The 54797-nt window shown below is 40.5% G+C and overlaps 1 protein-coding gene and 1 long non-coding RNA gene across 2 annotated transcripts; one reads left to right on the plus strand and one right to left on the minus strand.

The window, feature by feature from the left end:
- Nucleotides 1-1098: 1098 nt before the first annotated feature.
- On the plus strand, nt 1099-12313 carry LOC121878648 (myoneurin-like; the record flags this gene model as incomplete). Its single annotated transcript, XM_042384974.1, is given in 4 exon segments — nt 1099-1662; nt 6046-6545; nt 10538-10666; nt 11564-12313. Coding segments are annotated over 4 exon segments (1242 nt in total), but the record flags the coding sequence as incomplete, so codon positions are not given.
- An 8989-nt stretch (nt 12314-21302) lies between these two features.
- LOC121878649 lies at nt 21303-29670 on the minus strand. Its single transcript, XR_006091197.1, has 3 exons — nt 29550-29670; nt 22562-22615; nt 21303-22318 (listed from the first exon to the last, which is right to left on the minus strand). It is a non-coding gene; the product is annotated as an uncharacterized LOC121878649 (long non-coding RNA).
- Between the last annotated feature and the right edge of the window lie 25127 nt (nt 29671-54797).

The following is a 54797-nucleotide window of genomic DNA, read 5'->3' on the forward strand; positions in this document are numbered from 1 at the left end:
AGTTTGAGGAGTAAGTTATGAGGCAGTATAAGCCAATGATGAAAGGTGTTTATAGACAGTGAGAAGAATGAACTAACTTAACTCTCAAGGTACAGAATCTATTACTGAACAGCAATAGTTTATTACCAAACTGACACAAGTAGGGTGTCCCTCACTTAACAAAGGGGTGAGGTTCTTGAAAACCATTCATTAATTTAATTTTTGTATCTTGAATAACAGAACATATGGGAAAATAAGGTGCACTTACCAATGAAAAACTCTACCTAACTAGTGATAAACTACTGTACTGTAATTTACCAACTAACACACTAAAAACATTAATAAAATTCTGTATTACCTAGATGAAAATATGACCTAAACCATTCAGGAAAAGCTAAATGGAAGTTTAACACAACCATCATATACTGGCTGTGTGGCCTCAAGCCTCACCATAGTAGCTGGCTCCCACACCCTGCTCTCCCCTCCTGTTCTCTCACATACAGAAATGTTTAGTGTTTATGTTGTTGACTTATGATAGTTATTATTAGTATTAGTTTAACATTCTGTTGGTAGGATTGTGTGTGCATGTAACTGAGTAAAATCAAATAATAAAGTTGTGTTTATATTCCCCAAATAATGAGTTGATAAATAACCATCACATAACTGCCACCTGGTAGGGGGAGGTGGCCGCCTCACCTGACTCTCAGGGCCGCCTCACCTGAATTTTTGCCAAGACCCAAATTTATATAAGTGAGGGAAGCTTTTGTGACACAAAAAATAGGTTTTAATTTAGGAAATTCGTGTAATCAATTTTTTGTATCACAAATGTACATTAAGTGAGGAAGTGCTATACTGTACTGTACTGTACTTGGGTTCATTACATACTTTCCTTGGACACACACTCATGATAATCCTGTATTCAGTGTACATAATTTTGTAATAGGATTTTTCATTTGTTAATTGAATAATGGGACAAACTTAAGTTTTTTCTTCATAACTTGAGATTTTGGTAGACTGTGGATTGTGTGTAGTTGGTAGAGTATTTGTGTTATATATTATGTGGAGAAGTTACCAAGTACTGTACTATACAGAAATGATGAAGTGTTTAATGTATTGCAGGAGGTTTACTGTGATGCCACCATAGCCTGTGATGGACGGTTCTATCCTGTTCACAGGCTGGTTCTCTCCACCTGCAGTGAATACTTTGAACGTATGTTTGAAGTGGCAGACAAGCAACACCTCATGATCGTGTTGGCAGATATACAACGTGAAGACTTAGAGACCCTCTTGGACTACATGTATATAGGCGAGGTCAACGTCTTACAGAGCGATCTGTCGGGGTTCATGAAGGCTGCCGAGCGCCTCAAGATCAAAGGCTTGGCAGAACCTACAGACACAATTACCAGAAAGGAAGGTGTCGACGGCAAGAGGAGCCTCCCGCAGAAGGAGGACAACTGGGAGGTGAAGCGCAGGAGAGAAAACAAAACTAAAGAGGAAGAAAAAGTTTGCCATGTGATCCAGGAAGAAGGTAAAACATATAATAAATCACAGGATGAAGCAACCAGTGTATCAGTTAGTAGAGGTGAGGGTGTGACAGTACCTTCCTCTAACATGGGCGGCAGTCAACAGCAGTACAGTGGTGATGACAACACAGCCACCACTTATGACCTTGATATATCTAAGGTGAGCCACAGTCAGTGTGTAGGGTTTATATCAGGTCCATACAGTACAGTATAATGGTTCATGCAGCTCGTTAACTCAGGGTGTGGTTGTTGTGTTGGCGACAGCTTGCACACCTAAAACACTGGGTCATGCAGCTCGTTAACTCAGGGTGTGGTTGTTGTGTTGGCGACAGCTTGCACACCTAAAACACTGGGTCATGCAGGTCGTTAACTCAGGGCGTGGTTGTTGTGTTGGCGACAGCTTGTACACCTTAAACACTGGTTCATGCAGCTCATTAACTCAGGGTGTGGTTGTTGTGTTGGCGACAGCTTGTACACCTTAAACACTGGGTCATGCAGCTCGTTAACTCGGGGCGTGGTTGTTGTGTTGGCACAGCTTGTACCCCTTAAACACTGGGTCATGCAGCTCATTAACTCAGGGCGTGGTTGTTGTGTTGGACAGCTTGTACACCTAAACACTGGGTCATGCAGGTCGTTAACTCAGGGCGTGGTTGTGTTGGCAGCTTGTACACCTTAAACACTGGGTCATGCAGCCGTTAACTCAGGGTGGTTGTTGTGTTGGCGACAGCTTGTGCACCTTAAACACTGGGTCATGCAGCTCGTTAACTCGGGGTGTGGTTGTTGTGTTGGCGACAGCTTGTACACCTTAAACACTGGGTCATGCAGCTCGTTAACTCAGGGCGTGGTTGTTGTGTTGGCGACAGCTTGTACACCTTAAACACTGGGTCATGCAGGTCGTTAACTCAGGGCGTGGTTGTTGTGTTGGCGACAGCTTGTACACCTTAAACAAATTCACGGTAGGTGGCCCTAGGACCGGCCATTCTCGTTACGCGAGGGGCAACCATTTTTATTATTTATTGATCATGTCAAGATGGAGCAGCCTGTACTGTATCCCTGACTCCATAAGGATATCAATGTTATGACAATAATCTGAGAAGGAAGAACTGTGTTTACTGTTCCACTCTTGTTCAGCATCACAAGGACCACCACTTGATCTAGGGACACACACACACACACACACACACACACACACACACACACACACACACACACACACACACACACACACACACACACACACACACACACACACACACCTTGGTCTGACACAACAGGTTGCTACCATAATACTCTACTCCAAGAGCATTAGGGTCAAACCTGGAACAAACTGACAAAAAGATTAAAATTTTGGGAACGACTCGTAAAAGTGTAATAAATAACACATTAAAATTTCCCAAATATCTTCCTTGTGCTAACTCAGGAATTTCAAGATGGCTGCCATTCTACTGTGTATCATATAATTATTTGCAACTACACATGATAGAAATATGAACAAAATGTCTGTACATAAGTTTTCAGATATGACCAATCCTTTAAAACCATTAATAAAAGGATAAAACAAAAAAGAAAATGGCTTCCATATTGTGTCATATATTTGTAACTACAGCAGACTTGATAGTAAAGGATTTCCCATCTATTCCTGAACTGTGAGATAAGTACAGTACAGATGGTGGAGGTAGACTTAGCTCAAGTGATCAACCTTGGGAACTCCTACCAATTTTCCTTTTGTAAACTATTCTGTGTGGCGGTATTCATCGAGTGACTTAAGTTTGTCAGCCCCATAGAGGTTGAGAATGAAGCTTCCTCCTGCACTCTCCACTTTATCATGTGTGCTTCCAGTCTCTATAAATGTGTCCATTAGGTTCCTCAAGTGACCTCTGGTGATGTAGCCAGATGTCTCCAGTAAGACACACACGAGAGCTGCTGAGGTAAGGGTGTCGGCAGGATGTGAGGAAACACGACCCGTTAACGTGTGTACAACTGATCCTTTTGTATACTCTACGCCATTTCCCAGGGCTCTGCTAGGCCACTTACCGTCATAATCTAGCCAGTTTTATAGAGGATTAGACCTCAGAAGATGTAATATACCAAGACTCACAATGACCTTGTCTACATCTTGTGCAGCAGCTACTGTTCCAGGCTGGTCACATGTAACTGGGCATATTTTCAGACCATGTTTTTCGAACTGTGTTTGTGCAAAGATTAATGCTGTGTGGATACTGCTTGAGTTGGTGGAGTTGAGAGTGATGAAGGAAGGGACTTTGTATTGTTTCTTTCATACTGGTCACTCCTCATGGCCACTTTCATACTGGTCACTCCTCATGGCCACTTTCATACTGGTCACTCCTCATGGCCACCAACAAGGAGGCATAACTCACTCCCTGCCACCAAATATACTCCAAGGGAGAGTATAAGATGTATAAGACCACCATATTACTGTGTCTTAGGCCTTGTCTATCTAGCACAGGAGTGGTGATAGTTGCCACCACTAACTACAAGAGGTATAATACTTGTTTACTGGTTCATGCACTGCAGTACCTGTACAGTGTGAAGCATATATCCATCTTTAATCCCTATGTGGTTTTCATATAATAAACCAAGATGCTGTACCTCCCTCTGATTACCGATAAGTTAATTTGTTTGTTTATTTTGGCTGGAAAAGTTTGATAATGATGTCTAAAATCATGTGAAATGGTTGGAAAGTGGCAACTCAAGTCTCGTGTTGGCTGAATCATAAGAACTGTTGTGTAGCGTCTCTGTTACCGTGGGAACCAGCCCCGGCATTTTAAATCCAACATTGCCGTGATCTCTGCATGACCTGGGAGACATATCTCTCTTATATTATTTTTACCTCTTTATTTTGTTGTTTCCACCTCCTTTTATATTAGACTGATGATTATATAATACTAGATAGGTAGGTGAATAGAAAAATGGAATTCAAACAAAAATTTTTTGTTTACTCACACTAAATGTCGCGGTAAGTTTGAGACATGACTTTCATAAAATAACTTACATTTACATAATTCTACACTAATTTGACTATTTATTGTGCTCAAATGTGTAGATATTATTCACCGAGGCAATTTTTAGGAGTCTGCACATGACATGTTCCAGGTAAAGCACAAATGGTACAGTTTTACCACCAGTACGCTGTCACACTGCCACCACCACATCATGTTGTGTTGGTACAGTGCCCTAAAGTAATGACAAGTTATATATATTCACACTATTTACTAAAGTCTCTCCTGTGCTTCAGTACTTATGAAGGGTGTGGTATTGGTGGAAACATGGAATCAGGCACAGAACAACGTCACACTGAGTACGCTGATAACAAATGTCTTTGCGTACTTTGGCGCAGATCTCACTCGTACGCCACACATGACATTTTTTCTGGGAATACTGTGCAGCTTTGGCCCAGTGGAAGGAATAACTGAAGGGAAGTGTCAAGCAGTCAGTCACAAAGGGAGTTCACCATCAGCTGCACGACGACCTCCAGGTCTCTTACGAGGTACTGTACTGCATTGGCCTCCAAAAGCTGCCTTACCACATTCAAGGAAAACTCACGGAGTAGATTTTTTACCTGTCTTCACTAGATAAAGAATGTGCGCGTTCAAAGGGACGTGTCCAAAAGAAAAGTTTTTGTACCATTTCATGGTCTTACATGCATAGTCTATACTGGAGATCATGCTGTCAGACCTGTCAACCAGACGCATGTTGGAGGTGTAGTCTGGGACACTGTGTGGCTTGTAGAGCCTCATCTTGGTCTTGGGGTCAACATTGTGGGTGATGGAATGATGCAGTTGGTGATGGAGTCGGGTGTATGGTGTCAGGGTCACACTCACTCACTATCCTTGTCATCATGTGGGTAATCAGGGTCATTGACACCACCAGAATCGCTCGAATCACCGTCTGTTCCTAATCAAAGAGAAGAGTGTTTATTTGGGCGTCACTGATAGTACGACGTGACGACATCCTTACAGAGTGGGACAGGTGAGGGTGTTGCCAAGATACATGAGGCCTAGCCACATGACTGCCTGTGGGGGTGTACGCCAGACAACTCACATGTTTATTTATAGCTCTAGAGCCCATATAGAGATTAGCAGGAATTTTAAAATTTTCAATGACATTAATATGCGCCCTGAACCTGGGTGTCCCTTCCTTAGTGGACGTTAATCTACGCCCCAGATCACGTAGGGGTTAATTCACTCCTCTCTGTAATGTCAGTGCAGGTACAGTATTAGTTCTTACGGATAAATTACTGTACTGTACTTTTGTTGTTATAGGACAGACTGTTGTCCTCCCAGCGTTCATTGTGTACACCATATACAATAGCTCCTGTAGGTACAGAACTTGGTTGTGACACAGTGCTCTTGTAGCAAATTAATATTTATTGTAACCCAGAAGTGGAGTGTGAACTGGTTGGTAGAGTTTGTGATCCAGACATGAGTTGTCACGGCCTGACTCAGTGCAGCTGCAGTTGACTCACCCTGAGTTGTAAGTGATAGTACAGTATTTTTATTAATAGGTTTATGTTTTATTTCAGATAAGTTTACAAGGAATGGAGGAAATAATTTTGAAAGATGAGCCTGAAGATTGGTGTAGCGTTGTAGAAGACACTCGGCAACGCGACCCAAACGTATTATATTGTAACAACTCCGATCAAGTGTCACAGAGGTGCTTGAGCTCTGATGGGTGGAACTTCTCAAGCTTAGTGGAGGAGAATCCTTCATATTCTCTGGCCTTTGATCGCACGCTCTTCCCAAAAGATTACCCGGGCGGCTTTCACAAGACCTCGGTAACGTCCTTGATGCCCTCAGATATGATCCAGGTGGGAGACAAATTCTCATCTCTGGCCAAGTTGGAGCAGGCAATTACCCTTTATGAGGCTGAAACAATGACAAAACTGTACAAGCGAGACAGCAGAAAGTTGGTGAGCAAACGTGTGCAGCGGGACATAAAAGCTGAGCTGGTGTATTATGACCTAGTCTATGCCTGCGTCAAGGGCGGAAGAATTTACTACACTAGAGGAAGACCGAGTCGCAAGTGAGTACAGTACAGTAGAGGCAGTGATGGTCCAGGTACAGTACAGTAGAGGCAGTCATGGTCCAGGTACAGTACAGTAGAGGCAGTGATGGTCCAGGTACAGTAAGTGGAAGGTCTACTGTACAATGTACGAACATTTCTTAAAAAGTTATTTTGGCCTAAAAATCAAACATTATTAAATTAAATAAATATAATAGGTAAGGCACCAAAGTTGATGATGATAGGTTGTGTGTTGTTCATTACAATGCTCTACTTAACTACCATTCATTATATCACTTAACCCATACTCCTCCAACAACAGTGTCTTGCCTACAGCTACTGGACCATGTGGTCGGTACTTGGTGGCCGCACATTTTGTCACCGCTCTATTAATTCATTCTTATAAGTAGATAATAATGTCTACATTTTGTTGGTGATGAAGCCACGGTTATGTTAAAAATTTTACCTTCTTTACCTAATGGCCACCCACTGGAGGTGGCCATGGCAAGGGAAGGAGGCCATTGGCCTGTGTAGGATCCCTCCACTGTTCTTGATAATTTTGATAAGGACTATTTTGAAGCCCAGTACTACTCCTAACTCCACAGCTTGAGCTGGTAGACCGTTCCATGGGTCTACCAGCCTCTATGTAAAGAAGTACTTCTTTTTGTTTGTTCTGTATGATAACTTGGCCAGCTTGTAGTTATGTCCCCTCGTGTCGGTGGTGCGGGACGTCACAAACAGATGGCCCGGGTTCATGTTTTTCATTGAATGTTTCAATGAGATCTGTTCTATTGTGTCTTGTCTGAAGGGTTGTTAGGCCCTCAGTCTACTTTGATAAAGAAGATGACATAGTTAATGAATCATCTTAGTGGCTCTGTGGTGCACCTTTAACAAGGATGGTAGGTCTTTCTGGAGGTACTGTAGGGTCTCCATGCCAGTACAGTGTACAGTAAAACCTCAATAAATCAGACTTCAATAAATTGGAATTCGCCTTTTTTCGGACTCTGAGATGCTCTGGTCACAAAAAAAATAAAATGGGGAAGATTAAATAAAAAAAAATCTTAATAAATGAACCAGACTTACTGAATACTGTACAGAGGTCTAATGAGATTTGTTGTAGGCCTACTGAGAACTAAGACACTGTGAGCAGGCTGGGGCTGATCAGGTGTTTCCACATTCATCAGGTTTATTGATTCAGTAATATATTATCACATGATTGGCCTCTTATGGTTCATTAATATAACATCTTCAGTAATAGAGACAAAATACAATACTTTATGTAAAAGGATAAGCTGTATCAGAAGGTTGTTCACTGAGATGTGTTCAAGCTTTCAGTAGACCAGCTTACAACAGGGGTCACTATAACACACTGTACAGTATTTGATGTGAAGATATCTTCTTAAAAACATTATTTACTGCCTTTGAGTGTTATATGATGACTCTGTTTGGCTACTTGTACACTTTGACAAATGGTGTAAATACACTACTATAGTATTTATTAAGTGGTGATAAATACACTACTACAGTGGGGTATGCTATAACGAATCTAATTGGTTCTAGAACCTTGTTCGTTATAGCATTCGTTCGTTATAGGATTAATCCGTTCCAGGCCCCCAAATACAACCACTTAACACTGAAAAATATAATATAAAATTGTAAAATTTTAAAAAAGTGCATAAATATGCATCTAAACCCCTGACCCTTAGCAACTGTTGCTAAGGGTCAGTCAGCAGAGGCACACAGCCCAAGTCCCTCCCCTGCTCAGTACACGTGGCGCCTGAGGCTGAGAGAGTAGCAGGTGGAAGTACCTCCCCCAGTCCCACACTCCTACGGTCACTGTCGTTTTTTTTTCACTAAGCCAAGCATGTAAAGTTCAATGTACGTAAGATGTCACATGACTGTATTCCCTTAGTGTGTGTGCTGTCTCTCTCATCCTCCAGGGCCACATTCTTTTCATCCTGTAGACTAGAGGGCCGATAGTGTCCCTGCTTTTCATTTTACTCCTGACATACACATGAAAGGTCTTGAGATCTTTCCTAACACATTGGGTTAGGTTCATCTCTTAAGTGCCATCTGGCTGATCTGATGTTCTAATTTGGTATTTTCTCTTACAAGCATTTCCATAAGTTCTTGCTACCATTCGTCAATGTTTGACTCCTGTTTAATAATTTCCTCCCAGTTAATTGTCTGTAGTTTGTCTCTCACCAGCTGGTAATCTCTGTGGTTGAAGTCATATTGTTCCTCCTCAACTTTTTCTTCACTATCAAAGATTGTATTCCATCTTAGTCTGTACTGTAGTGGTCGCTGGTCACAGTTAGTGTCTCCCCGACGCAGACCTCGACCACCACAGCCTCCTGTTGTCTCCCGTCGTGGGTTCCGGCACGTCTTGTGAGTCTTCAATGAGATCAAGGAATTATTCTTCCTCGGCTTGTGTGGTAAGACTCACCCAGTCTATTGTCTTATGATTAAAGTCTCCCACGATGAGGTCTTGTGCTCTGTCTGGATGACTCTACGAAGATCTGCTACTTCCTCCCCCGAGGCTGAGTCGGCCCTATAGCACACACCTGTCAGTTTACTTTTGTCTCGTGCTGTCAAATTACACCAGACTCGGATGATTCCATTCTGTTTAGCTCATCATTAATGGTTACTGTGAAGTGCTCTACAGTAGTACACCACCACCTCTTGTGGCTGTCTTCTCTAAATGGTGGGAGATACTTGGTAAATACAACTTTCTCTGCAACACATCTTCTCGACCGCAAGACTCCACAACTCACTAACGTGTGTTTGTTCTGGGTCTATATATGCACTTAATACATCAATCTTGTTAACTAGACTTCAGGCATTTTTTCCAACACTTGATTGGCCAAGGTTCCAGGATGGTCGAAGCTGTGTGTGTGAGGCAGTGAAGAGTGTGTTGAGGTCATGATACAAGGACCTCATGTTGATGGTAGTAAATGGTTACCGTGTGGGGGATTATTATAACATTAAACAGTGGTGTGGTGTAGTGTTTTCCTCTCTCTAGGTCTTAACCCTTTGACTCCTGGAAGGTTAAACCATCATCGTCAAAGGGTTAAACCATAGCCCGCAAAAGGTTAAACTATAATCCTCAAAGGGTTAAACCATATTTCTCAAAGGGTTAAACCATAGTTGACAAAGGGTTAAACCATAGTTGTCAAAGGGTTAAACCATAGTCCTCAAAAGGTTAAACCATTTATCAAAGGGATAAACCATCGTCATGAAAGGGTTAAACCATCATCATCAAAGGGATAAACCATCATCCTCATAGGATTAAGGTGGGTCATTGGTAGTCTTCAGTACACACCTTGAAACCCCGTGTGTTAACCTAATTCATATGAACACATACAGTATCACCTATTCTCACTCCATCTCATTTTGACCTGTATACAAGCCAGCCACTACTTGCCTCTCAGGACTGTGTAGCAGTTGAACTTGTGTGCAGTAAGGGGTTAGTAACTTGTGCCCAGGAAAGATTAATATCACACATGTGGTATAACTCTTCCCTCATGTGTCAGTGAAGGACCTACAGTATATAAGTGTGGTTCTCTTCTCTGATAACTGCCAATATAGGAAGTTATTCCTTTGTGTCTGTAGATCTATACTTTAGCCCTCAGTAAAGTAGATCTACCAATATTACCTAAAGGTTGAGTCGCCATCACCGAGAAGTACCGCCTGTTTTTATGTCTTGTTTACATTAACATCCCAATCAGGTTTGTCTTGTTTTTTGTATAATTGCTATGATATTTGAAATTTTAGGTACACAGTATAATTATTATCTGATCCACTTCAAATAAAAAAAAATACTTGAAAATTTGTGTATACAAGCTAATGCATTTTGCGGTAAAGACCGGTTCAGTATAGTATTTACCAGGTGTCAGCTGTCATGCCTTTAATAAACATGATACTTAAGGTGATCATGTGTCATGCTGGTACCCTTGAGTCTTATGATGATCTGTGATGACTGTTGATTATATATTGTGTTGTGTTGTGTCCAGCTCCTTGAAGAGTGGCTGCACGATGCAGATCAGACTGAAGGCCTCCCGGGACGGACAGTTCCTGGAGGTGGTGCACAAGGTGGAGCAGCACAACCATAGCCTTACTGAAACACACATGTCTTACAGAGGGTATGTTGTCAGCCTTACACTCTACCACCACCATTATAAAACTTTTATGTGTTGTCAGCCACACACTCTACCATCACCACCATTATAAAACTTTCAGGTGTGTACTCATGTTATACCTGTACAGCACTTGGTTTGTGTGTTATGGGGGGCAGACAAGGCTGTTCACTACCTGTTATGCTCACCTCATCAATCTCAGGATGGTACAGTCTATGCCACTTATAGCTTCTCTGGGTCCCCCCCCCCCCTCCACCACTTCTAATACCTATCCATGATTTGTTTTAGTTACGAACAAGAATGTATAGCATGATAATGGAACTTCGAAACAGGCCACTGCTTGTTTGCACTGGTTCCACCAATGATCGTTGAGCGTCAGGTATTTCCAGGCCTCCAGTGTGTGTGTGGGGCTTATAAGTGGTGAAGACCGTACTTGGCTCTACTGTACTGTTTGTTTTTTAATCTGCCTCACAGTCACAAACACATTTCATTGTAGTTTATTTTGGTTACAGTATCAGTTGAGACCAATAAAAACCATTTATAAATGTAACCTTTATGGATCACCTCAAGATTAGCTCCCCTCCCCCATTAGATAGTTTTGGGGTGGCTAAACTTTAGTGTGGTTAAGGGGGGCTAATGTTAAGTTGATCCATAAAGTCTAATTGGTTTCAACACAATAGTTGCCTTGGCTACATCACTGTATAATATTGTGGATAGTTTTGTATCCCTGATTTGTTATTTGTCGTGATCACAAAAGCTAAGATGTTTGAAGCAGCCAATTATCTGTTGTTGAATACAGTAATTTGCATGACAGGGATAACTTTAGTCCTTCAGCTCTATAGTATGGTACTGTACTGTACAGTAGTAGTGTAGATGACACAATATATTGTCTCTTTGTCACAGGAGACCACGAGCTGCCCAACCAGTCAACTCCTCCGCCCTGCCACCTTGAATCAACACGCCACCTTGTAGGAGCTCAACACAGGACAAATAAAGGCTATGTTTTACCTCAGTTTACACTAGTCACCAATTATATACTTTATGAAGTTTATTTTCATAGTACAGTATATTGTCAATAGCCATTGTTACTTATTGATTGAAAATGTTGCTAGAAATAATAGGAATGCCTTAAATGTAATATTATATTGTTAATTTGTAAAGTTGTTGAGGCCCAATTTGAACACCCATTAAACTGTTTTCCAATTATTGAACTGGTAGCCTCAAAGACACGTTAACAGGTGTCTCGGCCCTACACACTGCTGCCTCTGCCTGGCTCACAAATCACACCTGACTCCCTGATTTTGGAAGCTGAAGAGTATAATGGCTTTAATGAATCTGACTTGTGAAATTGGTCAATTTGATCTTACACCGACCAGCAGTATAGACTTGCTGACACAATTTGGAAATAAAACCACTGCTGTATTCTGTACCAGTCAAGTTATTTGTGAGTTCAGTTGGCATCAGTTTTTGACTCTACTGTATAACTGACACATGATTCAGTGTGTTAGTACAGAAGGTAAACTTATCTGTGTGTTGTCTTATTGGACCTTGTGAAAACAGAAACTTAAATTACTGTTGATATTTTTGTATAAAAAATACCATTAACAGTTTCTCCATATGTATGATACATATAAATAAAGACAAATGCCTTTATTCTGTACTCTGACCATTTATCCTTTTGAGAGTACTGTACCTGTGCTGCGATAGGTGGCGTAATAAGTGGAGCGGACCGTTAACCCACTGTGGCTGTGTGCCCCGGGTCAAGGTAACCTTCTCACGTAACAGTTGTCACCACAAACAGCATAAAGGATGTTACCTTATGAAAGTACAATAAACCCTCACACTTTCGGACAATTAGGGGGTGAGAGGGTGTCCGGATATGGCAAATGTCCAGATGAACCGGGGACGAATGCTCGTTAATGATAATCATAATACAGTATTGTACATGGACTTTATTGATACAGGTAATATTAATGGGGGGGGGGATGTACTAAATGTATAAAAACGATAAATAATGATATAAAAAACACCAAAAGTGTATTTTACGGCATATAAGACACAAGGCCATATTAGACGCACCCCCCATTTTAGCAGTGAATATTTAGGAAAATACTTTACTGTGTATTTACCTCCTGTAGCCACAGTTTTCTTAAAATAATATACAGTGAACCCACTTTACACGTTTCTACATTCTACATTTACGCGGTACCCTGCCAGAACCGGAATTCCCACTTTACGCGGTGCATCTACTCATATACGAGGGTGAAGTGTAATTTTTTTATTTAGCTCATAAAATTCATACAAATTACCCAGCCAGAATATAATTTACATTGCTGGAATTCTTACAATTTGATGATCATTTTGAATTAAACATAATAGATTTTGCATTAGACATACAAATTTTAGATCTACTGTAAGTATTTTGTTTACTCTGAGTAAATATGTTATCTTTTGTGCAAAATATATGACATTTATATTCAAAATATTCCTGGTCTTACAAGGAATCCAGCAATGTCAATTATATTATCCTAACTTTAGTTTGAGGTATTATTTATTACTATACTCTGTACCTTAAAATCTAGTGGTTTTCCCCCAAACATTTCTCAGAGAGGGAAGAGCCAGCAGTGTAGTGTGAGAAGAGGGGGAGGGAGTTGAGTCCATTATTTGAATGGACATTAACTTGGCGACTGTATTTCTCTATTTCTCTTAAGTATTAATTGTGTGCATGTACCATCATAAAATTAAGATGTTATTTTTACTAGAACATAGGTATTGTGTTGGAAAAAGTGGAGTTTGGGGGTCAGCCGGTCTCTATTTCATTTAATTCCATATGTTATGTTGTTCACTTTACTGTAAAAGGGCCTCCTCGTGGGTTCAATTGACCGCGTAAAGTGAGGGTTCACTGTATATAGTATCAGTAAATGTGAGGAATAAATAAAAATACCAACAAAAAATATTGTATTGCCAAACCAGTAAGTAAAGCCAAATGAAAGTTGAACACAGTCGGCATTTGTATATACAGGTAGTCCCCGACTTACGACCACATGGACTTACGTCCATTGGTACTTACGACCTGCTCTGAACTTACGTCCGTCGGGACATACGACTGCGACCGTCATGACCAAAAATATTTTCAAATGACGCGTGCATTTTCTATACCGAAACGTTTCCGTCCCTGGCGAGAGGGTGGCGCGTCTCGGGTCGCCTCGTGGGTACACTCACTCAGTGGAGTGCTTAGTTGGTGTTTGACTGTCGTATCCTATACTGATCGCGCTGTGAACTTTCGTTATTATCGTATTTAATTGACTTTATAATGACTGGAAAGCGTAAAAGTGAGAGTGCTGGTGGTGTTCCAAGGAAAAGGAGACAGGCAATTACTTTTGAGATGAAAATGAAGATAATAACACAGTATGAGAATGGAAAAACAGTAGCAACGATCTCACGCGACCTAGGTTTCTCACACTCGACCATATCCACTATTCTGAAGGACAAGGAACGTATTCGTGAAGTAGTGAAAGGAACAACACCTATAAAGGGAACTATAATATCAAAGAGAAGACAAGGTCCTATTCACGATATGGAAAAATTATTGGTTATATGGATAGAAGACCAGATACAGAAGCGTGTACCCTTAAGCCTTCTAACCATACAGGCTAAAGCAAGATGCCTGTTCCAAAGCCTGAAGGAGCAGGCAGGAGATGAATGTGATCAAACCTTTATAGGAAGTCATGGGTGGTTTGATAGATTTAAAAAACGTTACAGTCTACACAATGTTAAGGTGAGTGGAGAGGCAGCTAGTGCCGATGTTGGTGCTGCCGAAGCTTTTAACGAGGAGTTAGATGATGTGATTGTGGAAGGGAATTATTTGCCTGAGCAAATATTTAATGTGGATGAGACTGGATTATTGTGGAAGCGCATGCCTGAGCGGACATACATCCACAAAGAGGCGAAAACAATGCCCGGATTCAAGGCATTCAAGGACAGAATTACACTTCTGTTGGGGGGGAATGTTGCTGGTTTCAAGCTAAAGCCCCTCATGATCTATCATTCAGAGAACCCCAGGGCTTTTAAACATGTCAGCAAGCACACACTGCCAGTGTTTTATCGCAGTAGTAAGAGAGCCTGGATGACCCTAGCACTGTTTGAGGATTGGTTCATGACTTGTTTCATTCCTCGAGCCAAGGAGTATTGTCTGCAACAACAGATTCCATTCAAGATTTTACTGATTTTGGATAATGCACCGGGACACCCACCACACCTGGACGACATGCACCCTGATGTTAAGGTAGTGTACATTCCACCTAACACTACCTCTATCATCCAACCCATGGAACAAGGTGCTATTGCTGCCTTTAAAGCGTATTATTTACGCACGACCTTCGCTCAGGCTGTTGCTGCTACTGAAGGTGAGAAAACGCTCAGACAGTTTTGGAAGGAGTACAACATTTTGTCATGTATAAAGAACATTAGTGCAGCATGGGATCAGGTTACAAAACATTGCATGAATGGAATATGGAAGAAAATCCTGAAAAGATATGTGCACAGTGTTAAGACCGTGTCGTATTTTTCTATTTTTTTTTTTATATATAACATGCTCCCATGTTCCATATTATTCCTGTAATGATGTGTTAAATTTACTATTATATATTCTAGTCACCTTACCCTGTGCTGTTAAGGTTTTAACTGTTATTATTTGTTCAAGCCCATCTTATTTCTTTATTTAGTATTTTAACAAGTATTCTTTGTTCTCTAACGACCATCTGCATCATTAAACGACCCACCGGCGGGTCGCGTGGCGGGAGCCGACCTTATATATAGGACCCACCAACTGACGGAGTTAGTTCAGTCCTCTTGTCATACAGTCCACATCCTTTGAGTGACATTCGTCACCTGTTACTTATACTTAATTTATTTGTGTTGTTCCTGTCGCCACCAATGTGGTATATCTATGTGAGTACCTATTTATGTCTATTTATGTCCGTCAGTATTTGCTTAGTTACATTTAAGTAATTCAGTGTTGTTTCACGTTAGTTAATTTCAGTGTTAGTTTTTATATGTTTATGCAGTGTTAACGTAATCCAATGTTTTATTATTATTCTTTTGATGTTTCGATATTTAGTATCATTTGTGTCTTAAAAGTTTCGATGGTGAATCAATTTGTTGTGACAGCCTACGAGGCTCTTTATTGTGTTAATATTTAATTAATTAAATTCTTAAAGGTTTACTTTATTTATTTTTATTGTCTTTTAATTTACTTCACTTTTTTTGTTTGGTAACGCCTAGAACCTGGATATTTAAATAAATTAAGAGACGGCGTAACAACAGTTTCAAAGGATTTAATGAAAATTAAGTTATTTTGGATATTAGTAACAAGATAGTGGAGTTAGGTAAACAGCTGGAGTTAGAAATTGATAATGAAGATGTTGAACAGTTGGTTGAAAGTGTAGCAGAAGAGCTCAGTAACGAGGATCTTATTGAACTAGATGCACAGAAAATTGCAGAGGAAGAAGAGAGACAAAATGTAGAAGAAGAACCTGCACCCCCCAAAAAGTTTTCAGTGAAACAAATGGCAGAGGCATTTGGTACAATTAATAAAGGAATGCAAATGTTTGATGGCATGGATCAAAATTATGAGCGTTATGCCAAAGATGACAGAATGATCCAAGATGCACTTGCTTGCTACAGAGAAATTTATAATGAAAAGAAAAAGCAAACTGTGCAGTCTAAATTGGACATCTATTTCAAGAAGTCCCCCAGTGCTGTCTCCTCACGCCCCACCAGTGCTGCCTCTTCACTCCCTCAAGATGATCCAATACCTTCAACCAGCAAGTTACCACAGTACATAAACCTGTCTGAAGGAAGCGACATTGATGACCCACCCAGCCCTGTCTCCTCTTCTGCTTCTTCCAATTAATATAGTCTCCATGTATCCTGTAAATAGAAAATTATGGGGGCCCTGTGTGCATTCAGCTGACTACATTTAAGGTAAGTGCTCAGTCACACTGTATCCATTCCTCATTATTTATTACATTTACTGTACTGTATTTCATTGTAGTTATATCATGGACTTCAAACTGTACAGGATTTCCTAACCATAAGTAGAATCGAGGAACAGCTGTACTGTACAGTACATCTGTACTCTCTGGTTTACCATAGCAACGGTAATGTTACATCCGCTGATTCCTTAGCAACACTCCCCCCACCACCAACCATCCAGCTGCCCTCCCATTCCCCCACCAAGTCAGCTATCTCATGTGCACAGAAATGTATATTCCTTTATGTGTTTTAATTTGTTCACAATAAGTATGTAGGATGGTGTGTGTATGTATATCAGTAAAATTAAAGAAAAAAGTTACATATATCTACCCAAAAATACGAGTTGAAAAACAACCATAACACCTCAGCATGGCCCAGCAGACAACACGGACTGGGCCTATTTTAGCAGCAGGGGAGTAAACACAGCATAGGGACTGAGAGAGAGAGAGAGACTGGATAGGAATTTGCCACATCCAAACGTTGGTCCAGACCAACCAAAATCTTGAAGCATTTGTGTTTGGTGCTACAGGTCAATTTCTGGATATTTTATTGCAACTCTTCATTTTCATCAAAACTTTGGACCATGTGGTGGGTCTATTGAACCATCCTTGTTGTGTATCAGGTTTATGGTCTAAATTAGAGGCTGGTTGTAACAAATAAGATGTTATTTCCTTATTTTTTTATTTTATATACAGTAAAGCCTCAAATAACGACGTTAATGTGTCCTCCAATTTTGCAGTGCAAGGTGATTCGTGTTATTGCGAATCATTAATTACCATTAATTCCCGGGCCAGTGGAAGTTGTTTGGACTTACTTCCTAGCCCCCATTAGTCCCTGTTCACCTAGCAGTAAAGTAGGTGATCGGTCAGTTGTCGCCTTCATATCAGCCAATCAGCCTCGCCATGAGGGCAAACTACACCACGCTCTTAAGCAGAGAAGACCTCCCCCAAAGAAGCTCCTCCACAGCAACTCCTCTACCAAGCAGTAACTTCCCAGCACCTGACTGTTCTGTACATATAATATAAAGAAAATGCCATTGTGAGTTTCCCTTCTCACCTCCATCCTTAGTGCAAGATCTCCTACACGTCCGTATGTATGTGAGCCTGACAAAGAAAATACACAACTGGCCACATACACTACGCTACAATGGTTCTTTATTATTATTATTAGTAGTAGTAGTATTAGTATTAGTATTAGTATTAGCATTAGTTTTAGTATTAGTATTAGTATTATTAATTATTAATTATTATTATTATTATTATTATTATTATTATTATTATTATTATTATTACAGTTAACCCTCACTTTACGCCGTGCCCTGCCGGAAACCAGGATGCTCACATTCCGCGGTGCCTGTACCCCTTTACGCGGAGAGCGGCTGGCGAGCCGCGCCATTTTTGGATCCAAACCTCCCGCCATCCGCCATGTTGTGTAAGCGGCGCAAACATGGTGCGCACAAGGTCGCCCAGTCATCAAAACATTACCAGTTCTTCACCCGCCACCCACCACAGCCGGCCCAAGTCAGTGATAGTGATAATTATGGTGAGGATATGGACTTATATGGACTTTGGGGAGTTTGACAAAGAGGCCCTGCAAGCCTCTGTGGTGGATAGTGATACAATTGATACAAGTGACACAGGTGAGGGCCAATAATCTGCCCTCTGCCTCGGAACCAACCGCCCATCCCCGTGTGCCCAGCCATTTTTCTACTAATGTAAGTGTTAAAAAACCTAATATTATTGATATTTCTCTTAATTATTAATTGTGTGTGCATACCATCATAAAGTTAAGATAATATTTTTACTACAACATAGTTGTGTGTCGTCAAAAAGTGGAGTTTGGGGATCGGCCCGGACTCCATTTCAATTAATCCCATATGTTATGTTATTCACTTTACGGGTTTCTCACTTTACGCGGGACCCTCCGGGTTACATTAACCGCGTAAAGTGAGGGTTAACTGTATTATTATTATTATTATTATTATTATATTTTCGGCCCTGATGTAGGTCAGTGACCTGTGCCCGGGTGGGCTAATACTCTTAAAAAAAAAGAAAAACAAAAAATCCGACTTAATGAGACAGCACCTGTCGGCCACGTTCTTCAGTCCTGGACACCTGGACTATGAGTTCTATGGGACCCTATCGACCCCATGACTTCTATGCGACCCCGTAAATGGGAACCACTGTTCTAGAGCTTCAGGTACCTCACATGACACACTCACCTCCACGGGCTATAGGAATGGTTTCCCACCATTACCAGTGGATTACTGCCTTTACAGAGAAGATAGGTACACCCTTTGTCATAGACTAAAAATTCCCTCGGTCACCCTCAGTAACCAGAGCTTTTGAAGGTTTAAAACAAGACATTGCAAACTCAGTAGTTACAGCTATTGAACCTTCTCCTCTGTCTCACTTGTGGTGGAAACCAATGTATCAGGGTACAGTACATTACACTACAGTATGCCATTGTTGCTTCTTTAAGTCAATCTGGCCAGCCTGCTGCCCTCTTAATGATTCTCTCCGCTTTTTAACAAACACTCATCTGTTGAAAAGGAGGCCTATGACATTGTTGAAGCGTTAAGAAAGTGGAGACACTATTTAATTGAACATCAATTCCAACTAGTCACAGACCAGAGGTCGTTAACATTTATGTTTAATTATAAATCCTCAAGCAAATGAAAAGATAACTAGATGGTGAATACAACTTCCCTGCTTCACCCTGACATCTTCTTTCATTCAGGGAAAGAAAATGCAGCCACCAATGCTTTCTCTGGTATGTATGTAGCTCAACATCACATGGAGATGGTCTGCAGATTCTCAACGACATGTATCATCCTTTTGTCACGGCAATGAGGCACTTCGTACGCAGTAGGAACTTGCCATACTCCATCAATGACATACAAAAGACAATTGCTTCCTGCCCTATGTGTTGAGAACTGAAGCTATGAGTCTACAAACCTGAACCTGGGACTGTCATAAAGGCTACTCAACCTTTTGTAAGGTTGAATACAGACTTCAAAGGCCCTCTGCCTTCCAAGACAAGCAATCGGTACTTGTTGATCATCGTCGATGAGTACAGTACAGTGGAGTACAGTACTGTACTCACAATTTCCATTTACCTTCCCCTTGCTCTGATTTAACAGCCAACTATACTGTTATGAAGTGTCTCTTTATTCTCCATCTTTGGCATTTTTGTTTATGTACATTCAGACCGTGGGGCATCATTAATGTCAGAGGAGCTTAAGCAGTTCTTACACCAACGAGGAGTTGCCACGAGTCGGACAACTGCCAACAACCCCCGAGGCAACGGTCAAGTAGAGCGGCATAACGGGATCATTTGGTCAGCTGTGTCTGCCTTCTACACAGTGGGAAGTACTGTAGTTCTCACAGATGATCTCCACTGTCACTAATACTACCCCCCATGAACGCCTGTATGGTTACCAGCGAATATCCGCCTGTGGGAGAGCCATACCCTCCTGGCTAACCACCCGGGGTCTGTGTTCCTCAAATGGCAAGAAAGTAACAACAAATACCAACCTTTCCTAAATGAAGTTGAGCTCATTGATGTCAATCCAGAATATGCAAATGTTAGACTTCAAGATGGAAGGGAAATTACTGCGTCTATACGCCACATTGCACCAAAAGTGGACGGAACCAATAGGCACAGAGACCGAAACGTGACTCACTCGAGCACGTTGCTTCACAAGGATCAACTAAGACCCTAGAGAGCCTTCACCAACTGGAGGACAGACTGTCAAGAGAGACTGGACTGGGATACACCCACCACTCGGCCAACCCTATGTAGTTCAGAGCTCTCTAAGCGTTTGTCCTCACATATGACTGATTTTCCCTCATAGGCTGTAGAGTCAACCCTGGAAGATGATCAACAAAAATATTCTTGATATTAGTGTAGGTTTTGGGTTCATTATAATTTTGTTGTGTGTTGAGTAATGAGGACACAGTAATGTTATCATCTTAACTCAAGTACTAGTTTATAATGCTTCTGTACATTTCTTCTGCTGTTCATCTCATTTAAAGGCCGGGGAGAGTGATGTATTATACAGTATTATGCTGTTGTTGACAATGTTGTAGCTACATAATCTGCTACCGTCTTATATATACGTCTTGTATTTCTTGTCTTCGGGTATTGTATAATGTTGTATAGGATGAATAAAGCCTCCAACTCCTCAACTCTAATAATAAATATTACTAAAATACAATATCCAGTTAAACAAACAATTGGGTATAACTAAACAAGACATATAAACCTCAAAAAATATTATGTAAATGTTGACTTAAGGTTATCCGAGAGAATTTAATTCATCTCCTATTTGGAAACCTAACCTAACCACATTACCCCAAAATAGTGTTATGTGGTCAGTCTTCAGGTGAACTAGCTGAGGTGACCCAACTGTCTTTGCTATGTTAGATTAAGTTAGCATTGTGGTGGTTAATCTTAAGGTGAAATAAACTGGGGTGCCTAATCTTCACATGGTCGCTAAAGTCTTCGCAATTTTGGCCAACACCAAATAACTTATATCGTGAATCTTCCTGACCTGACCTGACCTAACCTAACCTTGGGGACCTCCTTAATAACACACCATAAAAATGTTTTGTTCCATCTTTATTATTTCATCATCATCATCAGTTTTTTGCCCTCATGTGTATATCATTTATCTAACTTTACTACTTTGGGAATTCTACAAAATGCTGTAGAGAATAAATAAAAATATGTTCAGCCTCCATAAGAGCCATCATGAATTACTACAGTACAGTATTTCTCTATAATGTCTTTGTCTTCTACACAATTACAGTACAGTATCTCACAAACCTATTATTTTATCTGAACACCTCACATATCACTCACTAAATCATGTGGTGCACAAAGATAGAAGATTATTTAAGGAAAAACTTATACAACACCAAGAGGAAGGATGTTAAAGGGAAGGAATAAAATCACAAATTAAAAAAAAAAAAAAAGTTACTTTTTGAATGTTTGTGTAGAGGGCTGAACTGGACCCTACACACACATCGTTGATCCGACAAGAATATAAAACCAACTGCTGAACGACCATGAGAGAATATATATAAGATACTGTACTGAAGATTAAAAACATCCTCCCATTACATTCTGTACTTTAACTGTCGAGGTCGTAACTCTTCTCGTCATTCTATTTTCTAACACAGAAGAATGTTTACAAGGATTCACAGTACAATGACACTTATATTGAGTTGGTGTCTAAACCTAACCCATATTAAATCATTAAAACTTATTCAACAATACAATATAAATTAGATGCATGGTGACTACAGCACTCGTAAGTGAAGAGAATTGTTCGGGATAAAAAACTATAAGTCAAATACTGTACCAACTTTCTATCTTTCACTAATAACAGATTTAGAAATAAAAGACTGTACTGTACATTATATAATACTAAAGTCATTATAGTAGAAACGTCATTATAATTCATAAACTTTTTAAAACAACACATCGAGAGAGGAACATTTACGACGACTTTTGTTTGACGCTCAGTGCTTCCCTCTCTTGTTCCAAATAGGTGAGAGCGTCAGCCTTCTTACACAGGAAATAGATGTTGCTGTTTGGCTGTTGGAGATATACCCGCTGAAACAAAACATACCGGCCATTAATTCACCGCTTAGCAAACTCATCGATATATGAATCAAGAATTATTTCAATCATGTTTTAGAAACTTTTATGGACAAGTGAAGGGATTTAATTCACCAAGTTAGGAAAGAGACATGTCAAACACAGTGTCTCCTGGTCACACCTATAATGGGGTGGATCTATACGGTAATCAAACACTGATGAAAGTGTCCAGCTAGAATTATACGGTGCAGTACTTACTTTGTCCGCCTTCAAACTTTTGAGTTCATAGTCAAGAACTCTCAGTTCCCTCTCCTGGAACAATACAAATGACAGTTTCTTTAGGTGTTAGCAACTACAGTACAGTACAGTGATAACAAGCTTGATAACCTTTAAACCATACTGAGATACACATGATATTCTGGGAGCTTTGTTTGGTGGATGAGAACACAATCTAATCAATGAGAGTCAGGAGCTGAGGAAGAGATTAACTATTCCTTCCTTCCATGTCTGTAAGAACAAGTATCTCCTGAGTCTCTAGATATACTGTAGGTGTTGATATTTAAAACAATACATCTCAGGCCTCTGCTGCCACAACACTTGAATCTTAGCTGTATTCTCACAGGCAGCAGACATCTGTACAGTATCCTGACTACTCCAACAGAGTCCAGATGAGCGTTCAGTAATTGATGGGTCACACGGTCAAGAAGATTTCGGTGGGAAAGTTAGTTCAGGAGCCAACATTACCTCCAATGTCATAAGTCAACTCAAAGTGTCATTAAGTAATTCAGCTTAAGTCAACTCGGTGACATAAATTAACTCTGCCTGTCATGGCAGTTTATTGACCAAGTACTGTGGTACGGGTTTATGTGTCTACATTAAGTACTGTACAGATATTTAATGACTGTCTGACTGCTGTTGAGAATGTATCAACTGGCCTACATAAAATATATTAAATATTTATTGTGCAGTGCAGTACTACTCTGGGTGAAAGTTCTACACCTGTACCTCCACTTCTTCCTCTACATCTATGATAACACAGCCACTTAGCATCTGTACAGCACACACTGAAGGTTCTCTCTGAGCAACTTACTGTATACAGCACCACATGACCTGTCTAATGCTTCTTGAATGTTTACAAATGTGACCACCGGTTGTGTGTCTTAAAATATAGTCCTTACATTATGAAGCGCTGTCAATGGACTGGATGTTATATCAGATCACATGGAGGTTAATCCCTCACCTTATTTCACTTTAAGCTCAAACACCTTTATTCTGCTCTGACCTCAACTAATTGTTTCTCTTCTCACCACAAGTCTCACTAGTGTCAATAAGTCATCCCCAGCAGTAGTTATTATCTAATATTTACCACTAGAATTTTTTATTTTTTTAACTTTTAAAAGTTTTATATCATACAAAATATAAATACGATAAAGAAATCAGGAGAGGCATAGTGTGAAGACATGAAAGAAAATCTATTTTAATTACTGAAGAACTGTGGCTATTATTAGTATGGATCATGTGAGTATTAGGCACCCCATTTTAATTCACCTTGATGAACCACCCTATAGCTCACACCCCCACAGCAGCATTAAGGTGTGTAAACCCTTCACTACGTGGACGCCACTTTTAATATTTTATTTCCTTAATGCCGCACACTTTTACTCAACTCAGAGGGGCTCCCATACACAACATGTTAAACCTAAGGTAAAATAAACTAGGGTGCCTATTCTTCATGTGATCCCCATGGTGCTACTAAAACTAAAGATCACATATAAATGTTTTTTTAAAGTTCAAGAAATCATCATCAAAGTTTCCTTAAGCCTTTGATGTCAATTAATGTAAAGTGTGCAGTTTGACAGTTCCTAAACATTACTGTAAGTTCTGCATTTTTCATACAGTGACCAAACATTTAAATTCCCCCATTTTTCTATGTTATTTTCCCCCTGAGGTCTTCCACATCTCAGCAGAGCCCACACAGCCACAGTATGTTTGTATATTTCTTAGCATGTTTTATTGTTCTTTAAATAGTGTATAAGTATTATATCATTAATTATATTGTACTCATGATTCCGTATTAACAACATTCGTCAGTATGTGTCCAACAAGGAAGTAATTGAGGTTAGGAAGATTGTGCCTAGATCATTTGTCTTATATGACATGGAAGGTATTTTTAGAGGTACAGTACAGTATATAAACAGTATATTATTATCATCATCATTCTTATAAATCACATATTTCCATCGTCTGGGATCATGAGACACATCACTCAAAGTCTTAAACAATATACAACAAAGTAACTGATATAACTGTTTATAAATAATGAAAGATTACCATGACAGCCAAGGCTCAAAAGAGGGTTACCGGTACCACTTCATTCATTCCACCAGATCTTCACTGACCTGTCTACTACACACTACTGTTGCTTCAAGACAGTCTAGCCTGCCTATTGTATATCAAGCTATTAAATATAAACTGAATTGGTTAAGGTGGTACCATGTGACTTATCAAACCAACCCGGCCACAAGAGATATGAATGTATTTTGTTATTGATGAAGCTCGCACCAGGGGACGGCATTCTCTCTTCTGTCCTTTTTGTATGTCGGCTAAAGACACAAACCTGGCTGGAAATATGTTTTCATACAACTTTAATGTAACTAACATTTACAAGTGTTACTTTTGAAAATCGTGAGAGGGATAAATACGGTTAAAAGAGGCAAAGGCAAAAGGTATGTGAACTGTTTAACCCAACCTACCATTGGTTAGTTTAACATCTTGTTTACCTTATATTGTTTAACCCAACCTACCATTGGTTAGTTTAACATCTTGTTTACCTTATATTGTTTAACCCAACCTACCATTGGTTAGTTTAACATCTTGTTTACCTTATTTGGGGGGGAACATTGCAGCAATCTCTACAAGGAACCTGTGGAGCCTCTTGCCTCTATCTGGGAAAGCTCTCTTGAACAAAGACTCTGCAAGGTAGCCCACAAAGTGCAGTTTCTTGTACCGGTACTGAGATACAGCTTCACTAATGGTGTACCCCTCCAGCTTTTTAAATGGCCACAAACAGGTGGTCACAATCGTGGATCCCGGCAAGATCCACTCATTTATCACGTTAACGAGAGTGTCTTTTGTCCGGTCTTGCAGAGGAACAAAGAACGACCTGCCAGTGGTCACCTCAATACCCCCAAGGACAACCTCGCCCTCGACGATCTTCCCATTTTTATATTTCACCTTCCTGTACAGCGCCTCATTAACCTCAACCACCACCCCGGGGCCGCCAATCTTTGTCTTCTGCGTCTGACAATAATTGATCGCCACCTTACGACACAAGCTCCACCACTCGACGACCGTCAACTTTGATACGGCCGTCTCGTACACGACATTAGCGATGAGCTGTCCGGGAACCAGCCACATGTAAGTCAGTTTAAGAATTAGCTTCGGGGAAAGCTTGGAGTTACCAAACCACGTGCCGGCCCTGGCAGAAATCTTAATGCGGCAGCGGGTTCTCTTCTTCCTGCGACCCGACGCACCGTGCCTGCGGCCACAACGAAAGAGAAGAGAACTGGTGTTGATGTGGAGGAGTTCACTACAAGACGGACAGGTCTTCACTGTCTTCAGCAAACCGTGCTTCGCAAAAAAATGCACAGTGAGCTCATCGTCGAGCAGAATCTCACACATTTCATCATAGTTGATGCAGCAGCCAGTGCAACGTTCGTCCCCCATGATAACTTTGAGCTGGAAAATAAAGTGGCAACTCTCCTAAACCTTTATATACATAATAAACCACAAATAACCAAAATATAATCAAATATTTATTTCAGGGGAGTAGCCAACAATACAGTGCTGTACTCGAGCTGATAACACCACAAGGAGTTGTTCAATTTGGTTTATTTTTTTCACACTTGTTCTTTGGATGATAGTAAGTGATAATATTGACACGATAACCTTTATGTTCTAATATTAAGTACCGAGCATTTTGTTCTTTTTTAGTTTTTCTCGATCTACGATCATAAATCACCTGTAGTGGCAGAGCATGAAGGATGAGGGTAATTGTGGGGTAAAACACAGTGAGAGATGATCAGACCCACTCAGTCTGAGCGTACTCTCACATCCACAGATCCCAGTAGGTAATTCACATTTTTTGCCATTATCACTAAGATTCTTTTTGGTTAGGAATCGATTTCCTTACAAGACATTTCCTGCACAAATGAGCCGTTATGGAGATATGCCCCCCTCCACCAATTAACAACAACAATGGTCGTTCAAAGTGAGCAGGGCTTTGAAGTACAGTACACGGTAAATGTGGGGTAAAATATTAAAAATAACACTAAACAAACCTTTGAAAGCCTGACCTAACTTAACCTAACCTAACTTGTAAAAATGTTAAGAATTGCTTTAGAGTTTATGGATACCTCCTCCTCTGAACACTGAGAACATGAACAAGGTAAAAGTTCTATAGTTTTGGATTTTTATAGGTCAGGTCAGGTCAGGTCAGGTCAGGTCAGGTTTTCATATCTCCATAACGGCTCATTTGTGCAGGAAATGTCATGTAAGGAAATCGATTCCTAACCAAAAAGAATCTTAGTGATAATGGCAAAAAATGTGAATTACCTACTGGGATAAAAGAGAAAATTAACCTTATGTTTTCTGTGGTGTCAGATATAAAAATAAGTAGTTTCTGTTTAATATGGTGGGGGTCCAAGGGGCACAGCTAGGAAGTTAGTAAGGTCAGGTAGATTTTTTGGTTAGGTTGGCGAGGTCTTCTAATGCCACTCGTTTTTCTTATCAACTAAGGTTAGGTTACGTTTAATTTAGAAATAACCTCCTTTTAACACATTTGTCAAACCTACGACAGTGTCCACTATAAAACACAGTGAAATTGCAGCTGTTTTTAAATTTGTTTTTTTATGAAAAATCGGCGGCAGTTCAGTCGTCAATAATAACCGTGGAATAATGAACAAAATTGAACAATGCATTCTGGTGTTAACCACCTGCTTCAGGACATCCCAGTAGAGACACCCACAGTACCAGACACTCCTTGTTGATACTTCTGCAAGATCTTACCTAAATGATGATAATATTCTTACAACACATTCCTGGTCAATTTTCACTTGTTGCCACTATAAAAAATCAAAGTTGAAATTAAGTTTTTCCCGTAGTTTTTGATGAGTTATGAACGAATTTGATCTTCATTTTTGGCACAAATCAATAGTGTCTGAGATAATCCCTGCCCCCTTATAGAATGTAAGGATTTGCTATAAAATTCAAGGTAAAAAGTGTTCAAAATACATCAACAATATCAGAAAAACAGTTTTGAATCTAACCTGACCTAACTAGGGCGGGGGTCCACGAGTCATTCAATGTTCTGGATGTGTATCGTCACATATGAACATCCATAATAAATTTTAAATATTTCAGTTAATATTCATTCATTGGCTGTCTGCAGGTTTCCAATTTTCAATATTACAGACACAAAGACTATAAAAAAACAAAAAACATACGATTTCATATAATTTCTGGTGTAAATCAATATTAATGGAGTATCTCACAAATTTCTAGGCGTAAATATTTGTAACCCGCCATGTTGCCAGAGTCACTCTTCTTGTCCTCTCCTCACTTTTCTCCTCCCCCTCTTTGTCACAGGACAACCAATGATCTTCAAGTGTCGTGTCATGTGACTTGGCTGACCAATCATTGTGAAGCAGCCATTTGAAGGATCGTGATGGTGTGTGGTAAGTGTTCTCTCCGTTGTGTAGTTGCTATTCAGGGAGTTTATCAGAACAATAGTGAAGCAATCCAAATATTCCAAGGTCACAGAGTCCTACCAACATCAAGACTGTGTCCTGGAAATTGTTTAAGAAAAGACAGAAATTCATTTGTCTGAAACCACATGCACACCAGATCACCCAGCTGTCTCCTCCACCACAGTAGCAGGTAAGCTCCAAAAATGGTTAGGTTAGTTTAGGTTTGTTCTTTTTGGTGTTGTATGGTTAGGTTAGGTTAGGTTAGGTTTGTTCTTTTTGGGGTTGCATGGTTAGGTTAGGTTAGGTTAGGTTTGTTCTTTTTGGTGTTGTATGGTGTGCTTTACTCAAACCTGACCGCCATTTTGGTGCAAATTAGCTGTTTCTGTTACAAATGAAAATGTAAGGTTTGAGTAAAACAGAGTTTGGGTCAACTAGTACCCAAGACAACTCGTACCCAAGACAACTCGTACCCAAGACAACTCGTACCCAAGACAACTCGTACCCAAGACAACTCGTACCCAAGACAACTCGTACCCAAGACAACTCGTACCCAAGACAACTCGTACCCAAGACAACTCGTACCCAAGACAACTCGTACCCAAGACAACTCGTACCCAAGACAACTCGTACCCAAGACAACTCGTACCCAACTCACGAGATAAGTCGTACCCAAGATTGCTTGCGCCCAATTCAAGAGATAATCCCTACCTATTAGTGTATATACTATGCATTTTAGCTTTATCTATGATTACAAAATAAAATTTATAAATCTTGTAGGAAACTGCAGTGAAATAGAGAAATGTGTTGCAGGCTTTAAAATGGTTGCATCTCATTACATAAGTATCTTATTCCATCACACAAACATTGCACTACAAGTACTGAACTTGACAAGGGCTGAAACAGTACTGGAGCTATGAAACAAGGTCCAAGCTTATAGTATTAATAACAACTCCCTCACATAGGATTAGTGGACCTCCAAACACGAGAGATTAGCACGGTCAGTGACCCAGGGGGCATCCCTATGGTCATCCAACGTCGTGTCCTTTAACAGTAAGGCATCAAAGTCGCTGATTAACCTGACTGGTATACACGACCATTGAAGGACATGACATAAGATGATCAAAGGGAAGCTGCTTGGAAGTTCTGCAGTCGACTAATACGGTAAGAATAGGCCTAATTCAAACGTTTAACCTGAAAATAATAGGGTCGACTTGTATGCTGCAATATACAGTATATACATATGAGTACCAAGTGTTTCATTAATTGGGTACGAGTTGTCCAGCACCCAGTAAAACACGTCATAATACATACAGAAGAATAATTGTTGTATCAATACCTGAGGACAGCAAGTAAAAAAAATCACGAGATCCGTTTAGTGACAACAAGTGAAATAATACCATATTTACTCCTGCTTTCCAAATATGCCTAACTTTAATTACCGACATATTATTAGGTGATCATTTAAAGAGAAACAACCGATCATGGTAGTTGAACATTACCTCAGGCTCTACATAGTCCATCTTACAGGTCTACAGGGCTAATGACTCCTCTTAAGGTTGGGTCGTCCTGTTGAGGTTCGAACACAGTATACCTGAATTATTTATTTTCAATTAATAAAACTCAAAATCATCATATGTCTTTTTTATATTATTTTATTGATAATTAAGTTGAGTTTAAGTCATCCTAAGACAAATACTGGTATATTTCGTTGGTGGTATTTTATAACATAATTATTTCACAGTAGAGGTTTGTTTACATTATCCGAAACATGGTGACCCAGACTTCGACCTCAAATTAAAAAACTACGATTTCCTGAACTGAACTCAATTAAGAACTGAAAAGTAGACATCTACAAACTACATATAATTCATAAATGGTAAGGTTCACATATATCAACCTGATACTATATAGCAAGTGATATGGAAATATGTGACAAAATGGTTAGATTAATCTAGATTAATAGTCATAGGAACAACCTTACAGACTTTTACTTTTATCCTCTTCACCACTGATCGGCTCGTTAACCGCTTGGTCGGTCGGTCACGTCTCTGTTACACACTGTTGGTAAGTACTGGGCATGCACCGGCTCCTGAATGTACCTGAACCCGCTCCAGTGTTGGTCAAGTCTGGTCTTGAAAGAGCTCACACTCGGTGCCGTCACAACACTCTCTGGTAGATTGTTCCAAGAGTTCACAACTCTCACTCCGAAAAAGTTTGCCCTCACAGTTTTCTGGACTGCGGCTTCTTCAATCTTGAGCTGTGACCCCTTGTGGGGCGAGCGTCCGCCAGCTCCAAGTAAGGACACTCACCTGAGTAGTGCCCCTGAGATGCTTATACACCTCAACTAGGTCCCCCCTTGCCCGTCTGTAGTATAAGCTAGGCAAGTTCAGGCACTCCAATCTCTCAGGGTAGCTGAGGTGCCGAAGTGCAGGCACCAGTCTGGTGGCCCTCCTTTGAACATTTTCAACCAACTGACAGTCCCTAGCATATCTCGGGGACCAGATGGGGTGACAGTACTCCAAATGGGGAAGCACTTCACTCCTGAAGATCGTTACGAGGGACGGACCGTCTATATATCTGAACGACCTTCTTATAAGACCCAATAATATATTTGCCTGATTTACCTTCTTCTCGCAATGGCCCGAGAACTTCAGCTCATTGTCAACATACACACCTAGGTCCTTCTCACACACAGTCTCAAATAGTGCAGTTTCTTCATCCCGTTGGGACATATGATACGCCTCCTTACCGTTGGTACGCCCTAGGTGCATCCTCTTACACTTCGTGACATTCAATCTCAGCAGCCATTTCTACGACCATTCTTGGAGCCCACAGAGGTCCTTCTGCAGTTCTTCACAGTCCGCTTGGTTCTTGATTTCCGGAAATAGCTTGGCGTCATAGGCAAACATTTGTATGGAGGTGTATAAGCATCTCGAGGGGCACTACTCAGTCGAGTGTCCTTACTTGGAGCTGGCGGACGCTCGCCCCACAAGGGGTCACAGCTCAAAATAGAAGAAGCCGCAAGTCCAGAAAACTGTGAGGGCAAACTTTTTCGGAGTAAGAGTTATGAACTCTTGGAACAATCTACCAGAAAGTGTTGTGACGGCACCGAGTGTGAGCTCTTTCAAGACAAGACTTGACCAACACTGGAGCAGGTTCAGGTACATTCAGGAGCCGGTGCATGCCCAGTACTTACCAACAGTGCGTAACAGAAACGTGACCGACCGCCCAAGCGGCTAACGAGCCGATCAGTGGTGAAGAGGATAAAAGTAAATTGTCCAGGCTAAAGGTCCATAAAAGTCCCGGACCTGACATGGTGCATCCTAGAGTGCTAAGAGAGTTGTGCAACGAGCTTGCAGAACCCCTGAAGATCCTGTTTTGTAAATGCCTGGACGAACAAATGGTCTCCAGTGAATGGAAAGTGGCTTATGTGAGTCCTGTCTTCAAGAAGGGCGATAGTCACTCCAAGAACAACTATAGACCGGTGAGCCTGACCAGCATAATATGTAAAGTACTTGAGAGTATTATCAGAGATGCCGCAATGGAACATCTAATACGAAACAACCTTGTAAAAGATTGCCAACACTGTTTTATGCCGGGGCGCTCCTGCTTAAAACAATTGCTCAAGGTATTGGATTTTTGGACCCATATTCTGGAACGGGGTGGTAATATCGACAATATTTACCTAGATTTTGCCAAGGCTTTCGAGAGTGTACCCCACGAAAGGCTGAAAATCAAACTGGAAGGGTACGGAATTCCGGGAAATGTCCTAGCGTGGATAGAAGACTTTCTACATGACCGCAAGCAGTGTGTGGTGATTAATGGCACAAAATCGTCATCTGTACCTGTTACAAGCGGAGTACCACAGGGCAGTGTATTGGGCCCGCTGTTGTTTGTTTGTTTCATAAATGACATGCCTGACGTTGTACACTCCTCCATACAAATGTTTGCCGATGACGTCAAGCTATTTCTGGAAATTAAGAACCAAGCGGACTGTGAAGAGCTGCAGAAGGATCTCTGTGGGCTCCAGGAATGGTCGAAGAAATGGCTGCTGAGATTCAATGTCATGAAGTGTAAGAGGATGCACCTGGGGCGTACCAACGGTAAGGAGGCGTATCATATGTCCCAACGGGATGAAGAAACTGCACTAGTTGAGACTGAATGTAAGAAGGACCTAGGTGTGTATGTTGACAATGAGCTGAAGTTCTCGGGCCATTGCGAGAAGAAGGTAAATCAGGCAAATAAATTATTGGGTCTTATAAGAAGGTCGTTCAGATATCAAGACGGTCCGTCCCTCGTAACGATCTTCAGGATTGAAGTGCTTCCCCATTTGGAGTACTGTCACCCCGTCTGGTCCCCGAGATATGCTAGGGACTGTCAGTTGGTTGAAAATGTTCAAAGGAGGGCCACCAAACTGGTGCCTGCACTTCGGCACCTCAGCTACCCTGAGAGATTGGAGCGCCTGAACTTGCCTAGCTTATACTACAGACGGGCAAGGGGGGACCTAGTTGAGGTGTATAAGCATCTCAGGGGCACTACTCAGGTGAGTGTCCTTACTTGGAGCTGGCGGACGCTCGCCCCCAAGGGGTCACAGCTCAAGATTGGAAGAAGCCGCAAGTCCAGAAAACTGTGAGGGCAAACTTTTTCGGAGTGAGGGTTAAACTCTTGGAACAATCTACCAGAGAGTGTTGTGACGGCACCGAGTGTGAGCTCTTTCAAGACCAGACTTGACCAACACTGGAGCAGGTTCAGGTACATTCAGGAGCCGGTGCATGCCCAGTACTTACCAACAGTGTGTGACAGAGACGTGACCGACCGACCAAGCGGCTAACGAGCCGATCAGTGGTGAAGAGGAGAAAAGAAAAAAGTAAGAGATTGACAGTATATCCGGGTGTCTTGCTGTGTCATAAGGAGATGGTCCCACAGCTGATGCATATCATTATTATTAATTTAATGCCAACTGAAAAATATATTATATAAAGAGTAAACAAAATAATTGAGATTCATGGTATGTGTAAATGGTGTACTGTATAAACGTCTGTTAAGGCCACTTACTGTAGTACCTTGATGTGTAATCTATGTTAATTATAATAAACTAACAAATATAAAGAAATCCAAGGTTAAAATATCTACGGTATTCGAAGATCAAGTTCGGTCAAATAAAAATGGTAAAAGTAGAAGTATTTTTCTTGGACTGGAGGTGGTGGGGTGGTAGGGTGGGGTGGGGTCGGGTAGTGGGGTGGGTTGTGGGGGGGGGGGTAAATATTATTGGAACTGGTGGTAAACAAGACAAGAGTGGGACCTTATTAACACGTTATATCCTGCCTGTGTTACCTCACCTGTGGAGGAGGGACAGCTGTGTGTGGTAGAGACATAACCTGTGTGTGAGGTAAGTGATGGTATGGGTTTACTGCTTCACGTTAATGTAGCTAAATTAACTAAGTGGTGTGAGATAATGTGGTGTATCAATGTTGTAGTGTAAAGTGACTCGCTATACCTCCTTGTTCCTCTTCTTCACACAGAGGTCCTCATTGGTTGATGGGGACAATTACAACTAGTGTACTGTAGTTGCTGAGCACAAGGTAAATCGTGCACAAGAAAAGCAAATCATGACAAACAAGTCCTTCTAATTTCTTAAAAAAAAATGTCAGTCTTCTGCCAAGCTTACAGGAGTAAATTTAGTCATTAATATACTGTTTAAGTTAGACGACTGCAGACGTATTAACAATGTTTTTATTTTATATTTTCGTCTTTAATAAATTGTCTTGGTGTCTTTTATTATTTTCTATCTCAAGCAACAGTTAATTTGGTGTATATATTGATAGGAATGAACGGGGTGACGAAACGGGTAGAGCAGTGGTGACGAAATGGGCAGACCCCAGTGAGACTGGTCAATGAAATTACTCAGGCTGCTTCCTTTGAAAATATCAAATGTGATTGGTCGAAAAAAATTGTGTCATGATATCGATACATCATTGGTCACGACTGGATGGCTCAGTCAATATTGAGCATGTGTGATGGCGACACTTGTGACTGACCGAATTTAATAAGATTGAAAAATTAATATCTCGATTAGCCTTAATTTCCGGCTGAAGTATCATAGAAGAAAAGTGTCTTAGAATTGTCTAAACATAACGGAATGCGTATTAATAACAGCGAGAGAAAGACCGGTGCTTAAAAAAAAATTCACCTGTATTTGTCTCCCCAGATAAGACTCAATACTCAGTCAAGTGGTGACAACTACTAAATATTAACCCAGGTTCTATTAGGTTCTAGTAAATGTCGCCTCTTTTATAACGACGAGTTTCCATCCACAACAGAAATATGGTTAGGTATGTTTACTGCTAGACAACGATCGACTCACGGCAAAGTAAATGCCGCCAGTCACTGTCGAATATAGTTCTCGCGTTATTTGCCGGTAATGGACGATGGACAGCTCACTAACCTAAGGATAAAATAGCATTAGTAGGAATTAACCCGTCATGGCAAAATATCCACTGCCTATTTTAAGAGACGACATTTTATTTTGTTAAGATTCGTTTTAATGTCCCGCCAGGTTCTGTAGAAAGAGTTAATATTTTGGTTTTTGGACTGTAGGTTAGGTTAGGTTAGGTATAGGTTAAGTTAGGTTAGGTATAGGTTAAGTTAGGTTAGGTATAGGTTAAGTTAGGTTAGGTATAGGTTAGGTTACTTAAGTTTAGTTTAGTTTAGGTTAAGTTAGGTTAGGTATAGGTTAAGTTAAATTAGGTTAGGTATAGGTTAGCTTAGTTTAGTTTAGCTTAGCTTAGCTTAGGTCAAGTTAAGTTAGGTATAGGTTAGTTTAGGTTAGGTTAGGTTTAAGTTATGACAACATTCTTGGATAGTCATTATTTTGGAGGTACAGTAATGTCAACAGTTGAATTATTTACTGCATTTACTACTCTGAAAAATCTGCCAAGTCACCGCGTGTCGTCTGTTTACAACTGACCCTCGGTCCCAGTGTTATTCTCTTGTCCGCTAAAATCGTAACATTACACCATGACACTTCAACAAAGTTGCTGTGGTGCTACATGTACTATAGTCTGTGGTCTACCTAACTGGGGTTGTCTCTACCAGGATATTTACACTGTAGCATTTATTAACCTAACCTAACCAATCTTTACCTTTTAGTTGAATTATAAGTATTTTTAGTGATTAATTGTTGTCGGTTTTATCCCAATACCTATTTCAGATGTTTTACCATTATCTACAGGATTCCTATGGCAGTAGTAGTTTGGGTTAGGTTGTGTCAGCCCCACCCCCCCCAGATAGGTACATGACAATAGGAGGTTGGGTTAGGGCTCTCCTCCCCAGATAGGTACATGACACAGGGAAATTGTAGGTCTGGTCCCCCCCAGATAGGTACGTGGCAATAGAGGTTGTTAGCCTGGCCCCCCCAGATAGGTACATGACAATAGGAGATTGGGTTAGTCTGGTCCCCCCCAGATAGGTACATGACAATAGAGATTGGGTTAGGGTCTGGTCCCCCAGATAGGTGAGACAATAGAGATTGTTAGTCTGGTCCCCCCCCCAGATAGGTACATGACAATAGGAGATTAGGGGTCTGGTCCCCCAGATAGGTACATGACAATAGAGATTAGGTCTGGTCCCCCCCCAGAGATAGGTACGTGGCAATAGGAGATTGGGTTAGGTCTGGTCCCCCCAGATAGGTACATGACAATAGGAGGTTGGGTTAGGTCTGGTCCTTCAGAGAAAAGGACAGACAATAGGAGGTTGGGTTAGGCCTGGTCCCCCCAGATAGGTACGTGCAATAGGAGGTTGGGTCTTTGGTATGAGAAATAATAATGTTTCTGGTGTTTTTAGTTGGTCGTTGTTTCTTGTAGAATTGAGTACCGGGTAATTTTTTTTTTTCATTCCTCGTAAAAAATAAAAAATAAAAGCATCACATTCTCCCCAAACACGAATGTCAGAATCAATTCAAAACACCAAGATACACTAGAAATAATATCTCATACCAATTAGGAAATGGGGATATAAACCAATTATTACCCTTGAGTTTCTGTATATTGTACTGTACTGTATACTGTACTGAACTGTATATCGTACTGAACTGTATATGTACTGTACTGTATACTGTACTGTACTGTATACTGTACTGTATACTGTACTGAACTGTATACTGTACTGTACTGTATACTGTACTGAACTGTATACTGTACTGAACTGTATACTGTATCACTGTATACTGTACTGTATACTGTACTGAACTGTATACTGTACTGTACTGTACTGTATGCTGTACTTAACAATTGAACTGTATACTGTACTGTACTGTATACTGTACTGTATACTGTACTGAACCGTATACTGTACTGTACTGTATACCGTACTGTACTGTATATCGTACTGTATTGTATACTGTACCGTACTGTATACCGTACTGTATCATGTACTGTCTGTACTGTATACATTGTACTGTATACCGTACTGTACAGTAAACTGTACTGTACTGTACTGCATTGTATACTGTACTGTACTGTATAATTGTACTGACTATACTGTACTGTATACTGTACTGTATACTGTACTGTACTCGTATACTGTACGTACTGTACTGACTGTAGTAACTGATTGATTATGACGTTAATGTACTGTATACTGTACTGTACTGTATATTGATACTGTACTGTATACTGTACTGAACTGTATACTGTACTGTACTGTATACTGTACTGTATAATGTTGTACTGTATCAGTATATGTACTGTATACTTACTGAATCTATACTGTAATTATAGTATTGTATTATATCATTGTATACTGTACTGTACTGTATACTGTACTGAATCTGTATACTGTACTGTACTGTATACTGAATTGTATACTGTTATATTGTAATATGTATTGTATACCGTATACCGTACTGAACTGTATACTGTACTGTACTGTATACTGTACTGATATTGTACTGAACTGTATACTGTACTGTACTGCACTACTGTACTGTACTGTATACTGTACTGTACTGTATACTGTACTGAACTGTATACTGTACTGTATACTGTACTGTATCAGTATGTATACTGTACTGAACTGTATACTGTACTGTACTGTATACTGTACTGAACTGTATACTGTACTGTACTGTATACCGTACTGTATAATTGTACTGAACTGTATACTGTACTGTAGTATACTGTACAATACGATACTGTACAATTGTATATTGCAATTGTACGCATTGTACTATACAATTGTATACTGTACTGTACTGTATAATGTACTGTACTGTACAGTACTGTACTGTACTTCTGCACTGTATACTGCATATACGTATACTGTACTGTACTGTATACGTACGATGTACTGTACTGTATACAGTACTGTACTGTATACTGTACTGTACTGTATACTGTACGTATTGTATACTGTACTGTATCAGTATACTGTACTGTACTGTATTGTATACTGTATACTGTACTGAACTGTACTGTACTGTACTGTATACTGTACTGTAATGTAATTGTACTGTATACTGTACATTGTATACTGTACTGAACTGTATACTGTATTCAGCACTGTACTGTAATTGTATACTGTACTGTACTGTATACTGTACTGTACTGTATACTGTACTGTACTGTATCTAATTGCACTGTATACTGTACCAGACTGTATATAATTGTATACTGTAATTGCTACTGTATACTGTACTGTATATACTGTACTGTACTGTATACTGTACTTGTACGTATACTGTACTGTACTGTATACGTACTGTATCGTATACTGTATTGTAACTGTATACTGTACTGTACTGTATACTGTACTGTACTGTATACTGTAATTGCATTGTATACTGTAATTGTATACTGTACTGTATACTGTAATACATTGTACTGAACTGTATACTGTACTGTACTGTATATCAAATTGTATTGTATACTGTACTGTACTGTATTGTATACTGTATCAGATATACTGTACTGAACTGTATACTGTACTGTATACTGTACTGTATTGTATACTGTATGTACTGTACGTATACTGTACTGTACTGTATACTGTACTGTAATTGTATACTGTACTGTACTGTATACTGTACTGTACTGTATACTGTATTGTAATGTACATTGTAATATGTACTGTACTGTATCTGTACTGTATACTGTAACAGACTGTATACCGTACTGTATTGTATACTGACTGTACCGTATACTGTAATGAACTGTATACTGTAATCACTGTATACTGTATATTGTATAATGTACTGTACTGTATACTGCAATGTATTGTATACTGTACTGTATTGTATACTGTACTGTACGTATACTGTACTACTGTAACAAGCTGTATCAGACTGTATACTGCAATCATGATGTAATAATTGTATTGTACTGTACTGTACTGTATACTGTACTGTATACTGTACTGTACTGTATACTGGTACTGTACTGTATACTGTACTGTATTGTAATTGCATCATATACGTACTGTATCAACTGTATAGACTGCAATTGTATACTGTACTGTATACTGTACTGAACTGTATACTGTACAGTATACTGTACTGTATACTGATCAGTACTGTACTGTATACTGTACTGTATTGTACTGTACTGTATACTGCACTAATTGTATACTGTACTGTATACTGAAATTGTACTGTATACTGTACTGTACTGTATACTGTACTGAACTGTATACTGTACTGTATACCGTATACTGTACTGTATACTGGTACTGTACTATACTGTACTGAACTGTATACTGTACTGTACTGTATACTGTACTGAACTGTATACTGTACTGTACTGTATACTGGTAATTGTATACTGTACTGTACTGTATACTGTACTGTACTGTATAATGTACTAAATTGTACTGTATACTGTACTGTACTGTATACTGTACTGAACTGTATACTGTACTGTATCACTGTATACTGTACTGTACTGTACTGTATACTGTACTGAACTGTATACTGTCCGTACTGTATACTGTACTCGAACTGTATACTGTACTGTATACTGTACTGTATAATTATATACTGTACTGTACTGTATACTGATTGTACTGTATAAATTGTACTGTATACTGTACTGTACTGTATACTGTACTGTACTGTATATTGTAATGTACTGTATTAATATACTGTACTGTATACTGTACTGTATCATGTATTACCATGTACTGTATACTGTACTGTACTGTACTGTATACTGTACTACTGTATACTGTAATTGCATTGTACTGTATACTGTTCTGTACTGTATACTGTACTGTACTGTATTGGTATGTACTGTACATTGTATACTGTACTGAACTGTATATCGTATTTGTACTGTATACCGTACTGTACTGTACTGTATTGTATACTGTACTATTGTATACTGTACGACTATTACTGTATTGTACTGTATATGTACTGTACTGTATACTGTACTGTACTGTATACTGTACTGTATTGTATATTGTACTGTATCTGTACCGTACTGTATACTGTACTGTACTGTATACTGTACTGTATACTGTACTACTGTACTGTATACTGTACTGTATACTGTAATGTACTGTACTGTATATTGTACTGTACTGTACTGTATACTGTACTGTACTGTATACTGTACTGTACTGTATACTGTACTGTATACTGTACTGTACTGTACTGTACTGTATACTGTACTGTATACTGTACTGTACTGTACTGTATACTGTACTGTACTGTATTGTATACTGTTCTGTACTGTACTGTACTGTATACTGTACTGTACTGTATACTGTACTGAACTGTATACTGTACTGTACTGTATACTGTAATATACTGTACTGTACTGTATACTGTACTGTATTGTATACTGTACTGTACTGTATACTGTACCAACTGTATACTGTACTGTACTGTATACTGTACCAAGTACTGTACTGTATACTGTACTGTACTGTATACTGTACTGTACTGTATACTGTACTGTACTGTATACTGTACTGTATTGTATACTGTACTGTATACTGTACTGAACTGTATACTGTACTGTACTGTATACTGTACTGTATGTACTGAACTGTATACTGTACTGTATACTGTACTGTACTGTATACTGTACTGTACTGTATAATGTACTGTACTGTATACTGTACTGTACTGTATTGTATACTGTACTGTACTGTATACTACTAATTGTACTGTATACTGTACTGTATACTGTACTGTACTGTATACTGTACTGTACTGTATACTGTACTGTACTGTATACTGTACTGTACTGTACTGTATACTGTACTGAACTGTATACTGTACTGTACTGTATACTGTACTGTACTGTACTGTACTGTACTGTATACTGTACTGAACTTGTATACTGTACTGAACTGTAATTGATACTGTTCTGTACTGTACTGTATACTGTACTGTACTGTATATTGTACTGTACTGTATACGTACTGAACTGTAACTGTACTGTACTGTACTGTATACTGTACTGTACTGTACTGTATACTGTACTGTACTGTACTGTATACTGTACTGTACTGTATTGTATACTGTACTGTACTGTATACTGTACTGTACTGTATTGTACTGTATACTGTACTGTATACTGTACTGTACTGTACTGTATACTGTAATGTACTGTACTGTACTGTACTGTATACTGTACTGTACTGTACTGTATACTGTACTGTATACTGTACTGTACTGTACTGTATACTGTACTGTACTGTACTGTATACTGTACTGTACTGTACTGTATACTGTACTGTATACTGTACTGTACTGTACTGTACTGTATACTGTAATTGTATTGTATTGTATACTGTACTGCATTGTACTGTACTGTACTGTACTGTATACTGTAATGTACTGTACTGTATACTGTACTGTACTGTATACTGTACTGTACTGTATACTGTACTGTATACTGTACTGTATACTGTACTGTACTGTATACTGTACTGTACTGTATACTGTACTGTACTGTATACTGTACTGTACTGTACTGTATTGTATTGTATACTGTTCTGTACTGTATACTGTACTGTATACTGTACTGTATACTGTACTGTACTGTACTGTACTGTACTGTAATGTATTGTATACTGTTCTGTACTGCACGTAATACTGTATACTGTACTGTATACTGTACTGTACTGTACTACATACTCGTATACTGTACTGTACTAATGTATACTGTACTGTATACTGTACTGTACTGTATACTGTACTGTACTGTATACTGTACTGTACTGTATTGCATACTGTACTGTACTGTATACTGTACTGTACTGTATACTGTACTGTGCATTATACTGTAATTGTACTGTATACTGTACTGTACTGTATACTGTACTGTATACTGTACTGTACTGTATACTGTACTGTATACTGTACTACACTGTACTGTACTGTATACTGTTCTGTACTGTATTGTATACTGTTCTGTACTGTATACTGTACTGTACTGTACTGTATACTGTACTGTACTGTACTGTATACTGTACTGTACCGTACTGTACTGTAATGTATACTGTACTGTATACTGTACTGTATACTGTATCGTACTGTATACTGTACTGTACTGTATACTGTACTAATTGTACTGTACTGTACTGTATACTGTACTGTATACTGTACTGTATACTGTACTGTATATACTGTACTGTATACTGTACTGTATACTGTACTGTACTGTATACTGTACTGTAAAGGAACTGTATACTGTACTGTACTGTATACTGTACTGTATACTGTACTGTACTGTATACTGTACTGTACTGTATTGTATACTGTACTGTACTGTAATGCATTGATATTGTTATACTGTACTGTACTGTATACTGTACAGTATACTGTACTGTATAGTGTACTGTATACTGTACTGTATACTGTACTGTAATGAACTGAATACTGTACTGTACTGTATACTGTACTGTATACTGTACTGTACTGTATACTGTACTGTATACTGTACTGTATACTGTACTGTATTGTATACTGTTCTGTACTGTACACTGTAATGAACTGTATACTGTACTGTATACTGTACTGTACTGTATACTGTACTGTACTGTATACTGGACTGTATACTGTACTGTATTGTATACTGTTCTGTACTGTATACTGTACTGTACTGTATACTGTACTGTACTGTACTGTACTGTACTGTATACTGTACTGAACTGTATACTGTACTGTACTGTATACTGTACTGTATACTGTACTGTACTGTATACTGTACTGTATACTGTACTGAACTGTATACTGTACTGTATACTGTACTGTACTGTACTGTATACTGTACTGTACTGTATACTGTACTGAACTGTATACTGTACTGTACTGTATACTGTACTGAACTGTATACTGTACTTTACTGTATACTGTAGTGTATACTGTACTGTACTGTATACTGTACTGTATACTGTACTGAACTGTATACTGTACTGTACTGTATACTGTACTGTATTGTACTGTTCTGTACTGTATACTGTACTGTACTGTATACTGTACTGAACTGTATACTGTACTGTACTGTATACTGTACTGTATACTGTACTGTACTATACTGTACTGAACTGTATACTGTACTGTACTGTATACTGTACTGTACTGTATACTGTACTGAACTGTATACTGTACTGTACTGTATACTGTACTGGTATTACTGTACTGTACTATACTGTACTCGAACTGTATAATTGTACTGTACTGTATACCGTACTGAACTGTATACTGTACTGTACTGTATACTGTACTGGTATACTGTACTGTACTGTATACTGTACTTTGAAGCTACTGTACTGTATACTCGTGCTGAACTGTATACTCGTACTCGTACTGTATACTGTACTGAACTGTATACTGTACTGTACTGTATACTGTACTGTATACTGTACTGTACTGTATACTGTACTGTACTGTATACTGTACTGTATTGTACTGTTCTGTACTGTATACCGTACTGTACTGTATACTGTTCTGGTACTTGCATATCAAATGTACTGTATACCGTACCAAATATACTCGTACTGAACTGAATACCGTACTGAACTGTATACTGTACTGTACCGTATACCGTACCGTATACTGTAATACCGTACTGTATAATGTACCGTACTGTTCTGTACTGTATACTGTACTGTACTGTATACTGTACTGTACTGTTCTGTACTGTATACTGTACTGTACTGTATACTGTACTGTACTGTATACTGTACTGAACTGAATACTGTACTGAACTATACTGTACTGTACTGTATACTGTACTGTATACTGTAATGTACTGTACTGTATACTGTACTGTACTGTTCTGTACTGTATACTGTACTGTACTGTATACTGTACTGTACTGTATACTGTACTGAACTGAATACTGTACTGAACTGTATACTGTACTGTATTGTATACTGTAATGTACTGTACTGTATACTGTACTGTACTGTACTGTATACTGTTCTGTACTGTGTACTGTATACTGTACTGAACTGTATACTGTACTGTATACTGTACTGTACTGTATACTGTTCTGTACTGTATACTGTTCTGTACTGTGTACTGTATACTGTACTGAACTGTATACTGTACTGTATACTGTACTGTATACTGTACTGAACTGTATACTGTACAGTACTCCCTCTTTATCGACGGATTTTTTATCGACGGTTTCGATTATCGACGGATTATTTAGACGGATTTTTATTTTGGCTTTATTTGAACTCTGCGGGCCTTGTTTGTACTTTCGCCGCTAGGCGGCACTAGTGGCGTGACTAGCGTCTACCCGCGGCCCGCCTTCCCTGAACACAGACATCAGCCAAGCCGCGTGGGCAACAGTCTTTGATTTTCAACTTTTGCTGGTGGTTCATCACATCAACTTATATCACCATGCCTCCCAAACGACTTATTATATTATTATTTATACACTATTATTTAAGGTTATGTGTAAAGGAAACGCATTAATGCTTAAAGGTACATTTATTCAACATATGCTAATAATAGTTAGAAAAATTACGTAACCATCACGGTATCGACGGTTTCTTTATCGACGGCCGTCTACAGAACGTAACCCCTGTCGATAAAGAGGGAGTACTGTACTGAACTGTATACTGTACTGTATACTGTACTGAACTGTATACTGTACTGTACTGTATTGTATACTGTTCTGTACTGTACTGTATTGTATACTGTACTGTATTACTGTAATGTACTGAACTGTATACTGTTCTGTACTGTATACTGTACTGAACTGTATACTGTACTGTATATGATCAGAAATCACCTGTAGTGGACAGGACATAAGGATGTGGGAAATTCCAGGGTAAAACAGCGAGAAACTGACCATATGGCACTAAAAGGATGGCTCTACGTGCCCTGTACGTGTAGACATTAATTATTACCATAAATACTTAAAAAATCTGCGTGTTTTTGCCTGCCGAGTTTGTTTACAAGCGACCTGCTAAGTCCGAGCGTACTCTCGCGTTCCACAAAAAACATAATATTACACCACGACGCTTCAACACAGTTGCTTTCATTGGCGCCAGATATCAAAATAAGTAGTTTCTGTTTAATATGGTGGGGTCCAGGGTGCACAGCTAGGAAGTCAGGTAAAGTTAGTTTGGTTGGTCAGGTTCTACTAAGTGTGGCCTCTTTTAAAGTACTTACTATAATGATAAGAACATCTGTGGAGGAATGAACAATATCGAACAACTTGTGGTGGTAGCGGTGTTCTCATACATGACTCCATTTTGATATAAGACATTACCTTGTCAAACAATATATGCTGGTGGGTCGGTTGGGCTGGGTAGGTTATAGGTCTTTGTGGGGCAAAAGTCAAACAAGAAAAGTGTCTTAAGAATTGTCTAAACTATTGCTTACAAAGACTAAACTCCTATGATTTCTGTGTTGTCCGGAAATTAAACTTTACTGTTCATATAATTGGTTCATTTTTTCCAGAGATGATGATCGTAATAAACAACATAATGAAAACCACTTTTTCTTTTACAATTTTTATTAATTTAATTTATATATTTTTTTCTACCTTTTATCATAAATCACCTGTAGTGGGCAGAGCTTGGAAGATGAGGGAAATTACAGGGTAAACACAGTGAACACTGATCATATGGCAGCAGTGTCATGTGTGTGTGTGTGTGTGTGTGTGTGTGTGTGTGTGTGCTGTGTACATAAGTAAATCACATATTTACCTTAAATATTCTGTCGTTCATTGTCAATCTTCCTCAGGAACTTCCTGTTCCTTTGTGTGGTGTACCTCGAGTAATGCATTTTGACTGTATTGGTCATACTCCAGCACCTCAACTACTTGACTGATTCCGTCACACTTATTGGGGCAATTGCCCTCCTGGTTCTGCATCTGGACAGTGTTACAGATAGGCAGGTGAGGTAGGCTCTTGGTACGTTCAGACCATCTTTCAACCACTGTGGCGTGGCGTCTTCTCAAAGCCCACTCCCACTCAGTTGCAGTCGTTCTCCATTCTTCCCGAGGGTTGAACTGACAGGGATGAAGGCTTTTATCTGGTTACCGACGACGATCTGGGCCGGTGATAGCCCAATTTCCTGTACTGCAGCAATGCCCGTCAATATTTATCGTTATTCAGCCTGTCAGCATTATCTATGATGAGCCTCTTGCCAGACTTCACTGCCAGCTCAACGCAGGTTGGAATGTGGGAAACCCAAGGAAGACACACTATGGCAGACACCATAGGTGCAGAGAAAGCACTTGGTCTCATAGGCCTTGAACTGTGGTCCTCCATCAGATGACAGTTCCTCAAGCACCCCAAATGTTTGGAACATGGTACACAGGTGCTTGACATAAGCCTTCGTGTTGGCCTCGCCGTCGCCACAGTGGAAAATAGAGAGCCAGTTGGTGTACCTATCCACTATTACCAGGTAGCTTCACCCATTCGGGGAAAGATAATCAGCACAAATTGGCTGGAATGGGTAGACTGGCAGATGTGTGTCAGCTTGTGGTGTGGCTGGCTGGGAGGGGGCCACCTGGTTGCACTTGGCCCGCTTCTGTCTGATGTACCGTGTAATGCCCGGCCACCAGACACTGGCCCGTGTCCTCGGTTCATGCCATCCTTGCCTTGGTGGGTGGAGTGGTACCACAACTTGGTCCTCGATGAGGAGCAGCCCATCATGTGTGGGCAATCCAGTTCTGAACCGGAAAAATTCTCTAAGCCCCAATTCCAGAAGATTCTTGGATCTCTTGGAATCCATCAGTGATTCTGTTATCCAGGGCTTGCATGGTCATGTCTTTGGCCACCGCATCCCTGATCCTGTCTAACGATAATGCTTGTAGAACATCCACTGTGACTGCTACTATGGCTCCCACGTGCTGCTCCAGTGTCGGGGACCGGGCTTGTTCCTCCTTGGTGACCGTGCAGTGGAGGTCGTCTATCATGCCCATTGCCAGCTTCCTGGGCATAGCATCCGGTCCTGCCGGGGACGTGTACAATCCTGAGCCTGTAGTTCAAGGTTTTCTCCTTCAGTTTTAACAGTCTTGGGTTTGGGATGTTCTCCAGTCTCTGGTCGCTTAGGATTTTGACCAGTGGTTTGTGGTCAGTGGCAATGACTTAATCATCATAGTCCTGTGTAAAGTAGCGAGCCTTCTCTAGCTGCCAGTGCCTCACCCTCTACTGGGGCCTGGCACAACTGTGCTGTAGAGGTGAACTTACTGTCTGCCAGGACCAGCCATCTGGGCAGCAGTAGGGGGGGGGGGGAGTCTTGACTCACACTGCAATGTTTTTATGTTAAACAGAACCCACCCAGTACTGTACTGTACCTATTGTGGAGAAATCTGAAGTCAAATAGGTAGGGCGTCCCATCTGGGACGTTCTCACTCCTTTCTCCACTGCCTGAATGATCATGCTTCTGGAATCCTGAAACAATTTGTCTAGTTGTTCATCCCAATAAAATTTTACACTTGGTTTCAAAAGCTCCCTGAATGGCTCGAGTGCTGGTCGCACTGTGTAGGCATAACTCACTTGTTGTACTAGGCCAAACCATGAGCATATTACAGTTATGGTCTTGGGTGTAGAAAAACTCTTCGTGCTCTCCAGTTGTCAGGTATTAGGCAGCTGCCAAACAGGGAGGAAGATATTGGAAGCATAATGTGTTGTCTAATGGTAGACCCTGCTGCCATATATGACCAAGTCCCAGGTTGATGATCTGACTTTCTGCCTCATTTACACACAATTGTAGGGTCTCAATTGTTTCCCTCACAACACAACATACACACTACTGTACTGTATAGTATATTGTTTCTCACTACGTATTGATCTTTTTTTTTTAATTTTCATATTTATTTATGCCTCTAGAGTATTATTACTATTTTTTTATTATATTTATTTTTTATTTACAGTATTATTATTATTATTAATATTATTATTATTATTTATTATTTATTTAATTAATAATAATAATAATAATAATAATAATAATAATATTTTGCCCCCCAGGCCTCGATGTGGGTCAATGACCTGTGCCCGGGTGAGCTAATCCTGAAAAAAAAAGTTGCCGGCAAGGTCTGACTGACCAACTCCGGAGTGGCCTCTAACCCAGCACATTCCACAGTATCTCGTGCAAATTGAAATTTCTTTGGGTTAAATACAATGCCGTCTGTACTACAGAGAGTGAGGTAGTGGCGGGTCAGAAAAAACACCGCTTGATGGAGTCTGCCCTTAGGAGAGAGTCGTGAGTGCACTTTACCTTGCATGTTACATCAGGTGTGACGAGGTCGAATATATGGGTGTATCGGTCTCCAGGTAGCCCTGTGTCGTGGTCAAGTACCGGTAACTACCCAGGGTGTGATGAACGTAGTGTAGTCTAGACTGTAGCCCCACACTGTGGTATTCATCCCACGCATCCAAAACGCTCTTCTTGGTGTTAGTCGGCACAGAGGCCACTTGGTGGAAGGGCGGTGGTGAGTTTGTCTCGCCGACTCCTGGTTGAAAGCTTGTATATCGACCGCCCTTTGTGGTGACCCATCATTATTTACCACGATTACCATCCGGTGGCACCATGTGGTTGGGGTCCCTGGTGGCACTTCCTCCAGGACTTGGATCCTTACATCCTGTTCCAGGCTTCGTTTAACCTCATCCTGCCAGTGCAGCGGGACCGGTGTCTGCGAGTGTACCGCTATTGGCCTTGCCTCCGGCTTGAGGAAGATCTCCAGCGACTTTCCTTGCATCATTGGCAGCTGTTGGCTGAATGCTCTGGAGGCATACCTACCCAGGGTCCATTGGTGGAGGTTCTGAGGGACTGGCTCAGGGAGTGTACTGTACTGGAGGTGACTGTGCTCCTCGCCGGTGCCGTCTCCCCCAGGCCTCTGTGGGAGTGTACTGTACTGGAGGTGACTGTGCTCCTCGCCGGTGCCGTCTCCCCCGGGGCCTCTGTGGGAGTGTACTGTACTGGAGGTGACTGTGCTCCTCGCCGGTGCTACAGTTGCCGGAAAGTTCTCTCCAAAATGATGCCAAGACGTGAACATGACTGAAGACTAAGCCTGGGCAGTGTAGCACAGTTGCTTGGTGGATCTAACAGGGCCACCCTTGACAGCCCCTGTAATGAAGACCTCACCCATCAGACCCATCCGGCTGTTCTCTGGCAGCAGATCGCTCGGCTGTAACCCCAGGAGTGACAGGAGGAATGGGCCAGTAATGGTGGTCTGGGCAGGATCACTGGCCAGTTTCAGGTGGCTACTCTTGAGCGGTAGACCCAAGTCATGGTAAACTGCCTTGGAGACCATCACATTCAACGACACCCATGGCTGTCGCACCCAGCCTATGGCTTCGTGCCATATTTGATGGTTGACTGTGGCGCCTGCGGCTGGACTGCTTCATGGTGTCAATTCATACCAGGAACATGAAGTCAGAATCCATTCCGGTGTCCCATTACCGGGGTCGTTCACCACTGTTCCATCCGGCTTGAGCTGGCCTGACCGGCAAACTGACCTGTTCCATCCGGCTTGAGCTGGCCCGACCAGCAAACTGACCGGAAATATCCAGACTTGCCACACAACAAGCATCTCTTGCCTCAGGCCTTCCTGTTGGTGGCCTTGGCTCTAGCCCCGTGTCCCATCTTTCCGCAGTAGACACATTTCAAGGTTGGGTTAACGTCTGCCACCCCAAATAGTTTATATTGTTTGAATTCCGATAACTTGGGGTGGAGTCCCGCCGTGTGGTCAGACAGGAGACCCTGTGATATCAGGCTGGACTCCTTGGCTTCGACAAAAGTTAAAGCAGCATCGAGGTCCATGGTTTTGTTGTCTAGGTGACCAAGTCGGTCCTTCTGGATATCCACATTGATCTCGGATGACCTCTGCGTAGGTAACGTCTGTGTGGCAGCCAGTCCTGGTGCACTATAGCTACAGACAGATGTCTGCTTCTTGACTCTGGCAGCAAAATGTTACATCTGCTCGCCCTCATCCTGTACCAGATGGCCCAGTTGCACCCTGTTCACCATTCTGTTATTTTCTCACTGTCAGTCTTCTGATTTCACGAAGAAGATGGGTCTCATCTTTGGTGTAGAGCCTGCCCCCCAGTAATTATAAATAGATTATTTTATGTGGCAGCCAAGGCATGGCACAAAAACTGATCAGAAAACAAACAAATACAGTAACTGAATGCAGATCAGCTGGGCAGCCACCAGCTGACTCAGAGACTTGTGATTGTGTGTGTGTCGAGACACAGACATACAGTTACTGTACAGCTCAGTGCTCACTGCCTGTGCACACATACACACTCATACACTTCAATTTTATTGTTTTAAAGTTTTATATTAACATATTTTATGCCATATTAGACGCACCCCCCATTTTTGCAGTGAATATTTAGGAAAATACTTTTTTTGTGTATTTTCCTCCTGTAGCCACAGTTTTCTTAAAATAATATACAGTCGGCCCTTAACATACGCGGGGGTTAGGTAACAGAGATACCCGTGAATGTTAAAAATCCGCATATTTTTGCTGCCCCCCCCCAAAAAAAAAACCCCTGGCCCCCCATGTCCTTATTTACCGTATATACCTGTGTGTAGTTCGAGTTTTTAAAACCAAATTATTTGGCAAAAAATTGGGGGTCGACCTCTAAACGGGTAATAGTTTCGTTGGTTGAAAAATATTTACCAGTAACTACCAGTAAACAATGGAAACGATGCACCAACGCACCACCAGCTGTGAGTGTCGGTACAGTTGCCAGGGCAAATCTCTTGCGTCATCATAGCAAGCCCAAAGTAGCCAAATGCATGGTGTGGTAGCACAGGACGATGTAAAACATAAAGTATTCATTTTTTAAAGTTTATTTATAGATACTGTACATAAATTTTTGTTAATTACATTTGAAACATCAATCTTTGTTAATTAAATTTGAAACAAAAGAAAACTACGATACCGTATTTTCATTAAAATATTACATCACAATTATATTTTACCTTAACTGTGACTGAATGAATATATTCTCAGAAATAAATATGGAAATGTAATATTTTGGCTGAAATGACTTACATATTACAGTGGAAAGTGGGATAAAATCATGACGAAAACAATGACTTTCGCTTTCTTTCGTTGTTCAAAAGATTTTACCGTAATCGTTTTTCGAATGGTTTTCAATTAAAAAACTGTTGTATTGTATTACATTAATATTCTATCCTATCATTAGCCTCATAATCCCACAACTGAAAACCATTCGAAAAGCGATTAGGGTAACATCTTTTGAACAACGAAAGAAAGCGAAAGTCATTGCTTGCGTCACAATTTTATCCCACTTTCCACTGTAATATGTACGTCATTTCAGCAAAAATATTACATTTCCATATTCTCAGAAATAAATAGTAGTTTTGTTGAAACGTAATGTACAGTATTTAATATTAAAATGCAAAAAGAGCTATAAAAACAATTAATACTGTACACCCGTAATGTACTGGCTGGCATCTCCACTCGTCCCTGCTCCCGCCAGTCACCTCCTCCCCGCTCTATCCCTCCGCCTCCTCCACATCGTCACTACTGTTGTATTACAATAATATTCTATCCTAATTCACTTGAATAAATACTACGATACCATATTTCTGAATATTTTCATTAAAATCCATCAAAATCATTTTCCTTGTCATCGTCTTCAACACCAAACAGCTCCTCCCAGTCTTCTCCTTGAACAGGGCTAGAGGGTACGTGTTTTTCGAATCGTTTTCAGTTAAAAAAATGTTACATCACATGTATATTTTACCTAAACTGCGCCCAAATGAATGTATTCTCAGAAATAAATAGTAGTTTTGCTGAAACGTGATGTATTTCAATGTAAAATAGGATAAAATACATGACGAAAACAAAAGACTTTACCAAACCTTCCAATGTTATTACAATGATATTATATTCATACTGTGCTTGATATAATACATTCACGGAAATGTAATAATTTTGCAACTACAATGCTGATGTCAACACAAGCGTGGTTACAGCGAGACTGACCGAGTGAGGGAGCGCGGGGTAGGGTGGCGTGAGGTAGCGGGAGGTGTGCAGTGTTTGGTGCCGTGCGCGATTTGAATGTACTTCAATTACTTCAATGTACAGAATATTCCTCCGGCGGGGCAATCCGCGTATTTGTGAATCCGTGCATGCTAAACCCGCGTATGTGAAGGGCCGACTGCATACAGTACCAGTAAATCTGAGGAATGAATATAAATAATACCAATAAATAAGTTACAACAAAAAATACTGTATTGCCAAACCAGTAAATAAAAGCCCAATGAAAGAGTAACACAATTGTCATTTGCATCCACTCCCTGGTTCACCATAGACCAGCTGGGAGGCCACCTACACTGTCTCCCTGCCAACATACACTCCATGGTTCACCATAGACCAGCTGGGAGGCCACCTACACTGTCTCCCTGCCAACATCCACTCCCTGGTTCACCATAGACCAGCTGGGAAGCCACCTACACTGTCTCCCTGCCAACATCCACTCTCTTGTTCACCATAGACCAGCTGGGAAGCCACCTACACTGTCTCCCTGCCAACATACACTCCATGGTTCACCATAGACCAGCTGGGAGGCCACTACACTGTCTCCTGTAGCATCCTCCTGGTTCACCATAGACCAGCTGGAAGCACCTACACTGTCTCCTGCCAACATCCTCCTCCTGGTTCACCATAGACCAGCTGGGCCCTTCTCTCCCTGCAGCATCACTCCCTGGTTCACCATAGGTGGGCAGCTGGGAAGCCTGCCTACGCATCTCCCTGCCAACACTGCACTCCCTGGTTCACCATAGACCAGCCAGGAAGCACCACTGTCTCCTGCCAGCAGCATCCACTCCTGGTTCACCATGGAGCCAGCTGGGCCACCTGTTACTGTCTCCTGCCAACATCCCCCGCTCCTGGTTCACCATAGACCAGCTGGGAAGCCACCTACACTGTCTCCCTGCCAACATCCACTCCATGGTTCACCATAGACCAGCTGGGAAGCCACCTACACTGTCTCCCTGCCAACATACACTTTCCTGGTTCACCATAGACCAGCTGGGAGGCCACCTACACTGTCTCCTGCCAACATCCACTCCATGGTTCACCATAGACCAGCTGGGAGCCTGCTGTCTCCCACCAACATCCTCATGGTTCACCATAGGCCAGCTGGGAGGCCACCTACACTGTCTCCTGCCAACATCCACTCCATGGTTCACCATAGACCAGCTGGGAGGCCACCTACACTGTCTCCCTGCCAACATCCACTCCCTGGTTCACCATAGACCAGCTGGGAGGCCACCTACACTGTCTCCCTGCCAACATCCACTCCATGGTTCACCATAGACCAGCTGGGAGGCCACCTACACTGTCTCCCTGCCAACATCCACTCCATGGTTCACCATAGACCAGCTGGGAGGCCACCTACACTGTCTCCCTGCCAACACTGCATCCTCCTCCCTCTCTGTGTTTACCTTATGACAATTATTTCTTTTACCTTTTTCACACTGTGTACTGTAGGATGGTGTGTCATGTATATCGGTAAAAATATATGAAGAAAGTCACGTATATCTGCCTGAAAATATGAGTGACGAGCTTAACCTGGCTACAATGTTATGATTAATCATTATTAAGCATTATTGTATCAGTAAACAGTAATAATAACAGTAAACCCCGTGAAATGTGGCAGAGAGGGAGGAGAGTTACAACAGCAGACGACTCTTACTTTTTTTTTACGGGTATTAACCCACCCGAGCACAGGTCACTGACCCACATCAGGACCTGTGGGCGAAAATGTAATAATAATAATAATAATAATAATAATAATAATAATAATAATAATTCATAGTAAGTCAAATTTATAATAAAAAACACCCAATTGAAAATAACATAATAAAATAATAATAATAACAATAATAACACTAATAATAATGATAACAATAATAACAACACTGTAATAATAATGATAACAATAATAATAACAATAATAACAACACTGTAATAATAATAATAATAATAATAATAAAGAACCACAAACAAAAAACGATCAGGAGTGAGAAATAATATATGTATGTTGTGTTGTGTTGTGTTGTGTTGTGTTGTCAATAGTAAGAGAAACAATTGAGATCCTGCAATTGTGTGTAAATGAAGGAACACATCTGAATTTTTTTCATTTAACTAAGTAAGTTATTTGATATATGAGAATTGGGTTTATGTGAGGGACTTCGGGAGTGTATCGTACAGGTGGGCTCTTTGTGTTGATACAGTATTCATGGTATATTCACTTTGATGGGTTGATTGTATACAATTCTCCTTATTTCAGGAAGCAGCCACAACCATGGACGGTGGTCTGCTGTCTCTCCGCTGGAATGACCACGGCCACACATTCTTCAACATGCTCTCTGGTGTGAGAAAGAGAGTAAGTACAGTAACTCATCACCAGTGTACAGTACAGTAAGCCCGGATAATTTGTAGACTTTTACTTCGCGGTCCTTTATTATTAGCGGATGACACCCTGGATGTACCCAAGAATGTCTGTGGGTAGTTTTAAAGTTGCTGGTATTTTCGTGGTCAGGACAGGGAGCCACTCATTCAAGAGACAGTAATTTCCTTTACCTGTATTGTGTGTGTAGACATACACACACAATACTGTACAGTCAACCCTCACTCATCTGGACCCGGTAAATCCAGATTTTGGAAGATTCGAACAAAAAATTTGTGGCTCTGGTCAAAGAAGCCTCCCTAAGAATCACCCCCAGCCAGGGTGAAGGTGGTGTGAGGCTTAAAGTTTTTATCTTATAAAATGTGACAGATTAAACTTAACAGACTATAACTTGTATTGATGGAATCATTGTAAGACCGTGAATAATTTGAGTATAAACATCACATAGTTGTACAAGAGGTAAACATTTAGTCCTTTAGTGTAGTACATTTGAGTACAAAGTGAGTACAGTAAATATGTTGATGAAATTTATGCTTTTTTCACATTAAAAAGTGTTTACAGTAGTACCCCGATTTATGCGGTCAATTGAACCCACAGGGTACCGCGTAACGTGAACAACAGAACATATGGGATTAATTCCAATAGAGACTGGCCCGACCCCCAAACTCCACTTTTTGACGACACAAAACTATGTTGTAGTAAGAATATTATCTTAACTTCATGATGGTATGCACACACAATTAATATAGAAGAGGTTAGGTTAGGAAAAATAAAGGTTAGGTTTAACACTTACGTTAGTAGAAGAGATGGGTCGGCATACGGGGATGGAGGCTGGTTCCGAGGCAGAGGGCAGATTACTGGCCCTCAGG

Source organism: Homarus americanus, unplaced genomic scaffold (assembly GCF_018991925.1).
Source record: "Homarus americanus isolate GMGI-L3 unplaced genomic scaffold, GMGI_Hamer_2.0 scaffold15649, whole genome shotgun sequence".
NCBI classification, from domain to species: Eukaryota; Metazoa; Arthropoda; class Malacostraca; order Decapoda; family Nephropidae; genus Homarus; species Homarus americanus.